The 72,089-nt window shown below is 29.5% G+C and overlaps 2 protein-coding genes and 1 long non-coding RNA gene across 3 annotated transcripts; all 3 read left to right on the top strand.

The window, feature by feature from the left end:
* Window positions 1-38,986: 38,986 nt before the first annotated feature.
* On the top strand, window positions 38,987-39,863 carry LOC138342291 (ninja-family protein AFP3-like). Its single transcript, XM_069294633.1, has 3 exons — window positions 38,987-39,161; window positions 39,235-39,300; window positions 39,445-39,863. The coding sequence occupies exons 1-3, from the start codon at window positions 39,077-39,079 to the stop codon at window positions 39,699-39,701; spliced, it is 408 nt and encodes a 135-aa protein (XP_069150734.1). The 5' UTR covers window positions 38,987-39,076; the 3' UTR covers window positions 39,702-39,863.
* Window positions 39,864-55,410: 15,547 nt separating this feature from the next.
* Window positions 55,411-56,601, top strand: LOC101258909 (ninja-family protein AFP3-like). The gene is made up of 4 exons (XM_069294231.1): window positions 55,411-55,458; window positions 55,590-55,808; window positions 55,880-56,120; window positions 56,234-56,601. The coding sequence occupies exons 1-4, from the start codon at window positions 55,411-55,413 to the stop codon at window positions 56,599-56,601; spliced, it is 876 nt and encodes a 291-aa protein (XP_069150332.1).
* Window positions 56,602-69,254: 12,653 nt separating this feature from the next.
* Window positions 69,255-70,130, top strand: LOC101259206 (uncharacterized). Its single transcript, XR_011214557.1, has 3 exons — window positions 69,255-69,412; window positions 69,512-69,565; window positions 69,715-70,130. It is a non-coding gene; the product is annotated as an uncharacterized lncRNA (long non-coding RNA).
* The last annotated feature ends 1,959 nt before the right edge of the window (window positions 70,131-72,089 follow it).

Here is a 72,089-nt window from a genome sequence, read left to right on the forward strand (position 1 = left end):
AGGGATACTTATTATACTCATCTGTGAGGAGAGAAGATTTGAAGATAGTTTGTAGTTGTCATGCTAGTTTTCTAACCCCCGCTGAATTTGTGAAACATGGTGGTGGAGGTGACATTGAAAATCCTTTAAAATATATAGATATAGTTCTTGCCTGAAAAATGGACTAGTTGCTTTATTATGATTGTTATTTGATCCTTTTTTTTTGTTGTACTAAATAAGTTCAATGGCTATTGCCCAAAAAGGCCTTAGCTTTGATATCATTGTTATTTTATATATTATTTTGTTGTAGAAGAGTAAGTCTCTTCCATCAAAACTATATTAAGGTTATTTTTCGGTCATTCTATTTGTTTTTTTTCTATGCTATGTTAATTTAAACTTTATTTAGAAGCAACTAACATGTTTGAAGTGTTTCTCAGATATTTTTAAAGGATGACAAGTTTATACAAGTAAGAACCTTATGGAAAATGAGTTAAAAAATTAATTATTATAATTTGATTGATTTAAATAATTGATTTGATAAGAGTTTCTTATAGTTCTACAATTTCGAATTCAGACAAATGAATTGATGAGTACTCTATGATTCATAGATAATATGAAGGATTAAAGTTTCATCTGTAGAATTTTCTCTTATTTTCTACGTGTTTTTGAATGTAATGAAAGATTTTTTGAAAAAATATGAACTTATAATGGTAACCGAAACTATCTTTAAATATCCCTTATTTTTTATAGATATTGTTAAGAAATTCTTCTATCACAAATTCAAAGCAAGTATTTCACTATGTAACTAATAGGGCTATGTATAATAAGTTTTTAAAAATTAATTTGCACGATTTCGAGCCAATAAAATAAGCAATTCATTTGTCTCGCCTAGGTTGTCTAGATATTAAAAAAATGTCAATTTCTAATTATCCCTATGAAAGTGTTTTTGTTCCTCTCTGGTAAGATTTTCAATAGATCTGTGTTAATTAAGTTTAGGAGTTTTAACTTTTTAAAGGGGGTTTAAAATTATTTTTCTGAAAAAAATCATCGTTGAAAATTAATAAGAATGATGTTAATGTCACTTACTATCTTAGAGAAGTCAACAAAGTAGCAGACTATTTAACAAAATGGGCCACAATGATTAACATATCAACCATATATAATAATTTTGATGAATTGCTATGTGGTATATTGTAAAAATTACATAAATATTATAGTGTTGACAACTAATTATAACACATTCCTATTGATTCTCAAATCACAAAAAATTATTTAAATTATTTTAGGATATCGGATACATCGGAAACTAGTGGAGACATAATTCACTTATTGTGAATGGTACATTACTTAATAAGAGGGATATATCTGAGAGGGGAGGGATATACCCGAGAGGAGATAAAGATATATTTGATAGATTATTGTAATTTTTTAAAAATGGTAAAAAAAAAATAGAAATAATAATAAAATAAAATGTGTACTTTAGTCATTTTTTTTACATATTAATGGCTCAATCTTCCAGGACAAAGTCCAGATGCCAGTTTTAGGATTAATTGTCGTAGAGATGTCATTTTCTAATCATCCTTTTTTTATTATGTAATATTTTATATTTCTCGTAAGAGTTGTAGTAATTATGTGTTAATTATAGGGTTTGGGGTTAACTTTTTTAAGGGTTTGTAAGTTTTCTCTTTAACTTAGGATTTTCATTTCGTAATAAATTTTGAAAGTACGTGCTGAATTTCCTTAAATTAATTATGTTTTTTATGTGTTCAGGTTTATTTTTAAGTGTTTTAGAATATTTTAACTTTATTTTTTAATTTACGACTTTTATTTGATATTGTGTTGTGTTATGTTGCTATTTTTTATGTTTGTAATATATGGATGATTTTTTATGTTTTCGAGTGTCAATAAATTTATAATTTAGAGTTTAAGGGTGGAATTTTATATTTGTGATCTAGAACTTAGCAACGAACTAATTGATGATATTAAATTTTTTCATTTACTGTGTTTCATTTCTTGATTCCTCATTCGAAAATTAATTAAGTATTAAGGTACATGACAATTCCAAATAAAAATCCAATAGCCTGGTCATGAGTCAATCTAGAATAATTTTATTTTTGAGTATGCATGAAATTGTAGTTTAAATGCATTAGTATAGTTGTTTTGTTTTGTTAAAATTTATATATCAAAATCTTAATAGGATAGCATATTTGTTGTCCAGATCTAAAAGGAGGTTAGGCTTTATGTCTCTTTCCATTTGGTTGTTAATATCATTATGTTCTGAATAATAATAATGAAAAAAAATCCTACCTTTAAGTCAAGAGGTAAGTAGAGTTGAATATCAAATTTCAATAGAAAAAAAAATCGTTTCTAAATGGATTAAGAAAAAGGAACTTTCTTTTTATGATTCTAGAGATTAAAGTAAATCAACAAGTGATTTGAATGTGTAGAAAAAATCTCGTGAGAGAATTAATATTTTGTAACTTAAAGATAATGGCAAGGCACAACATTGAGGGGGTGATGTTCAATGTCAATTATAAATGATGTATTTTGTAAAATTTTGATTGATGTAACAAATGAAGGTGACATTAAACTAGCAAAAAATTATGTTATAAGTAGTTGATGATGATGATAAGAAAATGTCAAGTTTATCACTTTTTTGTTGCATTTATAATATAAATATTGATTAGTTTGGTTTATGATTCTAATCTTAGATTTAGCTTCCTTTTATGAGAATGTGTATTTCCCATCAATATCTTTATCTTCTTGTTTTAATATACTTCACTTAATTTAGATCTCAAAATCCTCCTTTTTTTTACTTGATGAGCCTATATACCCAACGAGATTTCAACACTTCTTTAAGTACTTCGCTCTAGTGCAACTAGTTTTCACTATATTAAAATCCTTATTACTATCCTCAATCCCCATAGTCCTTAATTTCTCCTCCATTTCCTGAGATTCATTCCACTTAACCCTTGATATGTTAGATACGTTCCTTTTCTTCCTCCATCTCTTAATATCTAAATTCAATATCAAGAATTTAAATATCTAACTTGAAAACTTAAAGAATATTTTAAATTAGGTAACCCTAAACCCTAAAATATAAATAAAAAAAATTTAACACATTATTTTTCAAATTTAGCAAGCAAACCTAATTCAAAAATCCTTAAACTCGTTAATTCCTACACCAATAACGCAAAATCGTTGTGGCGAGTTTATCAGAATTTGTTAAAAAGATAAAAATTTATTAATTTTGTCTTCATTGAGTAAATTTTTGAGAATTTTAAAATAAGTGAGTTGATCGAAACTTAAGAGAAATGTTTGGGAATTTCATATATATCCTTCATTTAATGAGGTTCTTAACTACTTTACATTTTATATGAGAATAATTTGAAAATGATCTATAGAACATTTGTGGAAAGTAGCATTTCAATTAGTTATGAACTAAAATATTTTTAGTAAGGAATATGTCATATTCGAAAAATTCACTTAACAAGGATAAAGGAAGTATTAAATTGAAAATCTTCATGATTACGAAAAACATTCTTAAATTATTAACTAAATACTATCCCTATAGTTTAAATAATTACATACTGTCTCGCTAATTAATAGTTTCATATCAGATTTTAAAATAGATACACTAGATATATGTATTTTCTCTATCAGATACATTACAGATTGGAAAAGAAGCAGGCGAGAGAGTCAGAGACATGAAAATACACTTGGATGTTTACAACTAACTTTGAACCTCATTTATCCGAAATACATGCATATTTGGACCAACATTTTGCACAATTGACAACTTCTTTAAAAAAGCTCACGAACCCTTTTAACTATATAAATATAATTCTTGACTACTGAAAAATGGACTAGCTGCTTTAATATGGTAATTATGTGATCTTTCATTTAATTTTGTTGTAACGAAAAATTTCCATGGCTATGATACAAAAAGGCATTAGCTTTGAGATCGTTGTTATTTGATCTTTCGTTTTATTGTTGAAGACTACGTCCTTTCCATCAAAGATATATTAAGGTTATGTTTTGGTCATTCTGCTTTTTTTTTATTGGCTATGTGGTGCTTACTTAAGCTTTAATTAGAATAACCTAACAACTTTTAAAGGGTTTCTAAGTTATTTTTCAACTTGACATTTTGAAAATAGATATTGAAACACTTGATATTAGTTGTTTTCTTTATGTGCTAGGATTTGGTGTATCTACTATCTTTAAGTTTTTCTAACTTTATTATTCGAGTTAGAACGTCTGTATGACTATATCTTGTAACAAGAGGATGGCAAGAATGTGCAAGTCGGACCTTATGGAACATGGGTTATTAAAAAATATTTATAATTTAATGTATATACAATTGATTCAAATAGAATATGTTATAGTTCTGTAATTTCGAGTTCATGCCAACGGATTGATGAGTGCTCTATATTTCATAAAAATATGAGATTAAAATTTTATTTGTAGCTTTTTTGTTATTCTCTACGTGTTTTTGTATGTAGTAAAAGTGTTTTTGAAAAAAAATGAACTTATTATCATAATTTAATGGTTTAAACTATTTTCTGTATATATTTTTCACGCAATTGTATTACCGTTGCCACTAAATCGATCTAATACCATCACTACCATTAGAGTACGTCAATAAAAGCACCAATAATAAGACCAACTCAAGTCAAGGATATTATTTTTTCACAAATTCAAAGTAAGAATTTAAATCTGCAACTAATATAATAATGTATAATAAGTTTTTTTTTAAAAAAAATTTCACAATTTTGGACCACTAAACTAAACATTAATAAATTCCAACTCATTTTACATGTTCTTCGATGTGTGAGAGAGGAGATGAGTAACGTGTGAGTAAATATGACCAACTTTTATCATCTAAATATCATAAAAAAAGTCGTTTATTTGGATATTATATAGTTTGTATATACTATGTATCACTTCATCATAATCTCATAAAGTTTGCTTTCTAACAAATATTTCAAACAAATTTGCAAACAACGGATCACAACTCTTTGGATAAAGAAGAAGTCAATCAACATTTCGACTTCAATTTCAAACTTATGCCATCTCCAAGTACACAATTTCATTACCAAGTCTGAAGTATAGCCTGAATCACTACTTATTACAAAAATTAACTTGTATCACTAAAAAAAAATACAAAAGGAAAAAGTTAAAGTTCGAATTTTCTTTATGTGTTATGGTTTATGTTTAACTTCTTTAGAATTTTCGATGTTTATTTTGTAAGTCACGACTTCTATTCCTCGTTAATCAGACAATTATATAGTAATTTGTGTTGCTATTTTTGATGTATGAATATATGGATGACTTTTGTAGGTTTTTGAGCCCCATGTAATTTAGGGATTACGGGTAAAACTTACATGTGCGGTTTAGGCTTTAGGTGTGAATTCATTGACATATTTTATCCTCTTTTTTAATTATTATTCATAATTTCTTAATCCCTTATTCAAAAATTAAATGTAATTATGAATGTGTACGACAATTTCAAAGTGCAAACCCTACAATCCCGTCATGAATCACTCTCTAATAATTTTGTTTTTGAGTATCCTAAATTTTTTTATGATGAAGACCTACCCTTAAGGTCAAGAGCTATATCAAATAGAATAATTCAAATTCAGGGTTGTTCAAAATCAAATCAAATTAAGCCTAAATTTATATCCGAACCAATAATTTGGTTATTGAGTGAATGATTCGGATTTCAATTTACTGTAAACTTCTTATTGGCCTATCGGTTCGGGTCTCGGTTTGACCATATTTCTAATCGGGTCCCAATAACCCGATAAGAAGTTTAATTAACTACATTTATATCACTTAAGGTCTTAGGCACTTTTAGCTTTAGGGTTTACACTCTAGTTTTAAGACTCTTTATAGTGACTTCATATATAGTTGGCACTTAAATTTCATAATAATATTCCAAAGTTGTGATATCACTCATTTTCACTATCACTACTCTTACGTAGGCGAGTTAACTTTAAGTCTCTGTTTTTATCTTCTCATTACAATGAGTGAGTCAATGATATATGCCTGCAATATTGCAATGCCACAATTTGCAATCAAACATTTATAACGAGTAACCGCCTCATGATCATTAATGGTTTTCGTTAGTAGTACTGTTGTAATGTTTTCTCTTTATTTCATATAAAAAATTAGCGTAGTTGTTATGAGGAATTATTTTGAGTTTTGCCAGTTTGGGCAATATTGACATCTCTGTCTAGGCTAATATGGAATTTTATTAAGTGCTTTATGTAGTAATGGACTAACGGGAGAATATTCATCAGGGACTCTTAGCTACTGTGTATTGTTAATTAGTACTTAGTCCATTAGTAAATATCAATGAGAATTGTGTGAACTATTAACGGTTAACGGTTAACAATAATCGAATCGATAACAATCACTAATCGATAAGGCAATAATTGATAAATTGATATCTTAATGGTTCCATAGGGATTCAGACTTTTGATATCTACCCTCCTACCCATAAATTTTATCCTTTATAAGCTCCCAATGCCTAACATTTTCTCCACACTTAGACTTCTGTGAGTTTTTCTTTTCCTAGTTTTTAGTTTTTTTAGTTCAAAATTCAATAGTTTTCTCAGATTAGATTTTGCTAACATGGAGAAAGCTAAAGAAAACATAGGAACTTCAAGGAATGTAGAGAATGAAAATATGAAGCTAAATTTAGGCTTCCATTGAATGGTAATTTTGATGTTCACTCGAAAAAAATAAATCATTTTATGTGAATAACTGATAAAATATTTTTTGATGTTTCCAGGTGGATCGCAAGGATGTGTTGCTTGAAGTGTAACTGAGGTCGAAATCCAACAACCACCTACTCAAGGTATCAAGATTTTACGAAATGATTATATATATCTAGTCAATTTTAATTTGTAACAAAATTAAAGTGGAAAATAATTTATACTTTTACCTTTAGTTCACGATGTGAAATCATCTTCAATTGAATAGAAATAACTTGTGTATTCAGAGGAAAATATTGCTAAAGAGATGTTCAAAAACTTCGGGCTCAACAATATGGCTAATGTCTATACAAAAGGTGAAGGACAAAAAAAAAGAAGATTGAAGGACTTTTATACTCCTGTAAGGAGATAGATGAAGTAAATATAGTTTGTCTTTGTCATGGTAATTTTCTAAATGCAGATAAATTTGTCAAACATGCTGGTGGAGGTGACGTACTAAACCCTTTAGAACATATATTTATTGAAGGAAAACAAATTAAGTAGACTTAATATCGGTGTTATTTTATCCTTTATTTTGTTTTTGTGCCGAATAATTCAATGGTTATTTCCAAAGAAGGCAGTAGCATTTGTATCGTTGTTATTTCATCTTTCATTTTGTTGTTGTATTGACTAAAGTTCCTCCCATCAAAGCTATATTAAGGTTATTTTGCAGTCATTCGGCTTCTTTTGATGCGTATTTTTTAAAGTTTAATTCATCTTTCCTATTGTTGTTGTACTGACTAAATTAAAGTTCCTCCCATTAGTTATATTAAGGTTATTTTCCAATCATTCAGATTGTTTTTTTGCTACTGGTTGCTTCTTTTTTTTAAATCTTAATTAGAAGCAACTAACAGTTTCTATTCTACACAAATTACAAATATTGATCCGTTATTCTATTCTTTTAAAATTCGATATCAAGCCACTAAACTAAATAATTCATTTAATTTCAACCTATTTGTAAAAAGCATTTTGCATGTTCCTCAACATGAGAAAGGAGAAGAGAGTGGTCTATGAGTGAATATCACGAGGCTAATATCATTTATTTTTAAATCGACTAATTAATATTGTAAAAATGTCATTTTCTAATTATCTCTATTCGATTATGTGTAGTTTTGTTCTTCTGTTGTAAGAATTTGAATTATTAATGTGCTAATTAGGATTTGGGGTTAAACTTTTTAAAGGATTCTTTGGTTATTTTTTGACTACAAGTTTTTCATTTCTTGCTAATTTTTGAAACAAGTGATATAAGTTGTTTTCTTAATGTGATAGGATTCGCTATCAACTGCTCGCTTTAAGGTTTTCTACGTATATTTCCCGAGTAAGAATATCTATTTCTTGCTAAAGCTGACAATTATATGTTAATATATATGTTATCCCTCTTTGATTGTGTATATTTTGGTTCTTCTAGTAAGAATTGTATTATTCATGTGTTAATTAAAATTTGGGGGTTAGCTTTTTAAAGGAGTACTAAGTTATATTTTTACTTAGAATATTAATTTGTTGATAAATCTTGAATACCTAAGAATTTTTAGTTGTTTTATTTATGTGTTCGGTAGGTCTTAACTATTTTAGATTTTTCTAAGTTTATTTGTAGAAGTTATAATTTTCATTTCTTGTTAAATCAAATAATTATTTGTTAATACATATATTATTAACGGAAAAGGGTCTAAAATAGCCTCGAAGTATTGAAAATGGTACAAAATTACCCTCCATCCACCTATTGGCTCCAAAATGCCCTTCTCATCTACCTATTGGCTCAAAAATACCATTGTCATCCACCTTTGGGTTCAAAATTGACCACTTATTTAGGCCCTTGATTGATTTTTATATAAATATTCTTAAAATCGTCAAAATCTTACACAAAATACTTCATCACTATTTTTTTTAAAATTCATAACTTGGTGTCCATCATCAACTACCAAACACATAAAAAAGAACATATATAGGGTGTCAATTGAATTTTAAAAAAAAGTCGGCCCTCAATGTATAAAATTAACGTAAATAAAGTGGTATTTGCAAATTAATTTAGAATTATTTTGTAAGGAAATGACTCATAATTAATATGTGTCATAAATAGGGTGGAGTATAAAAAAAAAGGTCAAATAAGACTATTTTGGACATTTAATTTTCATAAGAAAGTATAAAAAAACGTCAAATAAGACTATTTTGGACATTTAATTATCATAAGAAATATGTTAGAATAATTAACATATTAAATATTCATCAAAAGGTATGTAGAATAAACTATACATATCCTTTTCTCACGAGATATATGTATGTAGGTATATATTGACACATCAAAATTTAATAAAATTTGTACTATTACAAACCAAAATGCATCTAAATTAGGGCTGTCCAAAACTGAACCGAAACCGATAAGCCGAATCGATTAAAAAGTTATTGGTTTATAGTATTGGGTTATTGGTTTAGTGGTTTTGATAACGGTTTTGATATTTTTGTTATCGGGTCATCGGTTCTTAACGGTTTGAATTTTTTCTTAACGGGTTAACCGATAACCTGATACTAAATTAAATAATTATATTTATACCATTTTGTATAGAAAGTCCTCGACTTAGAGTTTGATTTCCTACTTTTATTTTTGGTTGTCTCAAACACTTGGTTATTCAACAATGCAAAACTTTTTGCTTTTGACCAAGATGTAACATGTGAACTCAAATGCATGGTTTATTTGGTTTGTCACCTTGTTTCTAAGTGATTTTCAATGTTTTTCCTTTTGTGTCAAATCATAACGGTTAAACTGATAACCAAACCGATAACAATGAAAAACCGATAAACAAATAACCGATAAGTTAGTATCTTAATGATTTTATAACGGTTTAGCATCTCTACAAACCGATAACCAATAAGACAACCTGATAAACTTCAAAACCGAACCGAACCGACCGATACGCAGCCCTAATCTAAATATTTTACTCCAAATTAACTAATGAAATTTCTGTAACTTTTCTAATAATGTTTGGTTATACTAAACCTTCTTCAGAAAAAAAATTACAAAATAAGTTTCAAGTTCAAAAGTGTAATTTTAGTAAGTTTTTCAAGTGAATATTATTTTTCTAAGTTACAAAGTTTTCACTTCTATTTGTCTAAACCTAACTCGATTTCTAAATAGAGGTATATATTTTATTTAAAAAGATTTCTTACTTTAAAAAAAATATATTACACTTTAATGGGATTCTTCATACTAGCACTCCCTCCTAAGACCACATATGCAAGTTCACCCTCATACAACTCATGTCACGAGGTTTTTCCTCTCACGCTTAATTATAATTAAATTAGGAAAAGGCATTGATTTTCTTTGAAAATTTAGTTACTCACTTGAACTATCATATCGATCTATTCTATATCTATGTTACTTAAAAGTAAATTTGTTCACCCCCAAAATTGAAATGAAAAAAAATAACAATGAAAGTAACGCGAGTAAGGAAAATTTAAGTTTTAAAAATCAATAAAAAATGAAAACTCTCCTTACCACAACCTCAAAGCATCACGACGACGATAGTCTGGTGGTGTTGATTGTTGTGATTATTTGTTAGTTGTTCAAATATAAAAGTGCGGAAATCATTGGAACGTCATCAAAATCGTGATTGATCAATTTGAGCTTGCCGGAATACCTACAAAATAAGCTAAAAAAATAAAATCAAAAAGGGATAAGGAGAATGGGTTTCATTCGATGTTTCTTGATGGTTGATTTGACGTTTTGGGTGACTGTTTTCTCTGGTGGTTTAGGTGGTTGTTTGGTGGTACTAGTTTTCAGAAAAGAAGAGAAAACACCATTGTGGAGGTTGTGGTGGTGATGAATTTGGTGTTCTTTGGCAGAGAAGAGGAAGAAAATTGTGGTATGAGTTGAATTGCAAGATTAGAAATAAACTGTGTAGGATTAATGGATGAAAAAAATATTTAAAAAAATTAACAAATAAATAGAAATTAATTAGTATAAAATATAAAATTAATAAAAGAAACGTTAATCATAAGACAACAAACCAAAAAGAATATAGTTTCACATGTGGAGCTGACATGTATACTAGTGTTGAGGTAGCAATTATTGTAATACATCACATATGGTAAGAATAGTGTTACACGTTTTTAAATGGTATTAAATTTATTTTTAAATAATAAATATTTATTTATACTTCTAATAGTTTAGATAAGTTCTTGATTTTTCAAAACAAGCTTAGGGAAAATTTATGTATTTTCCCTTTAAAAATGAATAATGTCATTTTTTCGAATAGAAGGTGGACAACTCGACGTTATTATAAACTAAGTTCCAACATCTTTAGTCCTAATAATATTATTTGGCTAAAAGCTTTAGCAAATATAACTTATTTTAGAATTTAAAAAGATAAAAAAAAGATTTATTAATTGTTTTCATGATCAATCATCATTATCTTTTTATCATAATAGCAATAATATATTCTATATAATTTTATAAAGTGATGATTAGTTTACCAGTGAAGTAGTATTAAGTGCATATTTAGGAAAGGTAAAGGGATGATTTAGACTTGTATGATTTCATTTTATTTATATTGGGGGTAGGAAAGAAAATTGCAGAGTAAAGAATCGAATCTCTACTGATAAAGTAAAATTTCAAATAACCAACCAACTGAATTGAGCTAATAAGATTCCTCTAAACTTATTATGATTAATGTTATCACATATTTTTATTTAAATGCATAAAAAAACCTTGATAAACAGATAATATGATAAAGTAGGACTGAAGCTTGGAATTTGTTTGATCAAACTATTAAAATTTATTAATTTTTTTTTAAAAAAAAACATTTTTTACTAGTATGGTTTTTCTAAAAAGGAAAATCTTATGTGAGAAAAAATTTGTTTTTGATCAACCAATTTAAAAAATCCTTTTTAAGTAGAACTAAAAAATGTTTTGCCAAATTTTGAGAAGTGTTTTACCAAAAATCTTCGGTGAGAAACAATTAGTATGATGAGACATGTTTTGGAATTGTACATTTATATTTAGAAAACTAGTACAACTCCTGTTAATATTAATTATTATTATTATTATTATAAGAATTCAGTAAACTGAATATATAAGAATCAAAATGGATGAGTTCAAGGAAGATGAAATTTAAGAAAGAATAAGTTGAGTACGGTACCAATCATAAAACATCAAACGAATCCAAAGTATTATTATTGTTTTATTTGACCAAACTATAAGCATATGGGGTTTTGTTATTACTTCAATATATATATATATATATATATATATATATATATATATATATATATATATATATTCTTATATATTCAGTTTACTGAATTCTTATAATAATAATAATAATAATAATTAATATTAACAGGAGTTGTATATATATATATATATGTATATATATATATATATATATACACACACACATATATATATATACATAAACATAAAATCATATTGTACTTTTTTTTGTTGTTCTTTTCTCATTATTGAAATATCAAAATGAAAGAGTACTAATGAAACAAATGTTTTGAATAATTGATATTTTGGTTTTTACACATATGTTTTGAATTTTACTTTTTCGATTTATCAGAAATAATTTTTTATCACGTAAATATTAAAATAAGTTTCGTATGTATTATATCCTTCTCGAAATACTTATAAAAACATTAAATGTGTTGCTATTTAAGTCAAAATATATGAATTAAGAAATTCACATCAGGAAGATAGATTGATTCTCTTGGTGATTCAGTTGCCTCAATTAAAAGTGACTCATTGTTTTGGATTATATTATGAACACCAAACACTTAACTTAATATTCTCAATTGGTTTATAACATTGAACTGATCATTAACAGGTCTTATAATAATGACCTTATTTCATCGTCTTCTATTTCTAATATGTTAGGTTATTAGCATTTTAATATTAATATTTAACCTATTAAATTGCTTTATTTTGGAGTTATAAGAATGGATGACTTCTACATCATCCATTAGCATTGGTTATCCATCAATGTATTTAATTCTTAATTCCTCCATTACTCCCTTTGTAACCTATGTAACATATGTAACTCCCTTTGTAACATATGTAACATATGTAACTCCCATTGTAACTTATGTAACCTATGTAACTCCCATTGTAACCTATGTAACTCCTAAAGTCATTATCTTCACTATTTACTACCTCCATTATCTTCCTATTCATTGCTAGGAAGACTTCTTGTAGTATAAATAGTGGTAGTCTTCATTTGGTTTTAGATACACACAATTCATAAGAGAAAACAAAGAGTGAAAGAGTTAGTCTAAAGAGAGTTCTTATTAGTTGAAGGGAGGTGTTCTTTTTTAGTGGAGCTTTGGACTCAACTCTTGTCCAGAGTTGTTGAGTTATACTTTGTGAAGATTGTTGTATCCTGGAGGGGACAAGTAAAAGAGGACTACTGCTGGACTGGTGAAAACATTTGCTGCAGTGAGCTTGAATCTCCTTAAAAAGAGCGAGATATCCGCGCCTCAGCCTGAAGAGATTACTTTCTTCATTTTATTTTCAATTGTAATCTTGCAATTTTATTATCTTGTATGTTTTTTCACTAACAATTTTAAGGAGATTCAAACATGGCTACAATTGAAAAAACTGCGGATGTCAAGATGGGAGATCTTAACAAGCCATTTCGGTTCAATGGTAACCATTTCAAAAGATGGAAGGGTAAAGTACTTTTCTATTTAAGTCTTCTCAATGTTTCTTATGTATTAACGGAGAAGAATCCAAATAAAGAAGACATCACCACTATGAATGATGATGAAACTATTTCTCATCTAGAGAAAGTGGAAAAGTACGATGGCGATTCCTATAAGTGTCGGTATTATCTTCTTAATTGTCTATCTGATAATTTTTATGATTATTATGATAGAAATTTCTCTAGTGCAAAGAAAATTTGAAAGACATTGCAGAGTAAGTATGATACCGAAGAGGCTGGAGCGAAAAAATATGCAGCTAGTAGATTTTTTCGTTTCCAAATGGTGGACAACAAATCAGTGGTAGATCAAGCTCAAGACTTCATCATGATTGTCGGAGAGCTTAGGTCCGAAGAGGTTAAAATTGGAGATAACCTTATTGTTTGTGGCATAGTGGATAAACTTCCACCTTCTTGGAAGGAATTTCAAAAAACTATTGCGTCACAAACAAAAGGAAACCTCTCTTGAAAGCTTGATAATGAAAATCCGCATGGAAGAAGAAGCAAGAGGCCAAGATGCACTTTTACAAAGAGAAGAGAACAACATCACATCGAAGGTAAATTTAATTACTTCGAATAATGCTACTCCTGAAACTCACAAGAATACTTCTTTAAAGCCTAAGAAGAAAAAATTCAAGAAAAATAATGGTAGACCTCTTAAGAAAAATAATGGTGAAAATCAACAAGCACAAAATCAACAAGTTCAAGAAAAGGGACCATGCTTTGTTTGTGGCAAGAATGGGCATATTGCTCGATTTTGCAGATTCTGGAAACGTGGTGGCAAACGTTACCGAAGAACCTTTTGTGGTGGTGATTACCGACATAAACATGGTTGAGAATGTTGATGGATGGTGGGCTGATTCTGGTGCAAACCGTCATGTCTGTTATGACAAAGACTGGTTTAAAAAATATACTCATTTTGAGGAGCCCAAAACTATCATGCTTGGTGATGCTCACACTACTCAAGTGCTTGGAAAGGGAGATGTTGAATTATGTTTTACTTCTGGAAGGATATTAACATTGAAAGATGTACTTTATACTCCTTCTATGAGAAAAAATTTGATGTCTAGTTTTCTTCTTAATAAAGAGGGCTTTGAACAAATTATTGAATCTGATCAATATGTAATAGTGAAGAAAGGTATTTTTATGGGGAAGGGGTATGCATGTGATGGGATGTTTAAGTTGAATGTTGAAATGAATAAAATTTCTACTTCTGTTTATATGCTTTCTTCTACTAATTTTTGGCATGCTCGTTTGTGTCATATTAATGATCGTTATGTTGGAATCATGAGTAGTTTAGGATTAATCCCAATGGTTAAAAAGAATTTTGAAAAATGTGAGGCTTGTAGTAAAGCCAAGATCACTAAAAGGCCTCATTTTCAAGTTGAAAGAAAAACTGACTTGTTAGATTTAGTTCATACTGATATTTGTGAACTTGGTGGAATTCTAACTCGTGGAGGTAATAGATATTTTATCACTTTCATTGATGATTTTTCTAAGTTTACATATATTTACTTGATGAAAAATAAAAGTGATGCTTTTGAAAATTTCAAAACTTATCTCAACGAGGTTGAAAATCAGTTTGGAAGAAAAATAAAAAGAATTAGAAGTGATAGAGGCCGTGAATATGAATCAAATGAGTTTAATTCTTTTGTTAGATCATTGGGAATAATTCATGAAACTACTCGTCCTTACTCTCCTTCGTCTAATAGAGTAGCAGAAAGGAAAAATAGAACTTTAGTTGAATTGACTAATGCGATGCTAATTGAGTCACAAGCACCTTTAAATTTTTTGGGTGAAGCTATCTTAACTGCTTGTTATGTGTTGAATCGTGTGCCTCATAAAAAGTCTAAATTGACACCTTTTGAATTGTAGAAAGGTTACAAGCCAAGTTTGGGATATCTAAGAGTTTGGGGTTGTCTAGCCTTTGTGAGGCTAATGGATCCCAAGATTACAAAGTTGGGTAAGAAAGTTACTACTTGTGCTTTTCTTGGTTATGCTTCAAATAGTACAGCCTATAGATTTTTTAATCTTGAAGATAATATTGTAGTAGAATCTGGTGATGCTATTTTTCATGAAAATAAATTTCCTTTTGATACTAAAAATAGTGGGGGTCAAAGGATTGAACAAAATATTTTGTCACTACCTAGTTCTTCTACTTCTACTTTAAAAAATAAAGATGTTGTTGATTTTGAGTTACGAAGAAGTAAAAGAACTAGAGTAGAAAAAGATTTTGATCCTGATTTTTATGTGTTTAATGTTGAAAAAGACCCTCTAGCTTTGAAAGAAGCATTATCTTCACATGATTCTATTTTTTGGAAAGAGGCTGTAAATGATGAAATGGAATCTCTAATTTCTAATAAAACTTGGAAGTTAGTTGATTTACCACCGGGTTGTAAAACAATTGGTTGCAAATGGGTCTTAAGGAAAAAGTTGAAACCGGATGGTTCTATTGACAAATACAAGGCTAGGCTAGTTGCAAAAGGTTTTAAACAACTAGAAGGCCTAGAATTTTTTGATACTTTTTCTCCGGTAACAAGAATTACATCCATTAGACTTTTAGTTGCTATGGCTGCAATTTTTGATTTGCAAATTCATCAAATGGATGTAAAAACTGCTTTTCTAAATGGAGACCTAAATGAAGAAATTTATATGGACCAACCCGAGTGTTTTGTTGAAGCAGGCCAAGAAAGCAAAGTATGTAAACTTACTAAATCCCTATATGGCTTAAAACAGGCACCAAAGCAATGACATGAAAAGTTTGATTCCTGCATGATTGAAAATGGTTTTAAGACAAATGAGTGTGATAAGTGCATATATCATAAGTCTTGGAATAATTCACATGTGATCATTTGTCTATATGTTGATGACTTGTTGATCTTTGGCTCTAACGTGAATGTTATTGATGAAGCTAAAAATATTCTTAGAAGCCATTTTGATATGAAAAATCTTGGTGAGGCAAATTTTATTCTTGGAATAAAAATAACAAGAACATGTGAGGGGATTTTCCTTGACCAGTCACATTATGTTGAGAAAATTTTGAAAAAATATAACTTTCATGATTGCAAGCATGTTGCTACTCCTTTTGATTCAAGTGTTCACTTATTTCCTGTTGAATGTGAAAATGATGTAATAAATCAAAAGGAATATGCTAGTATAAATGGAAGTTTGAGATATGTGACTGATTGCACTAGGCCTGATATTGCATATGCAGTAGGAGTACTTGGCAGTTTTACAAGCAAGCCAGGTAATGAACATTGACATGCTATAACAAGAGTTATGAGATATTTAATTGGAACGAAAAATTGTGGTTTGTTCTATAAAAAATATCCTGCTGTACTTGGAGGCTTTTGTGATGCGGATTGGAACACTTTGTCAGGTGATTCCTGTTCTACAACTGGTTATGTCTTTACTTTAGGTGGTGGTGCTGTTTGTTGGAGATCAAAAAAGCAAACTATAATTGTCAACTCTACCATAGAGGCTGAACTAATTGCTTTAGCTTCAGCTAGTGAGGAAGCGAATTGGTTAAGAGATTTATTGTTTCAAATTCCTTATTTTGAAAAACCAATTCCTCCTATTTTAATTCATTGTGATAGCACCGCTGCAATTGGTAGAGATCAAAACCGTTATTACGACGGTAAATCCAGACCTATAAGGAGGAAACACAGTAATGTAAGATCGTATTTGACAAATGGTACCAATAATGTTGATTATGTTAAATCTTGTGATAATCTTACAGATCCTCTTACAAAGGCCTTAACAAGAGAAAAGGTTTGGAGCACATCGAGGGGGATCGGATTGAAGCCTACAAATTCTTGAGTCATATATGAGGAAACCCAACCTGGGGACTAGAGATCCTATAACCAGGTTCAAAGGGAAAAACTAATCATATGATGACTTGTTGTGAAAAATGCACTATTTTTTTCCCTCCCTATGATGTGAGTGCATTATTTCCTGTAGTTTGTGAAGGTTGAGTTGATAAAACTCTTAATGAATATCTGTAGCCCGTATGGGTGGAGTGTTAATCTTACAGGAGCACTCTCGACAGATTTCACCTATGTGATGTGTGGAAGTAGGTCGCTTCCTATGAGAATGGGGCTTATTCTCAAATGCACTCATGAAACCGGGATAGCACATGGCCATAACGTGCTGGCTGTTAAAGCTCATGTCAACACCTTAATTATTATGTGTGAGCAGTGATATTTTATTTCCCTTAAGCAGTCATAGTTCAAGTCTGAGACCACTACGACTCTGGAGTAAAAGTTACTGTTTCACTAAGTGGAGGTTCAATGCAGAGCACACCTTCATTATGCATAGTAGTCTTCCTTCAGCTGATATACTCTCTTATCTAAATATTAAAATGAGTGGGGGATTGTTAGGTTATTAGCATTTTTATATTAATATTTAACCTATTAGATTGCTTTATTTTGGAGTTATAAGAATGGATGACTTCTACATCATCCATTAGCATTGGTTATCCATCAATGTATTTCATTATTAATTCCTCCATTACTCCCTTTGTAACCTATGTAACATATGTAACTCCCTTTGTAACATATGTAACTCCCATTGTAACTTATGTAACCTATGTAACTTCCATTGTAACCTATGTAACTCCTAAGGTCATTATCTTCACTATTTACTACCTCCATTATCTTCCTATTCATTGCTAGGAAGATTTCTTGTAGTATAAATAGTGGTAGTCTTCATTTGGTTTTAGATACACACAATTCATAAGAGAAAACAAAGAGTGAAAGAGTTAGTCTAAAGAGAGTTCTTATTAGTTGAAGGGAGGTGTTCTTTTTTAGTGGAGCTTTGGACTCAACTCTTGTCCAAAGTTGTTGAGTTATACTTTGTGAAGGCTGTTGTATCCTGGAGGGGACAAGTCAAAGAGGACTACTGCTGGACCGGTGAAAACATTTGCTGCAGTGGGCTTGAATCTCCTTAAAGAGAGCAAGATATCCGCGCCTCAGCCTGAAGAGATTACTTTCTTCATTTTATTTTCAATTGTAATCTTGCAATTTTATTATCTTGTAAGTTTTTTCACTAACATAATATTTTTAAAAAGAAATAAGATCAAAAATCAGTTGTTCAATATCTATCTATACATATATTTTAAGTTAGTATTTTACGCGTTGATAATATTATTATATGCGTTGATACAATATCATAACATTAGTGATCTCAAACACAGAAGAAAGAATAACTTAAAAAATGTAGATAACAACAAATGAGAAAAAAAAACCTTAAATTAAACCTAATACAATTAGTAATTTTCAGAAGAGACGAACGAAAAATTAAAAATGACAGAAACTCGTAGTAATAAAATCATTATTTTGATATTCAACAATCAATCAAAACACTTATACTTTTTTTCTTCAAACTAAAAAATATAACTCGAATAATTGTCTACTTGTTAACTCAAAATCACTGTGGTTAATAAATATATTTGTTTTTGTCTCCTATCCAGTGTTTCGAGTCCATATCAGCGCTCCAACTAAATTTCGAATCCACATTATTTTTTATATTTAATAAATCTGTGAAGTAGTAAAAGACCTCCTTAAAAATAATGTTAACTATAAAGAAATAAAATGAACAATCCTCTTACATTTTATACTATGAATTTTTTTTTTAAAAAAAACAATAATTCCGTCAGTTTAAATAATTGGATGATATAACTTTTAATAAAATTTTGCCTAAGATAATATAACATTTATAATAAAATTTGCCCAAAAAAAAAACTTTCAGAAATGCATAAATAATAATTTTCATATCCGTAGTGTGAAAGTGTAAACTTTTCACAAATTTTCATGCAGTGATTTTTCAGAAACGTGTAAAGTTTGATTTTGTTTCTTAATAGATAATTACAACGGACAGTATTTTTGAATCAATTCCCAAAGTCTCTCCTTAAACCACGTAGCAAGGGGCTATTTTGTTATTTTTCACTTAACCCACATAAATAAGATTCCTTCACGTTTTTTCCCCTTTCGTACTTGATTTGTTTTCCTTTATAACCTCCTACACATCTGAAGGTTTCTTCCATCATTCATCATTGAAAATCAACTTCATACTTTTATAGAGTTTTTTTTCTATTAAGTTTGTTTAGTTTGAAATTCAATAGCTTTGTCGATTCTTTCAGGTTTTGCTAAAATCGAGAAAGCTAATCATCAAGACAAAGGAAGAAGGATTGTAGAGGATGTAAGTGTAGACTTAACATTAGAGCTTTCGATGGAGACTAAAATGGAGTACTGGAGGCAAAGGAATTTTGGGCATACCGCTTGTTTTGTTATGCTATGCATCATCATTTTTGGTGTAATTGGAAGCAACAAAACAGTTTCTATTCAACAGAATATTTCTGCACCAGTCAAGCCTTAGGTTCTTGTCCCCTTTTAGAGTAGATGATTTACTCCCTCTATTTAAAAAAGAGTGATCTAATTTGACTTGATATGAAATTTAAGAAATAAAATAACTTTTTAAAACTTTTTAAATTTTTATTATCCTAATTTAAAATTATGTCAAATGTATCAAAATATTATTGTATATGTCTTTTGGAAAGATGAAATTAATATGTTATAAAAAAAATAAAAAACAATAATTCTATTTCATAGGGGTTATAGAAAAAAATATATCATTAAAAAATACATAATATATTTATCCACATAAGGGACTGCTCAAAAACCAAGTTCATTATTCGTTTCATGCCCAATGACATGGGCTTTTTCTTAGAAGATTTTGTATTGCTCTGATCACAATGATCAGGGTTATTAGTACATCTTCTTGATGATATAGATAATGACTTAGCGCTCACTCGAACTTACTAACATTTTATGTTAGAAAAATGATTGTGTGCCTTAGAATAGTTATTTTTGTTAATAGCTAAAATATTACATTTTGCACTTCCTGGATAACAATTGAGTGTGAAAGATAAATTGTTTGGTGACTTTAACCTTTTCCTATTGAGGGTTCAAACGGACTCATCTGCTTGTCTCGAGAAATAATTTAAGCGAATCAATTTAATATGAGATTATTTGTTTTATTTTTTAATTTTATTATTTGTAATAAGAAACTGTCAAATATACTTTTTGCTTTCATTTATTTGTATGTTTTATTAGTATTTGATATGCTATCTAGGAAAAAAAATTGTGGTTAATGAACTTGACAAATATAAACTTAACTTAGAGTTTTCCTCAAACGCCTAATTTCACATTAAGTTATCATTATAATTGCTTTTCATTTTTTTAATTGGTTAAGATTTTAAATATTTATCTGTTAGTTAAGGATTTAAGGTTTTTGCAGTTTTTAATTGGTTAAGATTTTAAATATTTATGTGTTAGTTAAGGATTTAAGGTTTTTGCAGTTTAACTTTTTAAAGGGTTTTAAAGTTATTTCTTCAACTCAAAGAGTGATAAATTCTTGCTAATCGTTGAAACACGTGAAACACCTAATATTAGTTGTTTTCTTTTTAAAAACCCCAAAAAAAACTTGCACCAAATTCGATGTTTATTTTTTGAGTTAGAATTTTATATTTTGTTAAGTCTGATAATATTTTTTGTTAATATATAATATATGTTGTTAGTTGTACATGCTAGGGATATCACAAGCGAATGATTTTTGCTTTTTCAAAAAGAGTATATATTGGGTTGGTTGTTATATCTTATTAATTTTTGGGCACGCGTTGTGCGTATACCACATACGTCAATAAGAAAAAATCCTTATAAAGATAAATAAATATTATTTTAAAATGTAATACCAACTTATCCCCAGTGAATTCATCTTATTATTTTCTTCCTTTAAAATCAAGTATGAAATTATAATATTATATTATTAGATCGATCTTGTGTATAACTTTAAAGCAACGAACCAAACCTTCCAAATATAATATACAAAAAAATACAAAAATGTTGAATGAAATAAATTTGATTCATATCAGTATCATGTAATCAAACTTAGTCAATGCAGGACAATGTAGAAGTCATACTTGATACTTCTAAACTTATGAATTCATTTTCCTCAAAATTCTTTTCAGTGTTCCAAAATAAAGGAAAGATGTCAAACTTGCGGTACACTTTACTGTTACTCTCAGGTCATAGCCTAATTTGAAAAAATATAAATGATCAAAATCTTATAAACAAACAATTGAAGGTGGGAAATGAGGAGAAAAGAAGGAACTTTACCAAAGGAGAACGTAGAACTACTAGTGGAAGAACCCAAGATGTCAAATTCGTATTTGGTAATGGTATATATTGATTTAGCTTCAACTCTTCATGTTATTTAGTTTAAGATTAAAAGGGGGGAAATCCGAATTCATGTACTTACCTAAGAAAAACTATTCACCTAGACCTAATTTTTGGGGTATGAGTTAGGTCTAAGACCTAATTTCACATAATTTAATTATGTATTCTAAAAAGCTGAAAAAATTGAAATTAACAAAAATGTTATTAGTAGTTGATGATGATGATAAAAAAATATATCTTTTATCACTTTTCTGTTCTATATATTATATAAGTATCGATAAGTTGGTATGTGTTTCTAATCTTAGATTTAGCTCCGTTTTATGCATGTGTATCTATTAATACTCTTGGATCCTCCTCTCTTTTACTTGACGAACCTATACACTTTCTTATCTCTTAATCTATCTAAACCCTACATCCTATATCTTAAACATGCGTCTTCCATTTCAATATAGGTAACTTACAATCCAAGCTTGCTCGTTGGAAAATAAAATTTTGTCACGACCCAAAATGAGCCGCGAGTGGCACCCACACTTACCCTACTATGTGAGCGAACCAACCAATCTAAACCCCTACATTTCAACCATAATAAACAGAATATAATGCGGAAGACTTAAGACTCATTAACGAAATCAATTAATAACTTCTAAAATTTATCAATTACTATCCCCAAAATCTGGAAGTCATCACCACAAGAACATCTATCCTCAAATTACTAAATCTAAGAGTATCTAAGAAGCTAAAATAAGTAAACAGATGGTCCATGTCCGAACTTAAAGGACATCAAGACATGAATGAGAGAGAATCTAGTCCGAGCTAGGAACAATAGCTCACCCTGAAATCTGATTATGCTGAAGTCTTGCTAGAATTGCGGTTGATTCAAAGTCGATGGCACGTTTGCTGCACTCCACAAATAACAAAGAAAGAAACATACAATTAGGGGTCAGTACAAGACACAAATACTGAGTAGGTATAATCGGCCAACTCAAAATAGAAAGCAATATATATCAGATAATAACATAAAATCGACTACCATACTCAACAGATAACAACAACAAGTACCATAACCATTGGCCACAACCCAAGCATATCTATGAGGACTCATGCTTCCACACCATACTCGTTTGGGAAATAGGTTCTTTAAATTTGAGTATATTAACATAATTCAAGATTCATTCTTTTTACTATCCTTGTTTCGGAACGTGATACTCCGATCCTCTACTACTATCCTGGTGTCGGAACGTGACACTCCGATCCTCTACTATCTTGGTGTCAGAACGTGACACCCGATCCTCTACTACTATCCTAGTGTCGGAACGTGACACCCGATCCACTACTACTATCCTGGTGTCGTAACGTGACACCCGATCCTCTACTACTATCCTGGTGTTGGAACGTGACACCCGATCCACTACTACTATCCTGGTGTCGAAACGTGACACCCGATCCACTACTACTATCCTGGTGTCGGAATGTGACACCCGATCCTCTACTACTATCCTGGTGTCGGAACGTTACACTCCGATCCTCTACTATCCTGGTGTCAAAACGTGACACCCAATCCTCTACTACTATCTTGGTGTAGGAACGTGACACCCGATCCACTACTACGATCCTGGTGTCGGAACGTGACACCCTATCCATTAACCTCATTCTTTTAGTTCATCAAGCCTTCTTTTATACCAAGGCATCATCATTAACAGAGAGGGTTTTAGGTTTAAGCTTCACAACCTCATCTTTCCATCCCATTACAATTACATAATCACATCATGCAAGCATACAATTAAGCATATAGAAGACTTTACAATACAACCCAATAAATATCATTCACTATTAAGAGTTTACTATGAAATAGCATAAACCATAACCTACCTCCATCGAAGAATCGTGATCAAGCAATCTACTTCTCCAATGCTTTGCTTTCCTCTTTGTTCTTCTCCCTTTCTCATTCGTTCTCCCCTCTTCTCTTTGTTCTTTCTATTTTCCTTATTCAAACTCTTTTTCTTTTACCCTAATTACCATATAATTAAGTATAAAAGATGCTAAAAGTAACCCACTATTTATTCCATGGTTGTCTCCTTTAACCCCCAAGTAATTGAATTATTAACATTAAACCACTAACTTTATAATTATAAGCAGGAATAGTCCAAAATGCCCCTTAAAACTTTTAACAGAAATCCGACCCAATCAGGGTTACGCAGCCTGTGATGGTCCGTCATGACTGCGACGGTCCGTCCTGTTGAGTCGTCACAGAGTTCAAAGAGTCGAATTCATTAAAGAGTCTGTGACGGTCCGTCGTGCCTACGACGGTCCGTCCTGCTTTTCCGTCGCGAAGTTCAGAGAGTTGTTCTTAGTATCCAATTTTCCAGAGTCTAAGTGTTTTGGAACGAGACCCCCTCGACGGTCTGTTGTGCCCATGACGGTCCGTCGTGGGATCCGTCGACCCAGACAGTTATTACCACAAATAAACTCTACCACTCAAAACGACTAACAGGTCGTTACAAATTTCTTAACATGGAGAGAAGAACCACCCTAGCTAAATATAGGTAGCAAGGAGTAAAGCAGCTCAAACATTCATACCTTATTAACTAATTCTTCTTCTTATAGTTTGAAATAAATACACATTGTCTCATAAATTAATAATTTATTATCAGACCTCAAATTAAATACACCTAGATACATGTATTTTTGCTCTCAGATATATTTTGAAATACAAATAGGGAAAGAGGTAGGTGAGCGAGTCAGATCAGCCTTGCAAATGCACTTAAATATATTATATTTAGAATAAATTACAACTAATTATGAACCCCATTTATCTGAAATACATGTATATTTGGACCATAATTTTGCATGAACGGTACTTTCAAAAATACTCACAAAAAAAGCACATAATTAAATTCTTAACTAGTGAGATTTATGTTGTTTACCTTATTTAGTTTACTAATGCCGAAAGTAAAACTAATAAGATATTATAACGTTCAATAAATTTGTCCAATAAAATAAAGTAGAAAAATACATTTAATTAACCTTTCTAAAGTGGTAATAAAATATAAAAATAAATTTACAATTAACACGTGTCACTTTTGATCAGTTCCCTTTTGGGAGCAATTTCCTAAGTTATAAATATGAACTTCGAGTTATCATGTGTCACTTTTGATCAGTTACCCACAGAAATGGAATATTCCTTCACATGTTTTGTACCTTCACACCCTCAAATTTTCTCTTTAATCTATAATATTCTAAATGGCCAAATGGGTTTTCCACCCCAAAACTTTCATTGAGATTTCTATGTCAATTTGATAATTCTTTTAGTTTGAAATTCAATAACTCTATCAATTTTTATATTTTGCTAATATGGAGAAAATTGAGGAAAATAGAGAAACCATGAGGAATGTGGATCTGAATGTAACGTGTTTATTGAACGTTAATTTGAGAGTTTAGATCTAAGAAATTTATGATATTGAATCATTCATCGTTAATAACTAATGAAAATTATTCTTGTTGTTTTCAGGTGAATCAAGCGGATCACAAAGAAGTGTTGCTTCAAGTTTGACTGATCTTGAAACCCAACAACCACCTAATCAATGTATAAAATATTTCTTCCTTTTTATTCTTTCATTGAAACAATTTTCATTTACTTGAATTTAAAAAATAAGTGTAAGTTCACGAAAAATGGTAACGATTAGATTCTCAAAAATTACTAATGAGACATCACAGGTGTTGTCAGGGGAAAGTGCTCAAGAATTCAGAGAGAAGCTGAGGTACTTCTTCCACAACATTCCTTGTGTTGTTTATGACTCACCAAATGGAAACAAGACTAAACGATACTTATTATTCTCATCTGTGAGGAGAGAAGATCTGAAGATAGTTTGTAGTTGTCATGCTAATTTTCTAACCCCCGCTGAATTTGTGAAACATGGTGGTGGAGGTGACATTGAAAACCCTTTAAAATATATAGATATAGTTCTTGCCTGAAAAATGGACTAGTTGATTTATTATGATTGTTATTTGATCTTTTCTTTTGTTGTTGTACTAAATAAGTTCAATGGCTATTGCCCAAAAAGGCCTTAGCTTTGATGTCGTTGTTATTTGATCTTTTATTTTGTTGTATAAGAGTAAGTCTCTTCCATCAAAACTATATTAAGGTTATTTTTCGGTCATTTTACTTGTTTTTTTCTATGCAATGTTAATTTAAGCTTTATTTAGAAGCAACTAACATGTTTGAAGTGTTTCTCAGATATTTTTCAAGGATGACAAGCTTATAGAAGTACGAACCTTATGGAAAATGAGTTAGAAAAATAGTTATTATTATTTGATTGATTTAAATAATTGATGTGATAAGAGTTTCTTATAGTTCTACAATTTCGAATTCAGACAAATGAATTGATGAGTACTCTATGTTTCATAGATAATATGAAGGATTAAAGTTTCATCTGTAGAATTTTCTCTTATTTTCTACGTGTTTTTGAATGTAATGAAAGATTTTTTGAAAAAATATGAACTTATGATGGTAACTGAAACTATTTTTAAATATCCCTTATTTTTTGTAGATATTGTTAGGAAATTCTTCTATCACAAATTCAAAGCAAGTATTTCACTATGTAACTAATAGGTCTATGTATAATAAGTTTTATAAAATTAATTTGCATGATTTCGGGCCAGTAAACTAAGCAATTCATTTGTCTCGCCTAGCTTGTCTAGATATTAAAAAAATGTCAATTTCGAATTATCCCTATGAAAATGTTTTTGTTCCTCTCTCGTAAGATTTTAAATAGTTATGTGTTAAGTAAGCTTTGGAGTTTTAACTTTTTAAAGATGGTTTAAAATTATTTTTCTGAAAGAAATCATCGTTCGAAATTAATAAGAATGATGTTAATGTCACTCACTATCTTTGAGAAGTCAACAAAGTAGCAGACTATTTAACAAAATGGGCCGCAATGATTAACATATCAACCATCTACAATAATTTTGATGAATTGCTATATGGTATATTGTAAAAATTACATAAATATTATACTGTTGAGAGCTAATTATAACACATTCCTATTGATTCTCAAATTACAAAAATTTCTTTAAATTATTATAGGATATCAGATACATCGTAAACCAGTGGATACATAATTCACTTATTGTGAATGATACATTACTTAATGGGAGGAATGTATCTGAGAGGGGAGGGATATACCCGAGAGGAGATAAATATATATTTGATAGATTATTGTATTTTTTTTAGAAATTATAATAAAATAAAATGTGTATTTTAGTCATTAGTTTCACATATTAATGGCTCAATCTTCCTGGACAAAGCCCAGATGCCCAGTTTTAGGATTAAATGTCGTAGAGATGTCATTTTCTAATCATCCTTTTTTATTATGTAATATGTTATATTCCTCGTAAAAGTTGTAGTATTTATGTGTTAATTATAGGGTTTGGGGTTAACTTTTTTAAGGGTTTGTAAGTTTTCTCTTTGACTTAGGGTTTTCATTTCGTAATAAATTTTGAAAGTACGTGCTGAAATTCCTTAAATTAATTACGTTCTTTATGTGTTCGGGTTTATTTTTAAGTGTTTTAGAATATTTTGAGTTTATTTTTTAATTTACGACTTTTATTTGATATTGTGTTGTGTTATGTTGCTTTTTTTTATGTTGGAATATATGGATGATTTTTTATGTTTTCGAGTGTCAATAAATTTATAATTTAGAATTTAAGGGTGGAATTTTATATATGAGATCTAGAACTTAGGAAGGAACTAATTGATGATATTTATTTATTTTCATGTATTGTGTTTCATTTCTTGATTCCTTATTCGAAAATTAATGAAGTATGAATGTACATGACAATTCCAAATAAAAATCCTATAGCCTGGTCATGAATCACTCTCAAATAATTTTTTTTTGAGTATGCATTAACTTGTAGTTTAAATGCATTAGTATAGTTGTTTTATTTTGTTAAAATTTATAGATCAAAATCTTAATAGGATAGAATATTTCTTGTTCAGATATAAAAGGAGGTTAGGCTTTATGTCTCTTTCTATTTGGTTTTTAATATCATTATGTTCTGAATAATAATAATAAAAAAAAAGATCTACCTTTAAGTCAAGTGGTAAGTAGAGTTGAATATCAAATTTCAGTAGGAAAAAAAATCGTTTCTAAATGGATTAAGAAAAAGGTACTTTTTTATGATTCTAGAGATTTAAATAAATCAACAAGTCATTTGAATGTGTAAAAAAAATCTCGTGAAAGAATTAATATTTTGTAACTGAAAGATTAATGGCAAGGCACAACATTGAGGGGGTGATGTTCAATGTCAAATATAAATGATGTATTTTCTAAAATTTTGATTGATGTGACAAATGAAGGTGACATTAAACTAGCAAAAACATATGTTATAAGTAGTTGATGATGATGATAAAAAATGTCCAGTTTATAACTTTTTTGTTGCATTTATAATATAAATATTGATTAGTTTGGTTTATGATTCTAATCTTAGATTTAGCTTCCGTTTATGAGAATGTGTATTTCCCATCAATATCGTTATCTTCTTGTTTTAATATACTTCACTTAATTTAGATCTCAAAATCCTCCTTTTTTTTACTTGATGAGCTTATATACCCAACGAGATTCCAACACTTCTTTAAGTACTTCGCTCTAGTGCAATTAATTTTTACTATTATTAAAATTCTTATTACTATCCTCAATCCCCATAGTCCTTAATTTCTCCTCCATTTCCTGAGATTCATTCCACTTAACCCTTGATATGTTAGATACGTTCCTTTTCTTCCTCCACCTCTTAATCTCTAAATTCAATATCAAGAATTTAAATATCTAACCTGAAAACTTAAAGAATATTTTAAACTAGTTAACCCTAAACCCTAAAATATAAATAAAACAATTTTAACACATTATTTTTTCAAATTTAGCAAGCAAACCTAATTCAAAAATCCTTAAACTCGTTAATTCCTACACCATTAACACAAAATCGTTGTGGCCAGCTTATAAGAATTTGTTAAAAAGATATAAATTTATTAATTTTGTCTTTATTGAGTAAATTTTTGAGAATTTTAAAATAAGTGAGTTGATAGAAACTTGAGAGAAATGTTGGGGAATTTCATATATATCCTTCATTTAATGAGGTTCTTAACTATACATTTTATAGGAGAATAATTTGAAAATGATCTAAAGAACAATTGTGGAAAGTAGCATTTCAATTAGTTATGAACTAAAATATTTTTAGTAAGGAATATTTCATGTTCGAAAAATTCACTTAACATGGATAAAGGAAGTATTAAATTGAAAATTTTCATAATTACGAAAAACATTCTTACGTATTAACTAACTATTATCCCTATAGTTTGAAATAATTACATACTGTCTCACTTATTAATAGTTTCATATCAGATTTTAAAATAGATACACTAGATATATGTATTTTCTCTATCAGATACATTACAGATTGGAAAAGAGGTGGGCGAGAGAGTCAGAGACATGAAAATACACTTGGATGTTTACAACTAACTTTGAATCTCGTTTATCCGAAATACATGTATATTTAGACCAAAATTTTGCACGATTGACAACTTCTTTTAAAAAAGCTCACGAAAAGGCTCATAATTATATTCTTAACTAGTGAGATTTATGTTGTTTATGGTATTCAGGTTAGTAATGCCAAAAGTAAAAAATAATCAGATAATATAACATTTAATAATTTTTTCCAATAAAATAAAGTAAAAAATTAACATTTAATTAACCTTTTCCTCTTCTTTAAAAGTGGTAAAAAAAGGGTTACAAAAACAAATTTACAACTTAAAACAAAAAACAAAACAAAACAAAAGGAAAAAAAAGTAACAAAAAGAAAAAGAAGAAGAAAAAAAATAAAAAACAAAAAAATATGGGTCATGGCACTCTGCAATCTTCTCCTTTATAATCTGCTAAATGGTCTAATGGTTTTTTCGTCCTGAAACTTTTATGAAATTTTTCTATATCCGTGTTATAATATTTTTAGTTTAAAATTCAGTAACTCTCATTTTTTTTAATTTTCCTAACATGGACATAACTGGAGAAAATTCAAGGAATGTGAAGTTGAATTTAGGGCGTTCATTAATTGGTAATGTGGGCATTAACTCAAAAAAAATGAAGATATTGAACTGTTCATTGTCAATAACTAATGGAAATTCTTCTTTGTTGTTTTCTCGTGGATTACAAGGAAGTGTTGCTTCAAGTTTGACTGAGTTTGAAACCCAACAACCACCTAATCGATGTAAAAAGAATTTCTTCCTTTTTATTCTTTTGTTGAAACACTCTTTATTTACTCAACTAAAAAAAATTGTGTAAGTTCACAAAAAATTGTATCGATTAGCCTTTTCAAGTTTCTCGAAGCTACTAATGAAAAATAATAAATGTTGTCAGGGAAAAGTGCTAAAGAAGTTGGAGAGAAGCTGAGAAAATTCTTGAACAAGATGCCTTCTGTTTTCTATGACGGAACAAATGGAAAGAGGACAAAAGGATACTTGTTATACACCTTTACGAAGAGAGAATATTTGAAGATAGTTTGTACTTGTCAGTTTTTTATTCCAGCTGAATTTGTCAAACATGGTGGTGGAGGTAACGTTGATGTTGAGAACCCTTTAAACTATATAAATATAATTCTTGACTACTGAAAAATGGACTGGCTGCTTTAATATGGTAATTATGTGATCTTTCCTTTAATTTTGTTGTACCAAAAAAGTTCCATGGCTATGATCAAAAAAGGCATTAGCTTTGATATCGTTGTTATTTGATCTTTCGTTTTATTGTAGAAGACTAAGTCCTTTCTATCAGAGATATATTAAGGTTATGTTTTGGTCAGTCTGCTTGTTGTTTTTTTTTTGGCTATGTGGTGCTTACATAAGCTTTAATTAGAAGAACCTAACAACTTTTAAAGGGTTTCTAAGTTATTTTTCAACTTGACATTTTGAAAATAGATATTGAAACACTTGATATTAGTTGTTTTCTTTATGTGCTAGCATTTGGTGTATCTACTATCTTTAAGTTTTTCTAACTTTATTATTTGAGTTAGAACGTCTGTATGACTATATCTTGTAATAAGAGGATGGCAAGCATGTGCAAGTCGGACCTTATGGAACATGAGTTATTAAAAAATAATTAAAATTTAATGTATTTATATAATTGATTCAAATAGAATATGTTATAGTTTTGTAATTTCGAGTTCATGCCAACGGATTGATGAGTGCTCTATCTTTCACAAAAATAAGAGATTAAAATTTTATTTGTAGCTTTTGTGTTATTCTCTACGTGTTTTTGGATGTAGTAAAAGTGTTTTTGAAAAAAAAATGAACTTATTATCATAATTTACTGGTCTAAACTATTTTCTGTATATATTGTTCAGGCCATTGGATTACCGTCGCCACTAAATCTACCTAATACTATCACTACCATTAGAGTACGTAAATAAAAGCACCAATAATAAGACCAACTCAATTCAAGGATATTCTTCTGTCACAAATTCAAAGTAAGAATTTCAATCTGAAACTAATATGATAATGTATAATAAGTTTTTTTAAAAAATATTTTTCACAATTTTGGACCACTAAACTAAACATTAATAAATTCCAACTCATTTTACTTGTTCTTCGACGTGTGTGTGTCACGAACCAAAACGGGCCGCGAGTGACACCCACATTTATCCTCCTATGTGAGCGAACCAACCAATCTAAACCCCAACATTTCAAACATAATAATTAGAAAAACAATGCGGAAGACTTAAAACTCATTAACAGAATCAATAATCAACTTCTAAAACCCAAACTTATCCTTATCCCCAAAATCTGGAAGTCATCATCACAAGAACATCTATCCTCAAATTACTAAAGCTAAGAGAATCTATGAAACTAAACATAAATAATAGCTTGTCTATGCCAGAACTTCAAGGCATCAAGACATGAAGAAGAAGATCCAGTCCAAGCTAGAAGCTTTAGCTCACCCTGAAATCTGGTGCGATGAAGACTGGCTAGAGTTGCGGTTGGGTTGAAGACGACGGTACGTTTGCTGCACTCCACAATGAACAAAAAGAAAACATACAAGTAGGGGTCAGTACAAAACACGAGTACTGAGTAGATATCATCGGCCAACTCAAAATAGAAAACCGTATATATCGGATAATATCATAAAATCAACTACAATACTCAACATGCGGCATCTACAATAACCCTTGGTCACAACACCAAGCACATCAATGAGGACGCAAGCCTCCATACCATACTCCTTTGGGAATTAGGTTCATTAAGTTGAGTAATTAACATATTTCAAGATTCATTCTCTTTTATTCCTCTTGTGTCGGAACGTCACACTCCGATCCCCTAATACTACGTGTCGGTTCGTGACACCCGATCACCTAATACTACGTGTCCATTCGTGACACCCGATCCCCTAATACTACGTGTCGGTTTGTGACACCCGATCCCCTAATTCTACGTGTCGGTTCGTGACACCCGATCCCGTAATTCTACGTGTCGGTTCGTGACACCCGATCCCTTAATTCTACGTGTCGGTTAGTGACACCCGCTCCACTAATCTCATTCTATTAATTTATCAAGCCTTCTCTCATACAAAGGCATCATCAATCCCATTACTTTAGTTCATCAAGCCCTCTCTTATACCAAGGCATCATCAATAACAAGGTAAATTTAGGATTAGAGATTCAATAGCCTCATCATGCTTATTTATCACATTTATATAATCACATTCATGCAAGCATACAATTAAGCATATAGAAGGATTTACAACACTACCCAAGACATATCATTCGCTATTAAGAGTTTACTACGAATAGAATAAAAACCATAACCTACCTCCACCGAAGAATTGCGATCAAACAAGCTAATTCCCCAAAGCTCTGTTGTCCTCTTCGTTCCTCTCTCTCTCGATCGACTCTCTTTCCCTCTCCTTTTTCTTTCTATTTTTCTTATTCAAACCCTCTTTCTTTTACCCTAATTAACATATAATTAATTATAAAAGATGACAAAATAACCCACTAATTAATTTAAGGTTATCTCCTTTAACCCTCAAGAGATTGGATTATTAATATTCAACCACCAACTTTATAATTATAAGCAGGAATAGTCCAAAACGCCCCTTAAACATTTAAAGAAATCCGACTCAGCCTGGGATTACGCAGTCTGTAACGGTCCGTCACGACTGTGACGGTCCGTCCTGCACGTCCGTCACAGAGTTCAGAGACTAAATTTCTGTGGAAGATGTGTGACGGTCCGTCGTGCCCACGACGGTCCGTCCTTCCATTCCGTTACGAAGTTCAGAGAGTCGATTTTAGTATCCAAATTTCAGAATTTGAAGTGTTTTGGAACGAGACCCCAACGATGGTCCGTCGTGCCCATGACGGTTCGTCGTGGGATCCGTCGACTTAGCCAGTTTTTCCAGAAATAAAATCAGCTGCTCAAAACGACTAAACAGGTCGTTACAGTGTGAGAGGAGATGAGTGACGTGTGAGTAAATATGAACAACTTTTATCATCTAAATATTATAAAAAAAGTCATTTATCTGGATATTATATAGTTTGTATATACTATATATCACTTCAGCACAAACTCATAAAGTTTGCTTTCTAACAAATATTTCAAACAAATTTGCAAACGACGAATCGCAACTCTTTGGATAAAGAAGAAATCAATCAACATTTCGACTTCAATTTCAAACTTATGCAATCTCCAAGTATACAATCTCATTACCAAGTCTGAAGTATAGCCTGAATCACTACTTATTACAAAAATTATCTTGCATCACTAAACAAAAAATACAAAAGGAAAAAGTTAAATTTTGAATTTTCTTTATGTGTTATGGTTTATTGTTAACCGCTTTAGAATTTTCGATGTTTATTTTGTAAGTCACGACTTCTATTTCTTGTTAATCAGACAATTATATAGTATTACATATATTATTAGTTATGTTATATTGTGTTGCTATTTTTGATATATGAATATATGGATGACTTTTCTAGGTTTTTGAGTCCCAATGTAATTTAGGGATTACATGTAAAATTTACATGTGCGGTTTAGGCTTTAGGTGTGAATTCATTGACATATTTGATCCTCTTTTTTTTAATTATGATTCATAATTTCTTAATCCCTTATTCAAAAATAAAATGTAATTATGAATGTGTACGACAATTTAAAAGTGCAAACCCAACAATCCCGTCATGAATCACTCTCTAATAATTTTGTTTTTGAGTATCCTAAATATGTTTATGATGAAGACCTAACCTTAAGGTCAAGAGGTATATCAAAATAGAATAATTCAAATTCAGGGTTTTTTAAAATCAAATCAAATTAAACAAAAATTGATATCCGAACCAATAATTTGGTTATTGAGTCAATGATTCGGATTTCCATTTACTATGAACTTCTTATTGGCATCGGTTCGGGTGTCGGTTTGACCATATTTCTGATCGGGTCCCAATAACCCGATAAGAAGTTTAATTAACTGCATTTATATTACTTAAGGTCTTAGGCATTTTTAGCTTTAGGGTTTACACTCAACTTTTCAGACTCTTTATAGTGACTTCATATATAGTTGGCACTTAGATTTCACAATAATATTCCAAAGTTGTGATATCACTTATTTTCACTATCACTGCTCCTACGTCGGCGAGTTAACTTTAAGTCTCTGTTTTTATCTTCTCATTATAGTGAGTGAGTCAATGAGATATGCCTGCAATATTGCAATACTACAATCTGCAATTAAATATTTATTATGAGTAACCGCCTCATGATCATTAATGGTTTTCGTTAGTAGTACTGTTGTAATGATTTCTTTTTATTTCATATAAAAAAGTTAGCGTATTTGTTATGAGGAATCATTTTGAGTTTTGCCAGTTTGGGCAATATTGACATCTCTGTCCAGGCTAATATGGAATTTTATTAAGTGTTTTATGTAGTAATGGACTAACAGGAAAAAATTCATCAGGGACTCTTAGCTATTGTGTATTGTTAATTAGTACTCAGTCCATTAGTAATTATCAATGAGAATTGTGTGAACTATTAAGGGTTAACAGTTAACAATAATCGAATCGATAACAATCACTAAGCGATAATCCAATAAATGATAAATTGATATCTTAATGGTTCCATAGGGATTTAGCATGATTTGTAATCGATAACCAATAAATAAAACTGATAAAATCCAAAATCAAACAAAACTGACTAATACACAGCCTAAAATTCAACGGAAACAAAAAATAACTCTTACCCACTGAAATAAGATTTTCTTTTAATAATGATATAGATTTAAGTAAATTAACATGTGATGGGAATGCGTCAAAAAAATCTCATGAAAGGGGATATCAAGTTGGAAAACCTTTTACTAGACTAACAAAGACTCTGCATGTCAGATGTAATAGCATTTTTGTATCCCCTTCCTCAAGTACTTTGAATGATCATGGTTGTTCAGTACACATGAACACGTTTATTTTGACGACTGACAAAGCTGCATAATGGAGAAAACTTGATTCGAAGATGCCAAAGCTTACTCGAAAAGGAATTAGGAGGCTGACTTAAAGTAGGAAAGCTACAACATAATTGGATAAGGAAAGAAGCATAAGTTTATAGTTATTTATGGCAAATACTACTTCATAATTATTTAAGAAAATCGTGTTTGAGGTGGAAAGAAACATAAGGTTTTTTGCAGAAAAGACAAATAAGAATGAAAAGCAAAAGTTGATTTCAACAAGGATTTAATGCGGCAAATTTGAAGTTGAACAAGGAGTGGAAGATGCGGCGAAGACGACTTCCGCACAAGGTAGGAATCCTATGCGTAAGTTTCTAAGTTTCATGAGAAAATGAAAGCCGAGCAAAAGTAGGATTTCTAGTTGAAATAGGTTTTTGATTCAAGTCCAAATCTATAAATAGGGTGATAGATTCGCTTGAAGAAAATGCACACTTACATAGAAAGAAAATCAAAACACTATCAAGAGTTTCGAAAGAGTTTTGATATTAACTTGGAGAGTATTGCAAGTTAAGTGAGATGTTGTAAGATTGTGTTCAAGAGTCTTGTTTAAAATCTGAGTTTTGTGAGTAGAAGTTGTTCGATAAGTTATAGAACTTGAAGAACATTAGAAGATATAAAATCGGGGGTTTTGTCTCTTTGAGTAGCTAGAAATTAGAGTTTATAATTTCTTAGCTAGGAATTATAGTTTATAATTCCTCTAGGAGTTAGAATTTATAATTTCTTAGGTTACAGAGCTTTGTAATCGTTGTATTATTTGAAGTTTATAAATAATACAAAGTGTTGTTTGAATTGATTATCATTAAGTTTCAAACAAACAGAAACATGTTCTACGTGTTCCTTTGAAGAATTCAGGAGGGTAGAATTTCAACAAGGGCACTCAACCCCTATCTTGTAATGACGCATATTAGCTATTATTAATATATCTTTGTTTATAAAAATATTGAAATAAAATTGAGAAAACTAAAATATTGACTAACTCAAGGCTATAAAAGGTAATGATAGAGTTATGGTATGTAACCTAAGTATAGGATTTTTTTGTACAATAATGAGATTTTCATTGTCATTATTCCACATAAAAGGAAAGGACCATATTCCTTCTCTTGTAATTTATTTTGCTCAAGATATGAGTTGGTAGGGATCTACTCGGAAGAACTAAAAGCAATAGGAATCTCAATAATCAAACGAGAAATAACACGAAAGAAGAAAAAGAAGCAAAATATTTTTCAGAGAAGAAGTTGCAGGTTATTTTATTTAATACATTCAGTGGCCTAATATAGACTTACAGAATTTATGGAATTATAATCCCACTAAACTACTTGCCCTGAACTCTAGGAAAACAAATTTGCACTAACTACAACTAGGAAAATATTAAGAACTAATTTAAATAACAAAGTAACAGCTAACTGCTAGAAAATAGCTACTGCAAAACTAAGTCAATCTAAATCAAATATATTGATATTGCACAACTTTAACATACTCAACAGCCCACCATTGAGGTTGCTTATTTTTTTAAAAAAAAAAAAGTAATGACAAGGCACAACAATGAAGAGTAGTGTTTAATGTCAATATATGATGTATTATGTAAACTTTTAGTTGATCCAAGAAATGAGGGTGACATTAAACTAGTAAAAACTTATGTTTTATTTTAATAGTTGATGGTGACAAAAGATGTCATTTATCACTTCTTTATTGCATTTAAAACATGATATTGATGTGTTGGTATTCTTTTTTAATCTTAGATTTTCGTCTTTCTTTTATGAAGAAAATTGTGCATCGAATGTGTGTTTTTTCCACGTCCAACACCTTGTTTAACTTGTTTTTAATTCACTTCACTTTGATCCAGGTATCAGACCCTCTTCTCTTTTGCTTGACGAGCTTATATAATCTCAGATCGTCACCTTATACAATTCTTTATATGACCATTATATTTCTCGTCACTGCTCACTAACAACTCCGTTTAAGCATTCCTTTTGGCTCTCTTTTTCCCTTGAATCGCTTTACCCCACCATCAATTATATCACTTTATTTCACGAGTAATTCCCTCTGTTGTCTCTACTAACCTTACTCCATGAAACTCCAATAATTTTCTAGCTTCTTTCTTAATGCAACTAGTTTTCACTACTATTTATTAATGTCCACACTATTTTCCCCAAACCCATCATCTACAATTTCTTCTCTATTTCCTGAGTAATGGCAATAGTCAAGTCATCCCACTTAATTTTGTATAGATCATACACGACCCTCTTCTTCTCGGCCTTCTAAACTCTAAATTTGATCCAAGAATTTAAGTTGGATTGTAAATATCTAACTTCAAAATATAAGTGAGACAATTTTAATTTAGTTATTCCCAAACCCTATAAAATATAAATAGAATAACTTTAACACATTATTTTTCAAATATAATTAGCAAGAAATTTATACCCAAACTTAGAAACCCTTCAACTCGTCAACTTCGACTCTGTTAACCCAAAACCGTTGTTGCCAATTTATAGGAAATTGTTAAACGAAACATATTTATTTTTTCCTCTTGTCTATATAAAGTGAATTATTGAGATTCTTTTCTAGTTTAAAATAAATGAATTATTCAATGTTTGATAGCTGAAACTTTTTTCATATCTAATTTATCATTCTTTTAGTCATGATCTTAACTTCTTAAATTATTAATAATTTAGAGAATTATTCTTCATTACCGTATATAGTTGATTATATAATATTGTATTTAAACTAGCAATAATATTAAATACAACAACAACGGGTAACTACCATCCAAGTAGTGTGTTATTGGCAAACTGTTGGTTGACCACCACAAGTTTGAGGGAGATGTTAATTACCATCAATTACCATATCTACCTACGATAATTCTCTTAAAATAACTGAAAAAATGGTACAGTGCTACACAAAATAAAATATGAGAAAGAAATCACTGAAAAAATGCCACGATACAATAAAAATCAAAGATAAGAAAGTATCACTAAAAAGATACATGGTGACCAAAATTTTGTTCAAATAATTGTTGGCCAGACGGCGACATGCATGAGTAATAGTCACCCTCGACAACGAAAGCTCTTTGATTACTTAGAAAGACTGAAGACACTATCATGATATCATATGAACAAGAGAAAAAACATGATTTTTATTCCTTTTAGAAAGAAGGGTCTCCTTATAAGATTACAAGAAAACTATGCATGTTATACTATTTAACATGGTAAAACTATACATGGTAAGTACAATTAAAGAAAATTATATAGAAATATTGCCTAATCAACTATATATGGTAGGTAGAAATTCTAATTTAAGGCAATTAACAATAGATACAATGGGAGAGAGGCGGGAAAAGTCAGATATATGTCAATACACTTGGATATAAATATCTAGAATAAATTAGACCTAATTTTGAACCTCGTATATATGAGATACATGTAATTGAATGCGTCAAATACATGCATAGAGAGACCAAAATTTGACACAATAATAATTTCAAACTCATGAAAAAGACATGTATTAGGCTTTAAACAAATTAAATTTGCTTTATTTACCCTAATAAATTCAGTAACGTTATAATATTTAATAAATTTGACCAATAAAATGAAGTAAAAAAATACATGTAACCTTTTTCTCTTTTTAAAATGGTAAGAAAAATTATAAAATGAATTTATAACTGACATGTGTCACTATTAAGTGGTTACCTCTTGGGATCAATTTCCAAAGTGTTTCATAAACCATGTGATCATGCTATCCTCTTCACGCTTTTTTTACCCTCCCACCCATAAATTATATCCTTTATAAGCTCCCTATGGCCTAACTTTTTCTCCACACTGAGACATTTGTGGATTTTTTCTTTTCCCAGTTTATAGTTTTTTAGTTCAAAATTCAATACTTTTCTTAGATTAGATTTTGCTAACATGGAGAAAGCTAAAGAAAAAATAGGAACTTCAAGGAATGTAGAGAATAAAAATATGAAGCTAAATTTAGGGCTTCCATTGAATGGTAATTTTGATGTTCACTTGAAAAAAAAATCATTTATGTGAATAACTGATAAAATATTTTTTGATGTTTCCAGGTGAATCGCAAGGATGTGTTGCTTCAAGTGTAGTTGAGGTCGAAATCCAACAACCACCTACTCAAGGTATCAAGATTTTACGAAATGATTATATATATCTAGTCAATTTTAATTTGTACCAAAATTATAGTGGGAAATAATTTATACTTTTACCTTTAGTTCACGATGTGAAATCATATTCAATTGAATAGAAATAACTTGTGTATTCAGAGGAAAATATTGCTAAAGAGAAGTTCGAAAACTTCATGCTCAACAATATGGCTAATGTCTACACAAAAGGTGAAGGACCAATAGGAAACAAGATTGAAGGACTTTTATACTCGTGTAAGGAGATAGATCAAGTAAAGATAGTGTGTCTTTGTCATGGTAATTTTCTAAATGCAGATGAATTTGTCAAACATGCTGGTGGAGGTGACGTAGTAAACCCTTTAGAACATATATTTATTGAAGGAAAACAAATTAAGTAGACTTAATATCGGTGTTATTTGATCCATTATTTTGTTGTTGTGCCGAATAATTCAATGGTTATTTCCCAAGAAGGAAGTAGGTTTTGTATCGTTGTTATTTCAGTTTTCTTTTTGTTGTTGTACTGACTAAAGTTCCTCAGCTATATTAAGGTTATTTTGCAGTCATCGGCTTCTTTTGCTGCCTATTTTTAAAAGTTTAATTCATCTTTCCTTTTGTTGTTGTACTGACTAAATTACAGTACCTCCCATTAGTTATATTAAGGTTATTTTCCAATCATTCAGATTGTTTTTTTTCTACTCGGTGCTTCTTTTTTAAAATCTTAATTAGAAGCAACTAATAGTTTCTAATCTACACAAATTACAAATATTTATCCCTTATTCTATTATTTTCAAATTCGATATCAAGCCACTAAACTAAATAATGCATTTAATTTCAACCTATTTGTAAAAAGCATTTCGCATGTTCCTCAACATGAGAAAGGAGAAGAGAGTTGTCTATGAGTGAATATCAAGAGGCTAATATCATTTATTTTTAAATCGACTAATTAATATTGTAAAAATGTCATTTTCTAATTATCTCTATTCGATTATGTGTAGTTTTGTTCTTCTCTTGTAAGAATTTGAAATATTAATGTGCTAATTAGGATTCGGGGTTAAACTTTTTAAAGGATTCTTTTGTTATTTTTTGACTACAAGTTTTCATTTCTTGCTAAACTTTGAAACACGTGATATAAGATGTTTTCTTAATGTGTTAGGATTCGCTATCAACTGCTAGCTTTAAGGTTTTCTACGTCTATTTCCCGAGTTAGAATATCTATTACCTTCTAAAGCTGACAATTATATGTTAATATATACGTTATCCCTCTTTGATTATGTATATTTTGGTTCTTCTGGTAAGAATTGTAGTATTCGTGTGTTAATTAAAATTTGGGGGTTAGCTTTTTAAAGGATTACTAAGTTATATTTTTAGTTAGAATATTAATTTTTTGATAAATCTTGAAAACCTTAGATTTTTTTAGTTGTTTTATTATGTGTTCGGTAGGTCTTAACTATTTTAGTTTTTTCTAAGTTTATTTGTAGAAGTTAAAATTTTCATTTCTTACTAAATCAAATAATTATTTGTTAATACATATATTATTAATTGCATATTGTGTTGTGCTGCTATTTTTTATTTTATTTTATGCATATGTCACTGATTTTTATATAAATATTCTTAAAATCGTCAAAATCTTACACAAAGTACTTCATCACAAATATTTTTTAAAAAAATTCATAACTTGGTGTGTCCATCATCTACTACCAAACACATAAAAAAGAACATATATAAGGTGTAAATTGAATTTTTTTTTTGAAAAGTCGGCCTCCAATGTATAAAATTAACGTAAATAAAGTGGTATTTGCAAATTAATTTAGAATTGTTTTGTAAGGAAATGACTCATAATTAATATATGTGTTATAAATAGGGAGGAGTATAAAAAAGGTCAAATAAGACTATTTAGGACATTTAATTATCATAAGAAATATGTTATAACAATTAACATATTAAATATTCATCAAAAGATATGTAGAATAAACTATATATATCCTTTTATCACCAGATATATGTATGTAGGTATATATTGACGCATCAAAATTTAATAAAATTTGTACTATTACAAACAAAAATGCATCTAAATATTTTACTCCAAATTAACTAATGGAATTTCTGTAACTATTCTAATAATGTTTGGTTATACTGAACCTTCTTCAGAAAAAAAATAACAAAATAAGTTTCACGTTCAAAAGTGTAATTTTAATATGTTTTTCAAGTGAATATTATTTTTCTAACTTACAAAGTTTTCACTTCTATTTTTTCTAAACCTAACTCGATTTCTAAATAGCGGTATATGTTTTATTTAAAAAGATTTCTTATTTTTTTTAAAAAAATATTATACTTTAATGGGATTCTTCATACTAGTACTCCCTCCTAAGACCACATATGCAAGTTCACCCTCATACAACTCATGTCACAAAGTTTTTCCCTCTCACGCTTAATTATAATTAAATTAGGAAACAACATTGATTTTCTTTTATAATTTAGTATCTCACTTGAACTACCATATCGATCTATTCTATATCTAAGTTACTTAAAAGAAAATTTGTTCCCCCCTAAAATTGAAATGAAAAAAAATAACAAAGAAAGTAACGCAAGTAAGGAAAATTTAAGTTTTAAAAAGCAATAAAAAATGAAAACTCTCCTTACCACAACCTCAAAGCATCACGACGACGATAGTCTGGTGGTGTTGATTTTTGTGGTTGTTTGTTAGTTGTTCAAATCTAAAAGTGCGGAACTCATTGGAACGTCATCAAAATCGGGATTGATCGATTTGAGCTTGCCGGAATACCTACAAAATAAGCTAAAAAAATAAAATTAAAAAGGGATAAGGAGAAAGGGTTTCATTCGATGTTTCTTGATGGTTGATTTGAGGTTTTGGGTGGCTGTTTTCTCTGGTGGTTTAGGTGGTTGTTTGGTGGCTACTAGTTTTTCAGAAAAGAAGAGAAAACACCGTTGTGGAGGTTGTGGTAATTGTAATATATACTTCTAATAGTTTATATAAGTTGATTTTTCAAAACAAGCTTAGGGAAAATTTATGTATTTTCCCTTAAAAAACAATAATGTCATTTCATCGAATAGAAGGTGGACAACTCGACGTTATTATAAAACTAAGTTCCAACATCTTTAGTCCTAATCATATTATTTGGCTAAAAGCTTTAGCAAATATAACTTATTTTAGAATTTAAAAAGATAAAAAAAAAATTATTAATTGTTTTCATGATCAATCATCATTATTTTTTTTAATCATAATAGCAATAATATATTCTATATAATTTTATAAAGTGAAGATTACTTTACCAGTGAAGTAGTATTAAGTGCATATATAGGAAAGGTAAAGTGATGATTTAGACTTGTATGATTTCATTTTATTTATATTGGGGTTAGGAAAGAAAATTGCAGAGTGAAGAATCGAATCTCTAGTGATAAAGTAAAATTTTAAATAACCAACCAACTGAATTGAGATAATAAGATTCCTCTAAACTTATTATGATTAATATTATCACATATTTTTATTTAAATGCATAAAAAAACCTTGATATAGAGATAATATGATAAAGTAGGACTTAAGCTTGGAACTTGTTTGATCAAACTATTATAATTTATTAATTTTTTTTTAAAAAAAAAATTTTTTTCTAGTATGTTTTCTAAAAAGGAAAATCTTATGTGAGAAAAAAATTGTTTTTGATCAACCAATTTAAAAAATACTTTTTGTAGCAACGAAAAAGTGTTTTGCTAAATTTTGAGAAGTGTTTTACCAAAAAACTTCGGTGAGAAACAATTAGTATGATGAGACATGTTTTTGAATTGTATGTTTATATTTAGAATATTAGTACAACTCTTGTTAATATTAATTATTATTGTTATTATTATAAGAATTCAGTCAACTGAATATATAAGAATTAAAATGGATGTGTTCAATGAAGATGACATGTAAGAAAGAATAAGTTGAGTACGGTACGAATCATAAAACATCAAACGAATCCAAAGTATTATTATTATTTTATTTGAACAAACTATAAGCATATGGGGTTTTGTTATTACTTCAATATATATATATATATATATATATATATATATATATATATATACACACTAGATTTAGGAACGTGCGTTGCACGTTTATCCCAAGATACTTCATATAAATTTCGTATCGTAAAATTTATCATTGTTTCGGTAGTGAGAGTCACATACATTTACATTTACAAGTGAGAGTTACATACATTTACAAGTTGATGGTAAGTTATGTATACTAATATGATGATTTACTATTTACTATTTAATATTAATATTTCATTTATTAAATAATTGATAAAATTTAAATGTACTGTGTAAACAAAACTGTAATCAAAGAATAAAATATATAAAAGAATTCAAATATACTAAATCTGTAATGGAAAATCATTATGACTAAGTATTAAAAAATTTATATGAAAATACACCATTCAATAAAATACATTCTTAATATAAAATTACAAATACAAAAAAAAAAATATCAAATATGGGAGCAAGTTTAGCATAAGGCTACCAACAAAAAATGCAAATTCATAATGTAAATTGAAGACATTCCTTTCCCTATTTTTAAAACATTCCTTTCCCTGTTTTTTATTGATAATGCAAATTGAAAAAAGCTATAGTAATAAACATTTAACCATTGACCATAAAAAAAAGAGTTAAAAGTTTTGGAAAAGAAGTTAACAAAAGCGACATTCAACTACATAAATGGAAGGGTCTTATTGTCACGACCCAAAAATGGACGTGATGGCACTCGTCTTATCCTACCAAGACAAGTCAGCCTAAAACTCAACAATTACAATAATATGCAGAATTTTTTTTCAATAAGCTAATTTATACCCCAAAACCTGGTTGTCACGTGTACAAGCATTTATAGTATTACAATTGATTCAAAAGATAAACTCAAGTCTCAAATGAACTTGTTTCTAGAATAGAACAAGATCATAATTATGGAGAAGAAAGTCTGCTGAGATGGAAACAGCTACCTCAAGAATCTCCAAGAAGCCTCGGAAAAGAAGAGAATGACAAGTACAACAAAAATTCACGCTCATAACCTACAAAAAATTGTAGAAGCAAGGGGTGAGTACCAAATCACACGGTACTCAGCAAGTAAACCTCTAAACACAAGCTAAGGGGATGAAATACGGGTATTCCTACCAACCCCAACCGAACCTCCACAACTATAACCTGCATCAAAATCAACCCAACCTAACAGCTCACAGTTTACATAGCACGTATCTCAACAACAACACTTAGACAAATTACATATCCTCAACAACAACACTTCAACAAACTATATATCCGCAATAACAAGCTCAATATTGATCAATCACAAGTTCCACAGAAAGGCAATCAGAAGATCAGCAAAACACGATATCAAGTTCACTGATGATAAGTATGTGCAATGCAATGGAATGCAATGTCAATTATAAGGATGCATGTCTGACCTAGTGATACACACCCGCTGTCTCTCAGTCCGGGACCCATGGGAGACATATCTGTCCATGCATCTGTCGCGGCGCACGACACGACCCCTCGATAATAGTAACCATCGCGCCGCGCGATACGTCCCTCGAAATATAGTATCCCATCGCGGCGCGCGATACGTCCCTCGAAATGATACATCCTCTTTAAATTCTCATTCTTTCTCAATGCACATAACACTTGTCACAACCATGTCTTAAAATAATGCAAATGACATGTTCACACAAATAAAGAGGATATGACCATTTTCATAACACAACAAAATTCACAACAACATCAACAATGATTCAAGAAGCCTTTCAAATCACTCTCCATTATCAACACATCACGCACAAGCAATTATTCAAATTACCTTTTATTACCCTCTTTTTTCATCATTAGAATTAATCAATGTACACAAATCAACTCAGTACCAAGTCTCGTTACTCCCAAGCATATACAACAAGAAAATACACGTATTCCATACACTTAATAATAGTTTAGAAATCACTTGCCTCAATCAATCACTTTCCCTTTCGTTGAACTTCCAACTCAAACAATCTATTCACATTAATAATCACAATAAGATTTTAAAACTAACAACAACTAACTCTATAATCAAGTTTCCAAGTTTCAAGCCTAGGATTAAGTTCCCAAATTATTTTCAATAGCATAATTCCAATGGTATTCACATAATACCCTACATCTAATGCTTAATATGTATCTTAATGTATCCAACTTCAATTTTTTCTTTATATATATATACATTAACTAAATTATAATTATTAAAATATGAGGCCACTGGTTACGAAACCAGTGACAAACAAACAAAGGAGGAAAACATATCCTATGCTGAGAGGAATACTATATATAATTAATTAAAAGCTATTCAACATCGCCAATCATTACGCCTCCAACATACAATTATTATGTCATACTTTCCCACTAATATTTTCTCTCCAAAGACACTGCTAACAACCATTTTTCCACAACTTATTTCTATAACAATAATATAATATGAGCATATCTAAAATTACCAATATAAGGATATAGATAAAATTTTCAAGTCTTGATTCAAATCAATAAATTAAATCTCATATTTCCTAAATTTCAAATCTAAAATTAAATCGTAACTTTTCAAACACTACAACCCCAATAATATAATATGCTTGTTACTTAATAACTTACACTAATATATCAAAAATATGAATCATAATTGGATAACTAAAAACAGTTTGTGAAACCAAAAATTAGGTTATAGCTACTTAACCTGAAAAATGAACCACTGTATAAAAATATAAAGCAAAATAATGAATCCATCATAATAATAACTTTACAACATGTGGCGATCATTACTATGGCCAGCAAGATCTTTATGTCCACGTATAGGTACCAAATTTGGTTTTGCATCATTCAAATTCTCAACTTTCTTTCGTAACCCATTATAATAATAAACTAATAATAATAATATAACCTCTATAATTCAATTTAGTGTTTCAAATGTTCTTAATTACCTGATGCAATTTAGCCGCCACTTTGATTGTGTGGGAGTTGTGACGTTCTCCTCGGAAAGTTATCCCTTTTCCTTTTTCCGTCAATATCTATTTCAAGTTTCAATATTAGGGTTTTTGTTCCTTATTTCTTCTTTTTTTTAAATAAAATAATTAGGTATTTAAAGTGGTAAATTTTATTAAGTAAAATTAATTATATGAAACAAATTGTATATGATTTTAATAAATGATTACTTTAACCCTTTAACTATCAATTAATTCAATTATCCACAATTACACATCAACTAATTAACTAAAGTCAATGAATAGTTCGAAATTATCAAAAATGAACTAGTGGGTCATTACATCATCCACCACTAAAAATCATGTTCGTCCTCGAACATAAAGAAGGAGAAGAAAGAATGACCATGTTGCAAAAAATTTGAATTATGAATCGGTTTTCATCATTCCAAATGAGCTCCTCCTTAATGTCATTCCATCAACATTAACTACTAAGAAACTATATTTTTGAATCAAATTTAGGAGAACCTACAAATCAGGAGTTATTACCAAACAAAAGACTAACACACGAATTCAATCTAAATTGAAACCCACTAAACCATAATACGAACATCAGGACTTATCTTTTCTCACCTAACTCAGATAACATCAAGAATCAACTCTTTCTACAACCACAAGTAAACTTGAATCAACCACTACATACTCATATTTCCCAGATCATCATAGATCTTATCAAGATTTCATTGTTACAACATAATCTTTCCACAATCTTTAACTATAAAAATTTGATCTTTAGACATAAAGTACTAACCAAAGGAGGATCAAACTTATCTAACTCCAAGAAGAACAAGATCAAGTAACCACTTAGCTATTGATACACCCAAGCTAACAAAACCTCTAACAACACTATCAAAATGCTAGATTAATAGCTATTATTGTAGATAACCTTTAAGAACGGTTGACTAGACCCAAAGTTCTCTTCATATGATCACACATATTCGGAAAGTGATCTCGATGATGAGATGAATATTAAGACTATCAGACACCATGGTAGAAATTATGTGAATTCTCCTAATCAAGGTTATGCGAGTCGAATCACTAGAATACTTTAATTATCCCAAACAACACCAAATCTTTCATAACTAAAATGACGAAGTCTAACCAAGGATGTCACCCTACCTTTAGGACAATCACAGAATCGGTACACTCGATCCACCACTAAGAATTCACCCATAGATGTGGAAACATAGGTAATATAAGCAGTGAATCATACTCCACATGCTCCTAACAACACTCCTATGTGCAACACTTTTAATACTAATAGAACATCATAGCCACATCAGCCATCTACTTTACTCTTAAACCGTTACTACTATCAAAGTCTTCTTAGCAATTACATTATCGCCTTCAAAAGTTTCAAACTATGGATCCCTCTATTTTCATGTAAGCACTTCATGATAAATATGGATCCCACCCAAGATTGATAACAATAATTCTTTCACATACAATATTTCAACTACCATTCCAAACCTTCACATACCTTATGCTAAAAGTTAGAGAAATTCTTAGTCACTCTAATAATCCTATACTATAAGCACATAATCTTTACTCATCATTAATGCATATATAACACATCATGAAATCCTAATCGTCCCATCAACAAAGTTATTTTGATCTACTCAAGTCCTCATTAATTATATAAAACTGTAGGTCCACGCTGTTTAACATAAATAAGTTATCTATCATAATTTGAACAATTTAGCTCCACATAAAAACACATGATCTTACACCCTCACTGTTTTTCACCCAAATCAAAACCCTATACTCATAAAAATTGCTGATAATTCATGGTAAGTCTATCCGAACAAATTCACATCCATAGTTATATTAGATCTTATATATGAAAATTCATACATCCTTCAACTTTGAACCAAGAGTCTATATGAGAGTTCTTATTCCTTCACTTCTCTTAAATTCTTCTCATAACACGAAATTTTGAGTATCTTGAACTCTTCAATACATCAACTCTTGTTTCTTTGGTTGACTCGCTTACCGATCTTATCCTTTGATCTACCACCCATGGTATTTTTATATTATCCTCGAAATCAAAATATTACGTGAAATCCCATTTAGGTATAACAATCAAAAGTAATCAAATTTACTATTCAAATTGTTTTTAAGTCCTTCAAAATGCTTCAAACTCAATGTGATATATCATTTCTTAACTTATCAATCCATACATTGACAAAAGCACGCTACCACAAACGTAAACTCACCATGAAAAACTTAAATTTTGAATCCAGACGTGAGACTCAATCCCTTTATCTATCAACATTAACTCATACCTTGAAATATTTTTTTTCCTTATGAATTCACGTATCTTAGCTTATCATTGGTTGTCTCTCTATCGATCTTATGATATGCTCCACTAAAAATTCAACCATACTTGTTATCAAACTCAAAATCACAAAAGAATTTATAATCATACTCGAGTTCAACATATGTACACTGCTTTCTCAAGTATTATCCAATAATTTTTTTTACCAATCTAATGAACTCGTGAAACTATTACCATAACTAAATCAAAAGGGATTAAATCACACATCTCTGAACCCAATTATCAATTCCTTTTAAGATACCTCTTTAGCCTTGTAATAAGAAAAAATATTCATGCTCTCACTTTTTTCTAAAAGCTAAACTACATCCCGCTATCCTTGTTATTATGACTTTAGCTATTTTCAATTCTATTAGAGCGACATCCCAACTCCTCATAAAATTTATCATAAAATCACACTACTTATCAAATAGTAGCAACCATAATTTTACATACTAAAAAGTCATCATTACCATACAAAACCCTTTTACCCAACAGACATTATTATATAATTGCATTGCAACCATGATTCATTAATAGAAAACCTTATTATCATCATGCCTAGTTAGCCCTTTCCATTACCACGAATTCAACCTCACCATCAACATGACATTTCAAACCTAGCTATGCTAATCATCCACGGGACTTACTCAATTTATACACATTTTCTTACTAAAAATCTCCAATTTCATTCACCCAAGTATACTCACTAAGACCCTTTTTTTTCACTAATAAACTTGTCATTCTGGTATCTATCCATTTTTTTTGGACCTTAAGACGAAATCACCAGTCCTCATTTAGAACTCTCGAGATACACTTGTTAACTTAACACATTAATACCGTATCAAAAATCCACCATTAAAATCTTCCTTATACACACGCTTAACCCATTCATTCATAGTAACAAGCTAGTTGGTTTCTCAAATTTGAATGCATCAAATCTTACTCTATGAGCATGTGATAAAATTGCTAATTTCTTAAATAGTTAGTATTAACACTTGACAATCAATGTATCTGTTTTCATATAACAGTAGTACCACATCGTGAAAAACTGTTAGATCCACCACTAGAACACATCATATCTACCGAAAAGTCCGTACCCAAATAGCCCACACATTTCTACGTATCGAATGACTTTAAAATATTATCAAATTCGCTCTCATATCTAGCCCAAGCTATGTGTATTCTTTCATAGGACAGGTCGATAACAAAAGTAATAAAATACATACTTCTAACCAAGTACCTATCAGTACCATTGGTATAGTCGTATCATGACCTTATTTGATATACACTCAATCTATGAAACCACAAAAGAGATTCTGACCTCAATTGGTGCAACATCATTCACTAAGCAACCCATTAATGTTATGAAAATTATATCAGCTATAATTTTTCTCAAGATTACACTATTCATTATCTAGTCAACTCATTAAACATTTAACTTCTTATTGTCAAACCACTCAAGATATTGCTTATACCACATAAGTACTATTTTTTTTTACTATAGTTACTAAACTTACTCAACCCCTTCAAATAGAATCACATATTCCTTTCATAAATATATTATTTCCACCTTAATATCAGATTTAATTAAAATCTAACCCATACACGACACACCAATTATTAATATGAGGAACTACGCACGAGTCATCACATAAATGAGAGTGAATGTAGTGAAGCGATAAGAATCAAAACGGCATCAAGTACGCACGATAGAGATCCAAGAAGTGAAGATTCTTCCTAAAAGTCACTATAGCCTCTCGAAGATAAGTACAGACGTCTCTGTACCTATCCTCAAGACTCTTTTTAGACTCGACTTGTATACACGTGAGACCTATGAACCTTGGGCTCTGATACCATTTTGGCACGACCCAAAAATGGACGTGATGGCACTCGTCTTATCCTACCAAGACAAGTCAGCCTAAAACTCAACAATTACAATAATATGCGGAATTTTTTTTTCAATAAGCTAATTTATACCCCAAAACCTGGTTGTCACGTGTACAAGCCTTTATAGTATTACAATTGATTCAAAAGATAAACTCAAGTCTCAAATGAACTTGTTTCTAGAATAGAACAAGATCATAATTATGGAGAAGAAAGTCTGCTGAGATGGAAATAGCTACCTCAAGAATCTCCAAGAAGCCTCGGAAAAGAAGAGAATAACAAGTACAACAAAAATTCACGCTCATAACCTACAAAAAATTGTAGAAGCAAGGGGTGAGTACCAAATCACACGGTACTCAGCAAGTAAACCTCTAAACACAAGCTAAGGGGATGAAATACGGGTATTCCTACCAACCCCAACCGAACCTCAACAACTATAACCTGCATTAAAATCAACCCAACCTAACAGCTCACAGTTTACATAGCACGTATCTCAACAACAACACTTAGACAAATTACATATCCTCAACAACAACACTTCAACAAACTATATATCCGCAATAACAAGCTCAATATTGATCAATCACAAGTTCCACAGAAAGGAAATCAGAAGATCAGCAAAACACGATATCAAGTTCACTAATGATAAGTATGTGTAATGCAATGGAATGCAATGTCAATTATAATGATGCATGTCTGACCTAGTGATATACACCCGCTGTCTCTCAGTCCGGGACCCATGGAAGACGTATCTGTCCATGCATCTGTCGCGGCGCACGACACGACCCCTCGATAATAGTAACCATCGCGGCGCGCGATACGTCCCTCGAAATATAGTATCCATCGCGGCGCGCGATACGTCCCTCGAAATGATACATCCTCTTTAAATTCTCATTCTTTCTCAATGCACATAACACTTGTCACAACCATGTCTTAAAATAATGCAAATGACATGTTCACACAAATAAAGAGGATATGACCATTTTCATAACACAACACAATTCACAACAACATCAACAATGATTCAAGAAGCCTTTCAAATCACTCTCCATTATCAACACATCACGCACAAGCAATTATAAACATTACCTTTTATTGCCCTCTTTTTTCATCATTAGAATTAATCAATGTGGACAAATCAACTCAGTACCAAGTCTCGTTACTCCCAAGCATATACTACAAGAAAATACACGTATTTCATACACTTAACAATTGTTTAGAAATCACTTGCCTCAATCAATCACTTTACCTTTCGTTGAACTTCCAACTCAAAGCAATCTATTCACATTAATAATCACAATAAGATTTTAAAACTAACAACAACCAACTCTATAATCAAGTTCCCAAGTTTCAAGCCTAGGATTAAGTTCTCAAATTATTTTCAATAGCATAATTCCAATGGTATTCACATAATACCCTACATCTAATGCTTAATATGTATCTTAATGTGTCCAACTTCAATTTTTTTTAATATATATATACATTAACTAAATTAAAATTATTAAAATATGAGGTCACTGGTTACGAGACCAGTGACAAACGAACAAAGGAGGAAAACATATCCTTTGCTGAGAGGAATACTATATATAATTAATTAAAAGATATTTAACATGGCCAATCATTACGCCTCCAACATACAATTATTATGCCATACTTTCCCACTAATATTTTCTCTCCAAAGACACTGCTAACAACCATTTTTCCACAACTTATTTCTATAATAATAATATAATATGAGCATATCTAAAATTACCAATATAAGTATATAGATAAAATTTTCAAGTCTTGATTCCAATCAATAAATTAAATCTCATATTTCTTAAATTTCAAATCTAAAATTAAATCGTAACTTTTCAAACACTACAACCCCAATAATATAATATACTTGTTACTTAATAACTTACACTAATATATCAAAAATATGAATCATAATTGGATAACTAAAAACAGTTTGTGAAACCAAAAATTAGGTTATAGCTACTTAACCTGAACAATGAATCATATACAAAGCAAAATAATCAATCCGTCATAATAATAACTTTACAACATGTGGCAATCATTACTATGGCCAGCAAGATCTTTATGTCCACGTATAGGTACCAAATTTGGTTTTGCATCATGCAAATTCTCAACTTTCTTTCCTAACCCATTATAATAATAAACTAATAATAATAATAATATAACCTCTATAATTCATTTTAGTGTTTCAAATGTTCTTAATTACCTGATGCAATTTAGCCGCCACTTTGATTGTGTGGGAGTTGTGACGTTCTCCTCGGAAAGTTATCCCTTTTCCTTTTTCCGTCAATATCTATTTCAAGTTTCAATATTAGGGTTTTTGGCCCTTATTTCTTTTTTTTAAATAAAATAATTAGGTATTTAAAGTGGTAAATTTTATTAACTAAAATTAATTATATGAAACAAATTGTATATGATTTTAATAAATGATCACTTTAACCCTTTAACTATCAATTAATTCAATTATCCACAATTACACATTAACTAATTAACTAAAGTCAATGAATAGTTCGAAATTATCAAAAATGAACTAGTGGGTCATTACACTTATCATAGTTCTAGTCTCGGCAAATTAGAAAAACAAATGCACCAAACTCCGATATTGTAGTAATTGAAGTGTTATTCATCTCTATAATCACATTACGCCTTGTAATCTTGACAGGTCTTCCACACACAAAAATTGTATCACGTATAAATCTTTCTATGAAAATACTATTAGAAAATTTTCATAGAAAGATTTTTATTTATAGGGAAAAAATATAGTTTTGGAATATGAAGATTCACTTACAAAGTTGAAAGGTCAAGTATTATTACAAATTAAAGACAAATATTAATTAAAAATATAAATTAATTTGAAAGATGAAACACATACATGTATCTATTCAAAGGGATAACTCTTAATTTTTATTTTTGTTCTATTTAATTTACTCACATGTGTATACCAATTAAATAAATATATTATAGAAATTCTACTATTTACTATTTAATTAATTATTTATTTAATAACATTTGAATTTAGCATAAGGGTAAAATTGTAATTCAACTTTTCTACTTTAGAGCTTCCCACTTATAATAATAATAATAATAATTATTATTATTATTATTATTATTATTATTATTATTATTATAATTATAATATATATATATATATATATATATTATAATAATAATAATAATAATAATAATAATTATAATTATAATATATATATATATATATATATATATATATATATATATATATATATATATATATATATATATATATATATATATATATATATATATATATATACACACACACATAAACATAAAATCATATTGTACTTTTTTTTGTTGTTGTTTTCTCATTATTCAAATATCAAAATGAAAGAGTACTAATGAAACAAATGTTTTGAATAATTGATATTTTGTTTTTTACACATATGTTTTGAATTTTTCTTTTTTGATTTATCAGAAATAGTTTTGTATCACGTAAATATAAAATTAAGTTTCCTGTGTATTATATCCTTCTCGAAATACTTATGAAAACATTAAATATGTTGCTATTTAAGTCGAAATATATGAATTAAGAAATTCACATCACGAAGATAGATGGATTCGCTTGGTGATTCACTTGCCTCAATTAAAAGTGACTCATTGTGTTGGATTTTATTATGAACACCAAACACTTAACTGAATATTCTCAATTGGTTTAGAACATTGAACTGATCATTAACAGAGCTTATAATAATGAACTTATTTCATCGTCTTCTTTTTCTAATATTTTTAAAAAGAAATAAGCCCAATGATCAGCTGTTCAATATTTATCTATATATATATATATTAAGTTAGTATTATACGCGTTGATAATATTATTATATGTATTGATACAATATCATAACATTAGTGATCTCCAACAGAGAAGAAAGAATAACTTAAAAAATGTAGATAACAAACAAAACAGAAAAAAGCTTAAATTAAGCCTAATACAATTAGTGGTTTTCAGAAGAGACCAACGAAAAATTAAAAATGACAGAAACTCGTAGTCATAAAATCATTATTTTGATATTCAAAAATCAATCAAAACACTTATACTTTTTTTCTTAAAACTAAAAAATATAACTCAGATGATTGTCTACTTGTTAACTCAAAATCACTGTGGTTAATAAATATATTTGTTTTTGTCTCCTACCCAGTGTTTCAAGTCCATATCAGAGCTCCAACTAAATTTTGAGTAAACATTATTTTTTATATTTAATTAATCTGTGAAGTAGTAAAAAAACCTCAAAAATAATGTTAACTATAAAGAAAAAAAATGAACAATCCTCTTACATTTTATACTATGAAATTTTTTTAAAAAAAATTAATTCCGTGAGTTTAAATAATTGGATGATATAACTTTTAATAAAATTTTCCCTAAGATAATATAACATCTATAATAAAATTTTCCCAAAAAAATACTTTCAGAAATGCATAAATAATAATTTTCATATCCGTAGTGTGAAAGTGAAAACTTTTCACAAATTTTCATGCAGTGATTTTTCAGACACGTGTAAAGTTTGATTTTGTTTCTCAATAGATAATTACAACGGACAATATTTTTGAATCAAATCCCAAAGTCCCTCCTTAAACCACGTAGCAAGGGGCTATTTTGTTATTTTTCACTTAACCCACAGAAATAATATTCCTTCACAATTTTTCCACTTTCATACTTGATTTGTTTTCCTTTATAACCTCCTACACATCTGAAGGTTTCTTCCATCATTCATCATTGAAAATCAACTTCATACTTTTATAGAGTTTTTTTCCTATTAAGTTTGTTTAGTTTGAAATTCAATAGCTTTGTCGATTCTTTCAGCTTTTGCTAAAATGGAGAAAGCTAATCCTCAAGACAAAGGAAAAAGGATTGTAGAGGATGTAAGTGTAGACTTAACATTAGAGCTTCCGATGGAGACTCAAATGGAGTATTGGAGGCAAAGGAATTTGTTGCCACCTATGGATACTGAAATGGAGTGGAGGCAACAAAATTATCCATTTTCTGTGACCAGACGTCTTCTTTGCCGAGGGATACTGAAATCGAGTGGAGGCAAAGGTTGGAGGCTGAAATGACTTGGAGTCGAAGAATGGATACTGAAATCGAGTCGAGGAAAAGGTTAGAGGCTGAAATGGATTGGAGGCGAAGAATGGAGACTGAAATTGAGTGCAGGCGTAGAATGGAGACTGAGATGGAATGGAGGCAAATCAGTGGTACATTTTCTGTGACGAGGGCAACTTCCATGCCGCCAATGGAGACTCAAACAGAATGGGGAAAAATGAGTGATCCATTTTCTGTTAATAGGACGGCTTCGTTGCCTCCAATGGAGACTGGGATGGACTGGAAGAAAGGATGGACCTCCAGACACAGATGCGCGGGGACACGCAGCAGAATAGATGGGATAAACTAAAGAATGTTATAGTTGTTGAGGAAAATGAAGGGAATGGAACCTCTTCTTTGCCGTCACCTGGTGGATCTGAATCTGTAGGAAGTTTTGGTTCATCTGGAACTAGTTCTGAAACTCAACAACACCTACCTAATCAAGGTGATCGAAAATTCAATTGAGTTGTTCCATTTAATTAATTTCTCCATTTTCATTATTTTTTGTTCAGTTAATTTTCTTTTGTCTAAAACTAAGAAATAGTTTTTTTCCTTCAGTTGATGGAACTTTCATTGAAGGTGCATCTAGTAGTTCTAATGAGATACCTCCAGTTAGTGGCACATTGGAGCAAATGCAGCATCTGGTATTAGCAGCCATTGAAGCTACTAATGAGCAATCACCCCACTTTTCGGGAAAAGAGGGACTCAGAAATTTCTTGCTCAAAATGCCTGGTGTTTTCACTAAAGGTGATGGACCAAATGGAAAGAAGACTGAAGGATTTTTATACGCGTATAAGAGGGGAGGAGAAGTGAAGATTGTTTGTATTTTTCATGGTTATTTTCTGACACCAACCAAATTTGTTAAACATGCTGGTGGAGGTGCTGTTGAAAACCCTTTAAGGCTTCTAACTGTCGATCCTAATTAATTAAGCTTTGTAGTGACAATGGCTATTGCCCAAATAACTGTATTAGGTTTAATATCGTTGTTATGTAATTTTTCTTTTGTTGTTGCACCGAATGACTTCAATGACTATTTTTTCCAAAAAGGCATTAGCTTTGATATTGTTGTTGTTATTTTTCTTTTTGTTGTTTTACAGGAATAAGTTCCTCCTATCTAAGATAATAAAGTTTTTTTCGGGCATACCGCTTGTTTTGTTATGCTATGCATCACCATTTTTGGCATATGGAAGCAACAAACAGTTTCTATTCAACAAAATATTTCTGACACCAGGCAAGCCTTAGCTTGTCGTTCTCTTTTAGAATAGGAGATGAATTACTCCCTCTATTTAAAAAAGAGTGATCTAATTTTATTTGATGTGAAATTTAAGAAATAAAATATATTTTTTAATTTTGTGATCCAATGACATGGGCTTTCTTTTAGAAGATTTTGTCTTGCTTTGATAACAATGATCAGGGTTATCAGTACATCTTCTTGAAAGAACTGACACAGATAGTTATTTAAATTTGTTGTTTTTGATGGTATTGATAATGACTTAACACTCACTCGAACTTTCTAACATTTTATGTTAGAATAATGATAGCGTGCATATAGAATAGTCATCATTGTTAACGGCTAAAACATTTCATTTTGGACACCCTAGACAACAATTAAGTGTGAAAGATAAATTGTTTGGTGACTTTAACTTTTTCCTATTTAGGGTTCAAACGGACTCAAAATTGCTAGTCTTGAGAAATAATTTAAGCGAGTCAATTTAATATCATATTATTTGTTTTATTTTATAATTTATTTTTTGAAATAGGAAAAAGTATCAAATACAATTTTTACTTTCATTTATTTGTATGTGTTATTAGTATTTGATATGCTATCCAGGAAAAAAATTGTGGTTAATGAACTAGACAAATATAAACGTAACTTAAGATTTCCCTCCAACGCCTGATTTCACATTAAGTTATCATTATAATTGCTTTTCATTTTGTATAATTGGTTATGATTTTTAATATTTATGTGTTAATTAAGGATTTAAGGTTTGTGCAGTTTAACTTTTTAAAGGGGTTTAAAGCTAGTTTTCAATTTAAAGAGTGATCAATTCTTGTTTATTGTTGAAGCACGTATCGAAACACCTAATATTAGTTGTTTTCCTTATAAAAACCCCCAAAAAAGCCTACACCAAATTCACTACAACAAAAATGATCATTAGCGGTATTTAATTCTTAATTGCCGCTAAGTATATATTTTTAGCGACAATTTTCACTCTTTACATATGTCCCTAAAGCCTGTAGCGACGACATTGGTTCTAATGGTACTTAACTAATGCCGGTAAAGACGTTAGCACTCTTTATTAGTGTCAATATTTTAAATCACTAAAAGTTATTTTTGTTGTAGTGATTCTAAGTTTATTTTTTGAGTTAGACTTTTATATTTTGTTAAGTCTGATAATATTTTTGTTAATATATAATGTATAATGTTAGTTGTACATGCTTGGGGTATCACAAGCGAATGATTTTTGCTTTTTTAAAAAGAGTGTATATTGGGTTGGATGTTATATCTTGTTAATTTTTGGGCATGCATGTTGTTCGTGTACCACAAACGTCAATAAGTAAAAATCTTTATAAAGTTAAATAAATATTATTTTAAAATGTAATACCAACTTAACCTCAGTGAATTCACCTTATTATTTTCTTCCTTAATAAATAAAGATGAAATTATAATATTATATTATTAGATCGATCTTGTGTATAACTTTTATGCAACGAACCAAACCTTCCAAATATAATTTATAAAAAAACACAAAACTGTCGAATGAAATGAATTTGATTCACGTAAATATAAGGTAATCAAACTTACTCATTGTAGGTCAATGTAGAAGTCATACTTGATATTTCTAACATTATGAATTCATCTTCCTCAAAATTCTTTTCGGTGTTCTTGAATAAAGGGAAGATGTCAAACTTGCAATACACTTTATTGTTACTCTCCGGTCATAGCCTAATTTGAAAAAATGTATAAATGATCAAAATCTTACAAACAAATAATAGAAGATGGAAAATGAGGGGAAAAGAAGGAACTTTACCATAGGAGAACGTAGAACTCCAAGTGGAAGAACCCAAGATGACAAATTCGTATTTGGTAATGGTATATATTTATTAAGCTGCTACTCTTCATGTTCTTTAGTTTAAGATTAAAAGGGAGAAAATGTTAATTCATGTACTTACTTAAGAAAAATATTCATCTAGGCCTAGATTTAATTGTGTATTCCAAAAAGCTCAAATATTTGAAATTAAAAAAATGTTATTAGTAGTAGATGATAATGGTAAAATATATATCATTTTATTACTTTTTGTTGTATATATAATATACATATCGAAAAGCTGGTATATGTTTCTAATGTTAGATTTAGTTCCCTTTTATGCATGTGCCATGTGTGTCTTTTAATATACCTCTTGGATCCTCCGCTCTTTTATTTGACAAATCTATACACTTTCTGATCTCTTAATTTATATAAATTCTAAATTCTAAATCCTAAACACGCGTCTTCCATTTCAACATAGGTAACTTACAATCCAAGCTCGCCGGTTGGAAAACAAAATTTCTAAACATGGCGAGAAGAACCACCCTAGCTGAAATGTCCCCTAATAACATTCCGACTTGCATGATGCCACCGGCCTTGTATGAATGCATATGTTCATCTTCTTCCTCCGCCTCAAATCTCTAAATCAAATAATAGGAATTTAAGTTGGATTTAAATACGTAACTTGAAATCTTAAGTAAGAATATTTTAAATTAGTTAATTTCAAATCCTAAGATATAAATGAAATAACTTTAACACATTATTTATCAAATTTAACAAGCAATCCTAATTTTGAAACCCTTAAACTAATTAACTCCTACGCCATTAACACAAAATCATTGTGGCCAATTTATGAGAATTTGTTAAACAAGATATATTTATCATATTTTCTAGTCTTTATTGTGTGAATTTTTGAGAATTTTTTCATAATTTAAAATAAGTGAATTGTTCGAAGTTTAAGAGAATTATTCGGACATTTTTCATATTTATCCTTCATTTAATGAGGCTCTTAACTACTTCACATTTTATAGGAGAAAAGTTTGAAAATAGTCTAAATAACAATAGTGGAAAGTAGCATTTTAATTAGTTATGTACTAAACTATTTTTCTTTAAAATGTGTCGTATTTTAACAATTCACTTAAGTTACTGTACTAGAGGAAGTATTAAGTTGAAAAAACTAAGGACAGATGTCATCGAATCGGATGTGAACAAATTTCAATTCGTTCTTAGAGTTCAAAAATTCAAGCGTTGGCAAGTCAACTCTAGATTCATTAGTACCGATTTTAGGGGATTGCTAAGAGGTATGCCAACTCGTTGGATGAGTAGTTCTTCCCATTCCAATCGAGTAAGTCCACCACCATAAATGCCATAATTGGGTCGATGACCTGAGTCTGGCAGATGTAAAGATGGCTAGAGAGGAGACGGGAAAGGTAGCAAGGAGTGAATCAGCTCAAACATTCACACCTTATTAACTAATTCTTCTTGTTATAGTTTGAAATAACTATACATTGTCTCATAAATTAATAATTTAATATCAGGCCTCAAATTAAATATACCTAGATACATGTATTTTTGCTCTCAGATATATTCTGAAATACAAATAGGGAAAGAGGCAGGTGAGAGAGTCAGATCAGCCTTGCAAATAAACTTAAATATAGTATATCTAGAATAAATTACAACTATTATAAACCCCATTTATCCGAAATGCGTGTATATTTGGACTAAAATTTTGCATGAATGGTACTTTCAAAAATACTCACGAAAAAGCACATAATTAAATTCTTAACTAGTGAGATTTATATTGTTTACCTTATTTAGGTTAGTAATGCCGAAAGCAAAAATAATAATATATTATAACATTTAATAAATTTGTCCAATAAAATAAAGTAGAAAAATACATTTAATTAACCTTTATAAAGTGGTAAAAAATTATAACAATTAACACGTGTCACTTTTGATCAGTTTCCTTTTGGGAGCAATTTGCTAAGTTATAAAAATGAATTTCCAATTAACACGTGTCACTTTTGATTAGTTACCCACAGAAATGGAATATTCCTTCACATGTTTTGTACCTTCACACCCTCAAATTTTCTCTTTAATCTATAATCTTCTAAATGGCCTAATGGTTTCTCCACCCTGAAAATTTCATTGAGATTTCTATGTCCATTTGATAATTTTTTAGTTTGAAATTCAATAACTCTATCGTTTTTTAGATTTTGCTAACATGGAGAAAATTGAAGAAAATAGAGAAAACATGAGGAATGTGGATCTGAATTTAGCGTGTTTATTCAACGGTAATTTGAGAGTTTAGCTCTAAGAAATTTAAGATATTGAACCGTTCATCGTTAATAACTATTGAATTATTTTTTATTATTTTTCAGGTGAATCAATTGGATCACAAAGAAGTGTTGCTTCAAGTTTGACTGATCTTTAAACCCAACAACCACCTAATTGATGTATAAAATATTTCTTCCATTTTATTTTTTCATTGAAACACTTTTCATTTACTTGAATTATAAAATAAGTGTAAGTTCACGAAAAATGGTAATGGTTAGATTCTCAAAAGTATTAATGAGAAATCACGGGTGTTGTCAGCGAAAAGTGCTCAAGAAGTCGAAGAGAAGCTGAGGTACTTCTTGCACAACATGCCTTGTGTTGTTTATGACACACCAAATGAAAAGAAGACTAAAGGATACTTATTATACTCGTCTGTGAGGAGTGAAGATCTGAAGATAGTTTGTAGTTGTCATGCTAGTTTTCTGAACCCCGCTGAATTTGTGAAACATGGTGGTGGAGGTGACATTGAAAACCTTTAAAATATATAAATATAGTTTTTGCCTGAAAAATGGACTAGTTGCTCTCTTATGATTGTTATTTGATCTTTTCTTTTGTTGTTGTACTAAATAAGTTCAATGGCTGTTGCCCAAAAAGGCCTTAGTTTTGATATCGTTGTTATTTGATATTTTATTTTGTTATAGAAGAGTAAGTCTCTTTCATCATAGTTGTATTAGGTTATTTTTTGGTCATTCTACTTGTTTTTTTTCTATGCAATGTTAATTTGAGCTTTAATTAGAAGCAACTAACATGTTTGAAGTGTTTCTAAGATATTTTTCAACTTGGGTTGTTCATATTTTCTGTTACATTTTGAAAATAGGTATTGAAATACCTGATATTAGTTGTTCTCTTTATATGTTAGGATTTGGTATACTACTTTAAGTTTTTCTAAGTTTATCTTTTGAGTTAGAATTTTTATTTCTTGTTAAATCTACAATTATGTGTTAACGACATCAGAGGATGACAAGCTTATGCAAGTACGAACCTTATGGAAAATGAGTTAGAAAAATAATTATAATAATTTGATTGATTTAAATAATTGACCTGATTAGAATTTTTTATAGTTCTACAATTTCGAATTCAGACAAATGGGTTGATGAGTACTCTATGTTTCATAGATAATATGAAGGATTAAAGTTTCATTTGTAGAATTTTCTCTTATTTTCTACGTGTTTTTGAATGTAATAAAAGATTTTTTTTAAAAAAAATATGAACTTATAATCGTAATCGAAACTATTTTTAGATATTCCATATTTTTTGTATATATTGTTAGGAAATTCTTCTATCACAAATTCAAATCAACTATTTCACTATGTAACTAATAGAGCTATGTATAATAAGTTTGTTTAAAATTAATTTGCACGATTTTGGGCCTATAAATTAAGCAATTCATTTGTCTCGCCTAGCTTTTCTAGATATTAAAAAAATGTCAATTTCTTATTATCCCTATATAAGTGTTTTTGTTCCTCTCTTATAAGATTTTCAATAGTTATGTGTTAATTAAGGTTTGGAGTTTTAACTTTTAAAGGGGGTCTAAAATTATTTTTCTCAAAGAAACTATCATTTGAAATTAATAAGAATGATGGTAATGTCACGCACTATCTTAGAGAAGTCAACAAAGTAGCGGACTATTTGACAAAATGGGCCACAATGATTAACATATTGATCATCTAAAATAATTTAATGAATTGCTATATGGTATATTGTAAAAATTAGGCCTAAGTCATCTCCAGCCACTCAAAGTTGTCCGCATAATTCATTTAGACACCTCAACTAATCCTTGTGCCAATTGAACACTTTATTTGTTCAAAAGTCATTCCTATTAGACACAAAATGCTGACATGGCAAAAAACGTGTAATTCACTTTCCTTGAGCGCGTTAATTTATTAAAAATAATATTTTTTCTTTTTTTTTTAATTTATACCCCTAAGTTAATTTTTTAAAAAAATAATTAACAAAAAAGAAGATTTGTTCTTCTTCTTCCCTATTTCTATCAACCCCAGCCCAACACAACCCCCATACCCATGCTCCAATGGTTATCTTCTTCCCCACCATTCTAATGATTTCAAAATTCTTAGCATCAGTGGTTATCTTCTTCCCCCACCATTCTAATGGTTTCAAAATTCTTAGCATTTTGTTTCATTCTTTTTTTTTTTCATTTTTTGTAAAAAAAATCTGCTAATTTAATATGTGAAGAAGAGAAATTCGAACATTGGAGTTAAAAATTGATCGATATTCGTCTATCTCTATTTCGATCACTCCGATTGAACAAACATCGCCACTCATTAATTTATTAAAGATGATATTAAAAAATTCAACATACTTTCAATTTTTCTTGGTCATGAATCTTAAAAACAATTTATTGACGTTTATTTATTTTCACAAAAATCTCAAAACAAATGGAGAATAACAGATGATAGGAGATTAAATTTGAAAGGGAGGTTTTTATTTTTGTTATGGTGGTCGTGGTTACTGGGTAGAGGAATGGATAAAGGAAGAAGAAAGGTCAAAGGGTTAGGTGGGGGTGGGGGATTTTCTTTTGTTAATATTTTTGTGATTAATAAATAAAGGGAAACTATTTTTCATTTTTTTAAATTAAAAAATTATATTTTATTGCTAGATTGGGTCCATGTGCCAAGTGTCATAATTTTATTTGTCATTTTTTTGAGTCAAAGCGCGTGAACTACACACAAAATATTTTTAAAAAAAGTTTTCGTTTTATGTTCAATAGATACATATTCTTTAATATTAAAGTGTCTAATAGGTAATAGTCTTAGTTGAGGTGTCTAAGTGAATTATGCGAACAACGTTAAGGGGCCGCATATGACTTAGGCCTAAAAATTACATAAATTTTATAGTGCTGAGAGCTAATTATAGAACATCCCTATTGATTCTCAAATTATTGAAATTTCTTTGAATTATTATAGGACATCAGATACATCGGAAACAGTGCATACATAAGTCATTTATTGTGAATGATAGATTACTTAATGGGAGGGATGTATCTGAGAGGGGAGGGATATACCCGAGAGGAGATAAAGATATATTTGATAGATTATTGTAATTTTTTTTAAAATGGTAAAAAAAGTTTAGAAATTATAATAAAATAAAAGGGTAAATCACATAAATATGCAAAATTAAAAAATATTTACCATTTATGTCAATATAGTTTTTTCAACTAAACATAACAACTTTTTAGAATTAAAATTTTTTACTGCATATCTACCTTCGCCTCTTTCTCTCCTCTTTTTTCTCTTCCTGTTTTTTTTTCTTCTTCGTTGTCTCTTCCTGTATCATCCTTTTTCTTTCTCTTTTTTTTTATTCTTCTTCTTTTCTATTTCTTTTTTTTAAAAAAATCATTTAAATAATTGTTTTAAATCAGTTTTTGTCTATATTTCATTAGTTATATCCAAAAACGTGACGAGAAGAAATAGAAAAATAAAAAAATATACAATATCATGTTCTCAAATAGAAATTTCAAATCTTTAAAAGTATAGAAACAAGATTTCAATATTAATGGTCATTATAAAGATTCAAATTTTGAATTAATTACTGGAATTTTATGAATTTGTGATTAGTTTGGATAGATTATTTTTACAAGTAATTGAAAATGTCGTTTGGAGTTAATAGCACAATTTTAAGAGGGTTTGGTTTAGTTTATAATTGATTTCAGGAGAAATATTAGATTTAAATTTGAAAAAGGTGAAGTTTATGGAATGGTATCGCGATTGTATTAAAGTTGTATTACATATGTTTCATAATTGCACTAAAATTGTATTAAATTCACGAACAATACATTTATAATACATAATACAAACTTCACTCTTTTTTTCGTGATATCAACCAAAATAATTTAAGTAACACACTTGTAATACATTTATAACATCTGCACAATACATTTGTAATACATATTGCAAACACCACTCATGTTCTTGGTGATAAAAACTAAAATAATTTATAAGACACATATGATACATGTTTTATTTATGAATAGTACAAGTTTAATTCTTTCTATAGATTATTGTCTTGTCTTTCGTTAGTTATGTTTTTCATTTATTACAAATTTTCTCTTCTAATTCAACTTTAAAATGTGCGTAATACATTTTTTGTTAAAGTTTAATTCATTTGACAGTTTATTATGTTTCTTCATTTGTTACAATTAGATTGCTTATCTAATTAGTTATTGATACAAGTTTTATTTATTTTACGAATCATTGACTGCTCTTTCGTTTACGATTAGTTTGGACAGTCAGTTCCTACAAATAGTTAAAAATATCGTTTGGAGTTTATATCTCAATTTTAAGAGGGTTTGGTTAACTTTAGAATTGATTTTAGGAAAATTATTAGATTGAAGCTCGAAAAGGATGAAGTTTACGGAATTATATCACATTTGTGTTAAAGTTGTATTAGATATGTTTCATAATTGTATTAAAATTGTATTAAAATCATGAACAATACATCCTAATTTACAGTACATATTGCAAACTTCACTCCCTTTTTAATGATATCAGCATGATTTAGGTAACACACTTATAATACATGCACAATTCATTTTAATACATATTGCAAACATCACTCACATTCTTAGTGATACAATTAAAAAGTAATTATAAGACACATATAATACATGTTTTATTCATGAATAATACATTTATAATATGTATTGCACGCTTCACTTTTTTTAGGGGTACCAACAAGAATAATTTATGTAACACACTAATAATACATTTCTAAGACATGGACAATAGATTTTTAATATATATTGCAACCATCACTCATTTTCTAAGTGATAAAAGCAAAAATAATTTATAAGATACATATGTATAAGTTTTATTCATGAATAATAAATATGAGTTATTTCTGTTTATAGATCGTTCACTTGTCTTTTGTTAGTTATTTTTTCATTCATTCTTAATTCTCTCTTCTAATTCAACTTTAATATTGTGTAATACAATTTTAAGGCAATAGAATTTATTTTGCAATTTTTTGATTTATTTGTTATTATTGAATTACTTGTTTAATTCATCATTAATACAAGTTTAATTTACACTATAGATCATTGTATGTAATACATTTTTAATTCAACTTTGATATGTGCATAATATATTGTTAGTTCAAGTTTAATTCATTTTGCAATTTGATATGTCTCTTTATTTGTTGGGATTGAATAATTTATTTAATTAATTAATTATTGATACAATTTTTATTCATTCTACGAGAAACAAAAGGAAAAAAGCAAGAAAGAGAGAGCGCAGCAACATAGAGAAAGCAAAAAAAAAAAAAAGAGAGAGAAAGATATACAAAAAGAAAGTAGCAAGAGAAAGCGAGAAGAATTAAAAAGCTGAGAGAAAAAAAAAAGAGGCGAGAGAAGAAAAATCTAACAAATATTTAGTTATCTTTTATATTGTTATAAATGGTAATATTTAATAAAGAATATATCTAAAACAAGAAATTATTTTTTAAAAGGGATCCACTTAAGTAATAAATTCAAAATAAAATGTGTATTTTAGTCATTTTTTTCACATATTAATGGCTCAATCTTCCTGGACAAAGCCTAGATGCCCAGTTTTAGGATTAAATGTCGTAGAGATGTCATTTTCTGACAATCCTTTTTGATAATGTAATATTTTATTATTTCTCGTAAGAGTTGTAGTATTTATGTGTTTAATTATAGGATATGGGGTTAACTTTTTTAAGGGTTTTTAAGTTTTCTCTTTAACTTGGGGTTTTCATTTCATAATAATTTTTGAAAGTATGTGCTGAAATTCCTTAAATTAATTATGTTCTTTATGTGTTTGGGTTTATTTTTAAGTGTTTTAGAATATTTTAAGTTTATTTTTTAAATTACGACTTTTATTTGATATTTGTGTTGTGTTATGTTGCTATTTTTATGTTGGAATATATGGATGATTTTTTATGTTTTCGAGTCTCAATAAATTTATAATTTAGAATTTAAGGGTGAAATTTTATATATGTGAAATTTATAAATTTCATTTCTTGATTCCTTATTCGAAAATTAATGTAATTATGAATGTACACGACAATTCCAAATAATAATCCAATAGTCTGGTCATGAATCACTCTCAAAAAATTATATTTTTGAGGATGCATTAAACTGTAAATTAAATGCATTAGTATAGTTGTGTTTTTTTGTTAAAATTTCTAGATCAAAATCTTAATAGGATCGAATATTTCTTGTCCTAAGATCTAAAAGGAGGTTAGGCTTTATGTCCCCTTCCATTTGGCTGTTAATATCATTAAATCTGGAAAAAAATAGAAAAAAAAGACCTAACTTTAGGGTAAGAGGTAAGTCAGAGTTAAATATCAAATTTCAATAGAAACAAAAACAGCCCTTACTAAATGGATTAAGAAAAATTATTTTTTTTAATGGTTCTAGAGATTAAAGTAAATCAACAAGTGATTTGAATGTGTAAAAAAATCTCGTAAAAGGATTAATATTTTGTAACTGACGGAATAATGGCAAGGCACAACAGTGAGGGGGTGATGTTCAATGTCAGTTATAAATGATGTATTTTGTAAAGTTTTGATTGATGTAACAAATGAAGGTGACATTAAACTAGCAAAAACTTATGTTATAAGTAGTTGATGATGATGATAGAAAAATGTAAGTTTATCATTTTTTTGTTGCATTTATAATATAAATACTGAGTAGTTGGTATATGATTCTAATTTAGATTTAGCTTCCTTTTATGAAAATGTGTATTTTCCATCAATATATTTATTTTCTTGTATTAATATACATATCTTAGTTTAGATCTCAGATCCTCCTTTCTTTTACTTAATAAGCATATATACCCAACGAGATTCCAACAATTTTTTAGGTACTTCGCTCTAATGCAACTAGTTTTCACTACTATTAGCATCCTTATTACTATCCTCAATCCCCGTTGTCCTTAATTTCTCCTCCATATCCTGAGAGTCATTCCACTTAACCCTTGATATGTTAGATACGTTCCTTTTCTTTCTCTACCTCTTAATCTCTAAATTCAGTATCAAGAATTTAAATATTTTACTTGAAATATTAAGGAATATTTTAAATTAGTTAACCCTAAACTCTAAAATATAAATAAAATAATTTTAACACATTATTTTTCAAATTTAGCAAGCAAACCTAATTCAAAAATCCTTAAACTCGTTAAATCCTACACCATTAACACAAAATCATTGTGGCCAGTTTATGAGAATTTGTTAAAAAGATATATATTTATTATTTTTGTCTTTATTGAGTAAATTTTTGAGAATTTTAAAATAAGTGAGTTGTTCGAAGCTTAAGAGAATTGTTGGGACATTTTATATATATCCTTCATTTAATGAGGTTCTTAACCACTTTACATTTTATAGGAGAATAATTTGAAAATGCTCTAAAGAAAAATTGTTGAAAGTAGCATTTCAATTAGTTATGTACTAAAATATTTTTCTTAAAAAATTATTATAACAATTCACTTAACATGAATAAAGGGAGTATTAAGTTGAAAAAGCTTCATAATTACTCAAACATTCTTACCTTATTAACTAATTATTATCCCAATAGTTTGAAATAATTACATATTGTCTCACTAATAGTTTCATATCAGATTTCAAATTACATATACTAGATATATGTATTTTTTTCAATCAGATAAAATACAGATAGGAAAAGAGGCGGGCGAAAGAGTTAGAGACATGGGAATACACTTAGATATTTACAACTAATTTTGGAACCTCATATATCCGAAATACATGTATATTGGGACCAAACTTTTACACGAGTGACAACTTTTTTTTAAAAAAAAAAACTCATAAAATGGCACATAATTATATTCTTAACTACTGAGATTTATGTTGTTTATGTTATTCAGGTTAGTAATGCAAAAAAAGTAAAAATAATCAGGTAATATAACATTAAATAATTTTTTTCCAATAAAAAAAAGTATAAAACTGATAACATTTAATTAAACTTTTAATCTTTTAGAAGTGGTGAAAAAAGGGTTATAAAAATAAATTTACAACTAAAAAGAAAAGAAAAACAAAGGAAAAAAATAAAAAAAAAATGGGTCATGGTATCATACAAGAGTCTTTCACATGTTTTCTCATCCTAGTGGGATACTTTTTCATTTCACTTAATCCACGGAAATGGAATACCCTTCACATTTTTTTTGCATTGCACTCTGCACTCTTCTTCTTTATATTCTGCCAAATGGTCTAATGGTTTCTCCGCCCTAAAACTTTTATGAAGTTTCTCTATATCCATTTTATAATTCTTTTAGTTTGAAATTTAGTATACTGATATCTCATTTTATAGATTTTGTTAACATGGAAAAAACTAGAAAAAAATTGAGGAATGTGAAGTTGAATTTAGGGCGTTCATTGAATGGTAATTTGGGTGTTAACTCTAAAAAATTGAAGATATTGAACTGTTCATCGTCAATAACTAATGAAAATTCTTCTTTGTTGTTTTCACATGGATTACAAGGAAGTGTTGCTTCAAGTTTGACTGAGCTTGAAACCCAACAACCACCTAATCGATGTATGAAAAATTTCTTCCTTTTTATTCTTTCGTTGAAACACTCTTTATTTACTCAACTAAAAAGAATTGTGTAAGTTCACGAAAAATTCTATCGATTAGCTTTTTCAAGTTTCTCAAAACTACTAATGAGAAATAATGAATGTTTTCAGGGAAAAGTGCTAAATAAGTTGGAGAGAAGCTGAGAAAATTCTTGTACAAGATGCCTTTTGTTTTCTATGACGGACCAAATGGAAAGAAGACAAAAGGATACTTGTTATACTCGTTTACGTTTGTGCTTGTCATGCTGATTTTCTGACTCCAGCTCAATTTGTCAAACATGGTGGTGGAGTTGACGTTGAAAACCCTTTAAACCATATAGAAATAATTCTTGACTACTGAAAAATTGACTAGCTGCTTTAATATGGTTGTTGTGTGATCTTCCTTTTATTTTGTTGTACTGGAAAAGTTAAAAATGGCTAATTCCCAAAAAATCATTAGCTTTGATATCGTTGTTATTTGATATTTCATTGTATTGTAGAAACTAAGTCCCTTCCATCAGAGATATATTAAGGTTATGTTTTAGTCACTCTGTTTTTTTTTTTTGTTTTTTTTTTGGGCTATGTGGTGCTTATTTGAGCTTTAATTAGAAGCAACTAACAACTTTTAAAGGGTTTCTAAGTTAATTTTCAACTTGAGATTTTCATTTTGTTGCTACATTTAGAAAATAGGTATTAAAACACTTGATATTAGTTGTTTTCTTTATGTGCTAGGATTTGGTAACTCTTCTGTTTTAAAGTTATTCTAAGTTTATATTTTGAGTTAGAACGTCTATATCTTGTAACTAGAGGATGGAAAGCATGTGCAAGTCGGACCTTATGGAAAATGGGTTATTAAAAAAATAAATATAATTTAATTTATTTATATAATTGATTTAAATAGAATATGTTATAATTCTGTAATTTTGAGCTCATGCCAACGGATTGATGAGTGCTCTATCTTTCATAGAGGATTTAAATTTTATTTGTAGCTTTTTCTGTTATTCTCTACGTGTTTTTTAATGTAGTAAAAGAGTTTTAAAAAAAATATGAACTTATTATCATAAGTTAATGGTCTAAAATATTTTTAGGTATTCCTGATTTTCAGTATATATTGTTCAGGCCATTGGATTACCGTCGCCACTGAATCGATATAGTTCCATAACTACCATTAGAGTACGTCAATGAAAGCACCAATAATAAGACCAACTCAATGCAAGGAAATTCTTCTATCACAAATTCAAATCAAGAATTTCACTATGCAATCTCTAAGTACACGATCTCATTGCCAAGTCTGAATTCGAAGTATAGCTTGATTCACTACTTCTTATGAAAATTAGGTTGAATCACTAAAAAAATGCAACACGAATAAGCTAAATTTTGAATTTTCTTTATGTGTTTAGGGTTTATTGTTAACTGCTTTAGAATTTTGTAAGTCATGACGTCCATTTCTTGTTAATCGGACAATATAGTTATTAGTTAGGTTATATTATGTTGCTATTTTTGATGTACGAATATATGGATGAGTTTTTGAGTCCCAATGTAATTTAGGGTTTACGGGTAAAATTTACATGTGCGGTTTAGACTTAAGGTATGAATTGATTGGCATATTTGATCCTCTTTTTTAAATGTAATTCATAATTTCTTGATCCCTTATTCAAACACTAAATGTAATTATGAATGTGTATGACAATTTCAAAGTGCAAACCCAACAATTATGTCATGAACTACTCTCTAATAATTTTGTTTCTGACCATCCTAAATTTTTTTATGATGAAGACTTACCCTTAAGGTCAAGAGGTATGTCAAATTAGGATAATTCAAATTCAGGTTGTTCAAAATTAATATCGATATCCAAATCAATAATTTGGTTATTGGGTCAATAATTCGGGTTGCAGTTTACTATAAACTCTTATTGGCTTATAGGTTGGATCCCAGTTTGACAATATTTCTAATCGGATGCCCCGATAACCCGATAAGAAGTTTAAATAAATGCAGTTATATCACTCAAGGTCTTAGGTACTTTTAGCTTTTAGGGTTTACCCTCCAGTTTTCTGAATTTTTACAGTGACTTCATTTATATTTGACACTCAAATTTCAAAATAATATTCTAAAGTTGCGACATCACTCATTGTTTCACTGTCACTGCTCCTATGTCGGTGAGTTATATTGAAGACCATTCTCTAAATATCTAAATTGAGGTTCAAATGATTGATTCTCTTACTACTACAATCTGCAATTAGAAAGTTATTATTAGTAATGGTCTCATGATCATTAATGGTTCTCATTAGTAGTGTTGTAATGTTTCTCTGTATTTCATATAAAAAATTAGCTTGGTTGTTATGAGGAATCATTTTGAGTTTTGCCAGTTTGGGCAATATTGTTATCTCTATTAAAGTTAATATGGAGTTTTATTAAGTGTTTTATGTAGTAATGGAATAACCGGAAAATATTCACTAGTGACTCTTTGTAACATTTCACAATTTGAAATAGCTAGGAATAGGCTTAAG

The sequence above is a fragment of the Solanum lycopersicum genome, chromosome 2 (genome assembly GCF_036512215.1).
Source record: "Solanum lycopersicum chromosome 2, SLM_r2.1".
NCBI lineage: Eukaryota > Viridiplantae > Streptophyta > Magnoliopsida > Solanales > Solanaceae > Solanum > Solanum lycopersicum.

Coding starts and splice junctions, on each gene's coding strand:
- LOC138342291 (XM_069294633.1), top strand. CDS start 39,077: ATGGAGAAAGCTAAAGAAAAAATAGGAACTTCAAGGAATGTAGAGAAT. Junction 39,162..39,234: donor TTTAGGGCTTCCATTGAATG/GTAATTTTGATG, acceptor TGATGTTTCCAG/GTGAATCGCAAGGATGTGTT. Junction 39,301..39,444: donor CCAACAACCACCTACTCAAG/GTATCAAGATTT, acceptor TTGTGTATTCAG/AGGAAAATATTGCTAAAGAG.
- LOC101258909 (XM_069294231.1), top strand. CDS start 55,411: ATGGAGAAAGCTAATCCTCAAGACAAAGGAAAAAGGATTGTAGAGGAT. Junction 55,459..55,589: donor GAAAAAGGATTGTAGAGGAT/GTAAGTGTAGAC, acceptor TTCTGTGACCAG/ACGTCTTCTTTGCCGAGGGA. Junction 56,121..56,233: donor ACAACACCTACCTAATCAAG/GTGATCGAAAAT, acceptor TTTTTCCTTCAG/TTGATGGAACTTTCATTGAA.